Source organism: Heptranchias perlo, chromosome 27 (assembly GCF_035084215.1).
Source record: "Heptranchias perlo isolate sHepPer1 chromosome 27, sHepPer1.hap1, whole genome shotgun sequence".
Lineage (NCBI taxonomy): Eukaryota > Metazoa > Chordata > Chondrichthyes > Hexanchiformes > Hexanchidae > Heptranchias > Heptranchias perlo.
Window position 1 is genome coordinate 34,250,789 of NC_090351.1, and position 71,361 is coordinate 34,322,149.

The 71,361-nt window shown below is 43.4% G+C and overlaps 2 protein-coding genes and 1 non-coding gene across 5 annotated transcripts; 2 read left to right on the forward strand and 1 right to left on the reverse strand.

The window, feature by feature from the left end:
• Positions 1-9,183: 9,183 nt before the first annotated feature.
• Positions 9,184-9,256, reverse strand: trnak-uuu (transfer RNA lysine (anticodon UUU)). The gene has a single exon. It is a non-coding gene; the product is annotated as a tRNA-Lys (tRNA).
• Positions 9,257-9,569: 313 nt separating this feature from the next.
• zc3h11a (zinc finger CCCH-type containing 11A) lies at positions 9,570-44,824 on the forward strand. 3 transcript variants are annotated; one of them, XM_068007625.1, is made up of 19 exons: positions 9,570-9,671; positions 13,145-13,359; positions 14,280-14,482; positions 15,112-15,231; positions 15,524-15,647; positions 16,747-16,962; positions 19,455-19,568; positions 20,289-20,372; positions 20,534-20,656; positions 22,078-22,167; positions 24,342-24,437; positions 27,160-27,225; positions 32,732-33,064; positions 33,937-34,149; positions 37,680-37,771; positions 38,110-38,410; positions 39,949-40,121; positions 40,613-40,686; positions 41,668-44,824. In XM_068007625.1, the coding sequence occupies exons 3-19, from the start codon at positions 14,429-14,431 to the stop codon at positions 41,915-41,917; spliced, it is 2,523 nt and encodes an 840-aa protein (XP_067863726.1). In that variant the 5' UTR covers positions 9,570-9,671; positions 13,145-13,359; positions 14,280-14,428; the 3' UTR covers positions 41,918-44,824. The 3 variants fall into 3 exon arrangements, with proteins under 3 accessions (XP_067863726.1, XP_067863727.1, XP_067863728.1); XM_068007626.1 differs by lacking the exon at positions 9,570-9,671 and having other exon boundaries at positions 9,697-13,359; positions 20,292-20,372; XM_068007627.1 differs by lacking the exons at positions 9,570-9,671; positions 20,289-20,372 and having other exon boundaries at positions 9,697-13,359.
• A 5,196-nt stretch (positions 44,825-50,020) lies between these two features.
• snrpe (small nuclear ribonucleoprotein polypeptide E) lies at positions 50,021-60,594 on the forward strand. The gene is made up of 5 exons (XM_068007628.1): positions 50,021-50,178; positions 52,142-52,168; positions 52,495-52,557; positions 53,789-53,867; positions 60,358-60,594. Exons 1-5 carry the CDS (start codon positions 50,125-50,127, stop codon positions 60,411-60,413), a joined length of 279 nt encoding a protein of 92 aa, XP_067863729.1. The 5' UTR covers positions 50,021-50,124; the 3' UTR covers positions 60,414-60,594.
• The last annotated feature ends 10,767 nt before the right edge of the window (positions 60,595-71,361 follow it).

Sequence of the window (71,361 nt, forward strand, 5' to 3'; positions counted from 1 at the left end):
AGAAGGGCACATGGTAAGACAAAACCATTATAGTTGACAAGGAATGTACAGAGGTAAACTCAAACAAAACAGAAGGCATTCTACACTCTTAAGGCAATTAACTCACTGGAGAACAGGGAAAAGTATTGCATGCAATTAAGGAAGACAAAAGCAGCCATAAAATTAGCTGGTGTTGTAAAATTGTTTACAACTGTAAAAACAGAACTGTGACAACTCCACAGAATTTTTCTTTGTCTTTAGAAAATAGCTCATTGACTCTCTGCTTCAATATATTCTGATGTGGAGATGCCGGTGATGGACTGGGGTTGACAGTTGTAAACAATTTTACAACACCAAGTTGTGGTCCAGCAATTTTGTTTTAAGTTCACAGGCTTTTGGAGGCTTCCTCCTTCCTCAGGTGAACGTTGTGGAAATGTGGAAACGTTCGAGGATTTCATTTCCGCGGTGTTCGCCTGGGGAAGGAGGAGGCCTCCGAAAGCTTGTGAATTTAAAATAAAATTGCTGGACTATAACTTGGTGTTGTAAAATTGTTTACAATTGTCAACCCCAGTCCATCACCGGCATCTCCACATCATAAAATTAGCTAAGAGATCTCTGGAAAAGAAGATGATGCATAATTGTGGCAGTAATAGCAAAAGGTTTCTTAGCTATGTCCGTAGTCAGAAGACGATAAAGGACCATAAGGGCCACTAAAGGATCCTGTCGGGCAGATTCAAGCTGATTCCCAAATTATGGCAGTGTTGCTAAATGACTATTTGCATTAGTCTACACTCCTGTAGATGATGCTTATGCTCCAGATAAGGGGTGCTTAGTATTGAATAGCATTATTGATAACAAAATAGATAGTAATGTCATCTTGGATAGGTTAGGAAAGCTCAAAACTGACAAGGCTCCAGGTCTGGATAATATCCATCCAAGGGTGATTAAAGAGATGGGACAGGTGCTCCGTGAGCCCCTTGCCTGTATCTTCAATAGTTCAATAGAGTCAGGGATTGTTCCCTTAGACTGGAAGCTAGCTCAAGTAGTTCCTATTTTCAAAGAAGGGGACAAATCAGGACCGGGAAAGCACAGGCCTATCAGCCTGACATCAATTATTGGGAAGATGCTAGACAGGATCGTAAGAGATGCCATTTATGATCACTGGGAAATGAAAGGGGCCATTAGAAATACACAACACAGCTTCCGAAAAAATAGGTGGCGCCTAACAAATTTGATAGAGTTTTTTGAGGCAGTCACTAGGGCCTTGGATGAGGGTAATCCGGTAGACATTGTCTACCTGGACTTTCAGTAAACCTTTGATAAGGTACCTCACACTAGGTTACTTCACAGGATAGAATCTCGTGGTATCAGTAGAAATTCGACAAGCTGAATTAGGAATTGGCTCCAAATCCACAGCCAAAAAGTTGTAGTTAACGGATGTGGTTCAGCTTGGAGATATGTTACTCGTGGTATCCCCCAGGGATCGTTCCTGGGCCTGCTGCTCTTCACTGTCTTTATTAATGACCTGAACAGTGGCGTTGGGAGTCTGGTAAGTAAGTTTGCAGATGACACCAAAATCCATGCAAGGGTTAAAAAGGTAGAGGAGTGCAACCCAATCCAAAAAGATTTAGATGTGCTGGGGTAGTGGGCCACACATAGGCAAATGGTGTTTAACTTAGATAAATGTAGTGTCATGCAGGGTGGTAGGGCCAACACAGAATACACGTATAATTTGCAGGGAACAATACTGAAAGAGGTTCAGCAACAAAAAGATCTTGGTGTTATTATGCACAGATCACTAAAGTTCATGATCGATGTAGAGAAACTGTAGCTAAAGCTAACAAGGTATTAAAGAAGCAAGAAAGAAAGACACATTTATATAGCGCCTTTCACAACCTCAGGATGTCCCAAAGCGCTTTACAACCAATTAAGTACTTTTGAAATGTAGTCACTGTTGTAATGTAGGTAATGTGGCAGCCGATTTGCGCACAGCAAGGTCCCACAAACAGCAATGTGATAATGACCAGATAATCTGTTTTCTTAGTGATGTTGGTTGAGGGATAAATATTTTCCAGGACACCGGGGAGAACGTCCCTGCTCTCTTTCGAATAGTGCCATGAGATCTTTTGCATCCACTTCGGTTGTATTAATTGAACCATTCAGTCTAAATCAGAGGACACCATTTTGACACTGCACAGGTCACTGATTGGACTGCATCTAGAGTACTGTGCCCAGTTTTGGTCCCCCCCACATGGTGGGTGATATAGCGGCTTTGGAAAAGGTCCAGAGGAGAGATTCAAGAATGATTCCTAGCTAAAAGAACCTCAACTATTCGGATAGACTCAAGGACCTTGGTCTATCTACTTTAGAGCAGCGTACACTTGGAGGTGATCTGATAGAGGTCTATAAAATAATTAAAGTGCTGGATAGGGTCCCTGTTGATAGATTATTCCAGTTTAACAGGTAACATTGACTTACATTGGAACTACAGCACAGAAACAGGCCATTCAGCCCAACTGGTCTGTGCCGACGTTTATGCTCCACACGAGCCTATGGTAGGGCTGGCTGCCAGGCAGGGAAGCCTGCGGTAGATCACAGGCGGGGAGGTGGAGATCGGGGGTGGGGTCTGATGCCAGGAGGAGATCGGGGGGGAGGGGTGGTGGTGGGGAATTGGACATCAGGCTCGAGGGAGGTCGGACATCAGGGGTCTGATCGGAGGGGGGGCTGTCCTATTGTGGGGATGAAAGCAGGTAGGTTTGGTGGGTCAGGTGAAGCACTCCTGCTCCTCCTGGCCCACAAGCAGTGCTGAAAAATCATTTCCCTGTTCCATCCACCCATTCTTGCCTCCCTTCATCTGCTGGGTTTCCTGAGGCCTGGAAAACCCGGCCCCCAGGAGTTAAGCGCAAAACACAGGTTATATTCAAGGCAAGCAGCCTCTTTAAAATATTTTAAGGACGGACCTGCCTCCGGAGAGCAGGTTAGTCGCTCGCCTCCTTTAAAAGGTGGGTGCGTTGGAGGCGGATTGGGGTAAGGTTTCCATTTTTAAAATTTTTAACCCCCCTCCTACCTCCCCCCACCGCTCACCCTGCATTAGGTTTAAAATTAACCCCCTAATGTTGGACAGGATACAGGCAGCAGAGTTTTGACAGAGAGATTACATGCAAAACGTTAACCTGTCTTTTCTCTTTTCTGGCTTCTCGGGCTTCTCCCCTCCCCCTTCACTGGATCATTGGTGACCAATCCTTCTGCTATCTTGGCCCCACGCTCTGGAATTCCTCTCCAAGCCCCTCCACCTTCCTCTTCTCCTTTAAGACCCTCCTTAAAACTCATCTCTTTGACCAATCATCCCTCCTAATCTCTCCTTCTTTAGTTTGGCATCCATTTTCCTTACACCTCTGTGAAGCGCCTTCAGACATTTTGTACGTTTAAGGCGCTATATAAATGCAAATTGTTGTGGCTGTTCTCCTAAACTGGCTGTGTATTTTCTGTCTTTACTTCAGTTTTCCAACATCTGCAGTTTTTTTTATTTCCTTCTATTTATCTCTGCTGGCAAATTAAAAATTTGGTAACATTTCAATTGATACTTAATTATTTATTTTTTAAATTATTGAAACCATTCCAAATATTCAACACGACAAATTGCTGAGATTACGAAGAATGTTCCTTGCAATAACAATAAGTGGCTATAAATATACCAGACCTGATTGTAATAGGTCTTATTTAATTAGTGTGAGTCACCAACAATCCTATACAGTTATCACTTTTACATCAACATATGCAACAGCCAAGACACTATTGCTTTTTGAGTCAGGACTTTAATCAGTAGAACACAAACCAAGTCATATATAATTTCATGCTGTGTTTACACAGGTTGCTGAAGCCATTATTGTGACAGATTATAATTATTGTATCATCAGTTTTTGTGTGGGTATGTCTGTTTCACAGAATCAATAGCAACAATACAATAGTTGGAGAAATTATGATTTCCAATAATTAAACCAGAGACAAATCTGTTTTAGTCCTTTGACTTTTGACCACTCTTTGTACAAGAATGTTCAAAGGAGTGAGGAGGAGGTTAAAAATAAGAATACAAGTTCTCTCTGCAATCAAACAGGTGAAAATGGTCATTTGGCCCATCTTGCTCACCTGTCCATAGAAACTTTTGATTCCCACATCAGAGCATCGAACTGTTTCCACAGTCTTTGTTTCAATCACCTTTCCAGGTCTCTCTCCCTCTCGCCCAGCTGCTTTCAAGGCGCTCCCTCTTTCTGTTCTGGTTTCAGGTTTCTCTCCATCTCTTTGAGCTAGTCTCAGGATTCTTCCTCTCTCTGGCTGATCCCAGAATTCTCTCTCTCTTGTCTGCTCTCAGGTTTCTCTCCCTCCCTCCGAGCTCTTCACTCCCCTTCTGTCCCCTACCCAGGGATCTCTGTAGATATTCTTTCCAGCCGTGTCTGTGTCTAGTTCTGACTTTCCAACTTTTTGCACACTCACTCTCACTGACTTCAGTGCAAGTCTAGGTGTGACCCACTCCCAATCACTGTCCCATAGAATCATAGAATCATAGAAGTTACAACATGGAAACAGGCCCTTCGGCCCAACATGTCCATGTCGCCCAGTTTATACCACTAAGCTAGTCCCAATTGCCTGCACTTGGCCCATATCTCTCTATACCCATCTTACCCATGTAACTGTCCAAATGCTTTTTAAAAGACAAAATTGTACCCGCCTCTACTACTGCCTCTGGCAGCTCGTTCCAGACACTCACCACCCTTTGAGTGAAAAAATTGCCCCTCTGGACCCTTTTGTATCTCTCCCCTCTCACCTTAAATTTATGCCCCCTCGTTATAGACTCCCCTACCTTTGGGAAAAGATTTTGACTATCTACCTTATCTATGCCCCTCATTATTTTATAGACTTCTATAAGATCACCCCTTAACCTCCTACTCTCCAGGGAAAAAAGTCCCAGTCTGTCTAACCTCTCCCTGTAAGTCAAACCATCAAGTCTTGGTAGCATCCTAGTAAATCTTTTCTGCACTCTTTCTAGTTTAATAATATCCTTTCTATAATAGGGTGACCAGAACTGTACACAGTACTCCAAGTGTGGCCTCACCAATGCCCTGTACAACTTCAACAAGACATCCCAACTCCTGCATTCAATGTTCTGACCAATGAAACCAAGCATGCTGAATGCCTTCTTCACCACCCTATCCACCTGTGACTCCACTTTCAAGGAGCTATGAATCTGTACTCCTAGATCTCTTTGTTCTATAACTCTCCCCAACGCCCTACCATTAACGGAGTAGGTCCTGGCCCGATTCGATCTACCAAAATGCATCACCTCACATTTATCTAAATTAAACTCCATCTGCCATTCATCGGCCCACTGGCCCAATTGATCAAGATCCCGTTGCAATCCCAGATAACCTTCTTCACTGTCCACAATGCCACCAATCTTGGTGTCATCTGCAAACTTACTAACCATGCCTCCTAAATTCTCATCCAAATCATTAATATAAATAACAAATAACAGCGGACCCAGCACCGATCCCTGAGGCACACCGCTGGACACAGGCATCCAGTTTGAAAAACAACCCTCTACAACCACCCTCTGTCTTCTGTCGTCAAGCCAATTTTGTATCCAATTGGCTACCTCACCTTGGATCCCATGAGATTTAACCTTATGTAACAACCTACCATGCGGTACCTTGTCAAATGCTTTGCTGAAGTCCATGTAGACCACGTCTACTGCACAGCCCTCATCTATCTTCTTGGTTACCCCTTCAAAAAACTCAATCAAATTCGTGAGACATGATTTTCCTCTCACAAAACCATGCTGACTGTTCCTAATCAGTCCCTGCCTCTCCAAATGCCTGTAGATCCTGTCCCTCAGAATACCCTCTAACAACTTACCCACTACAGATGTCAGGCTCACTGGTCTGTAGTTCCCAGGCTTTTCCCTGCCGCCCTTCTTAAACAAAGGCACAACATTTGCTGCCCTCCAATCTTCAGGCACCTCACCTGTAGCGGTGGATGATTCAAATATCTCTGCTAGGGGACCCGCAATTTCCTCCCTAACCTCCCATAACGTCCTGGGATACATTTCATCAGGTCCCGGAGATTTATCTACCTTGATGCGCGTCCCAGTCTCTTGCTATCCTGCTCATCTCAGTGGGTCTCTCATATAAGTTGCCCCTCACTTCCTGCATTAAGCCTTTGTGCCTTACTCTGTCTCCCTGATTTCTGCTCTGTTTTTCTAACTCACTGAGAGACATTACACAAAGTCTGCCTCTTCTGGTGGATGTGAATGATCCTATGACACTACAATGGTACTAATTTAAAGAGGGTTCAAGAACTGAGAGACGTGGGGGTGCACATACACAAATTTTTGAAGGTGGCGGAACAAGTTGAGAAGGCTGTTAAAAATGCATATGGGATCCTGGACTTTATTAACAGAGGCCCAGAGTACAAAAGCAAGGAAGTTATGCTACAGCTTCATAAAGCACTGGTTAGGCTTCAGTTGGAGTATTGTGTTCAACTCTGGGCACTATACTCTAAGAAAGATGTCAAGGCCTTAGGGAGGGTGCAGAAGAGATTTACTAGAATGGTATCATGGATGAGGGACTTCAGTTATGTGGAGAGAATGGAGAAGCTGGGGTTGTTCCCCTTAGAACAGAGAAGGTTAAAAGGAGATTTGATAGAGGTGTCCAAAATCATGAACGGTTTTGATAGAGTAAACAAGGAGAAACTGTTTCCAGTGGCAGAGGGGTCGGTAACCAGAGGACACAGATTTAAGGTGATCGGCAAAAGAGCCAGAAGCGACATGAGGAGACATTTTTTTACGCAGCGAGTTGTAATGATCTGGAATGCGCTGCCCGAAAGGGTAATGGAAGCAGATTTAACAGTAACTTTCAAAAGGGAATTGGATAAGGGGAAAAATTTACAGGGCTATGGGGAAAGAACAGGGGAATGGGACTAATTGGATAGCTCTTTCAAAAAGCTGACACAGGCAAGATGGGCCGAATGGCCTCCTCCTGTGCTGTACCTACTATGACACTATGTTGACAAAGATCAGGGGAGTTCTCCCAGTGTCCTGGCCAGCATTTATCATTAACCAACGTCACCCAAAACAAATTAACTGGTCATTTATCTCTTTTGTGGTTTGTGGGACCTTGCTTTACACAAATCGGCTGGCATGTTTGCCTACGTTACAACACTGACAGTACTTCAAAAAGTAATTCATTTGTTGTGAAACTCTCCGAACTCATTCCTGCACTTCCTAAATCATTTCTCTGCACTGGAGCCTTTCACTCTGATCTGGCACTATCAGCTGCTGCTGATTCTTTTTTACAGCCATTCTTTCTGCCCCTGCTTGGCGCGGTTTTCTCTCTTCCTCAGCCTTCCTGGTTCTTGTTCTAATGCTAATGCCCCTCTCTCTCCAGTGAGCACCCACCCGTAAGGGTTTCCAGCCTCTCTCTTCTCAGCCCTGGTCTTCTTTTTGATTATGGTCCCAACCCTCCAGGATTATCCTGGAGTCTCCAGGAATTAAAGATTAATCTCCAGGACAATCTGGGGAGAAAAAATCATAGGGACATTGAAAAAAATGGTGTGTTTTTTAAATTTTCTCTGAACGCTTTTGTTTATTAGTGACAAATATATCGTAGATGGGGGCAGAAAGGCTGTTTGACTGCTTGGGGCAGTTGGAGGTGTGAGGTGATGTGAGAAAACCTCCAGGAATACGTCCAATCACAGCTGGCAACCCTACTGCTGTTACAAGCTGCAAAGGGTGGAATGGGAGATACCAATGAGGAGAGCATGACCGAAATCAATCCAGGAGTTGATGTAAGTGTGGAGTTGATGAAAGTGTGGATTAGAACAGGCTGGGGCTTAAGCAAACCATGCTCTGGAGTTGGAACAAGTACAGTCTTGGCTGTGGATTAGATAGGAACATAGGAACATAGGAACAGGAGTAGGCCATTCAGCCCCTCGTGCCTGCTCCGCCATTTGATAAGATCATGGCTGATCTGTGATCTAGCTCCATATCCCTGCCTTTGGCCCATACCCCTTAATACCTTTGGTTGCCAAAAAGCTATCTATCTCACATTTAAATTTAGCAATTGAGCTAGTATCAATTGAGCTAGTAGCAATTGAGCTAGTATCAATTTGGAAGAGAGTTCCAAACTTCTACCACCCTTTGTGTGTAGAAATGTTTTCTAATCTCACTCCTGAAAGGTCTGGCTCTAATTTTTAGACTGTGCCCCCTACTCCTAGAATCCCAACCAGCAGAAATAGTTTCTCTCTATCCACCCTATCCGTTCCCCTTAATACCTTATAAACTTCGATCAGATCACCCCTTAACCTTCGAAACTCCAGAGAATACAACCCCAATTTGTGTAGTTTCTCCTCGTAACTTAACCCTTGAAGTCCAGGTATCATTCTAGTAAACCTACACTGCACTCCCTCCAAGGCCAATATGTCCTTCCGAAGATGCGGTGCCCAGAACTGCTCACAGTACTCCAGGTGCGGTCTAACCAGAGTTTTGTATAGCTGCAGCATAACTTCTGCCCCCTTGTCCTCTCGTCCTCTAGATATAAAGGCCAGCATTCCATGAGCCTTATTGATTATTTTCTGCACCTGTTCATGACACTTCAATGATCTATGTACCTGAACCCCTAAGTCCCTTTGGACATCCACTGTTTTTAACTTTTTACCATTTAGAAAGTACCCTGTTCTATCCTTTTTTGATCCAAAGTGGATGACCTCACATTTGTCTGCATTGAATTCCATTTGCCACAGTTTTGCCCATTCACCTAATCTATCAATATCGCTTTGTAATTTTATGTTTCCATCCACACTGCTTACAATGCCACCAATCTTTGTCTCATCGGCAAACTTAGATATGAGACTTTCTATGCCTTCATCTAAGTCATTAATAAATATTGTGAATAATTGAGGCCCCAAGACAGATCCCTGCGGGACTCCACTAGTCACATCTTGCCAATGTACCCATTATCCCTACTCTCTGTCGCCTTTCGCTCAGCCAACTTCCTAACCAATGTGGAATATGAAGTCAAACCTTAACTGAATTTAAAGAATTATTGCTGTTTATCATTTTATAATAAATATTTGCAACAATATAATGCTATTTTAGGAAATTATATATTTCCCAGCGTATTTTCATGAACTGAATGAAACCATAAAAACTAACGCCCGAACAGGGACTTGAACCCTGGACCCTCAGATTAAAAGTCTGATGCTCTACCGACTGAGCTATCCGGGCCCTGGAAGAGGTATTGCCCACTGTATATTAGATGCTGCAGCGCTGAGTTGGCGCCTCTACAGGTAAAACTCAGATTCTGAGGTCTTCAGTCACTAAAACTACAGCATCCTGTCACAAAATACATAAATCAAAACAGTACCTCTGCAACAATATATTGAAACTTATTCAATGTTGGCTTACTAAACATTATTATTACATAATAGTTAGCTACTGGCACCGGGGGGAGAGTGAAAGCGAACTGTGACAGTTCGGTGGTCGCCATCTTTAGCACTGGCATGTACAATGATCACATCCGGTGAGCGCCATGTTTGTTGCTGGCCGTAGCGGCAGACGGCAGCACCGCGGCGCTCGGTCGACGAAAAAAAAAAGTCAAGGTTTTATAAGCCGCGGAGTGCCGGTTCTAAACCTGCTTTTGGTACTGGTTTTTACCGTTATTACATCGCTAGTTAGTTATACTAATCCGTTATAGGCTGCGCAGGGCCGGGATGGTTGGTTAAAAAGTCTTAACTTTGAGCGGAATTTACCAGTGGTGAGGAGCAGGTAGGCCGCGGAGGGTCGGTGTTTAGCCTCGGGACTCGCCTGAAACGGTTGCGGGCGCAGAGGTCGTTGAGACTCAGCTGAGACAGAGAAAGGAGTCCGGCGTGCTGCAGAAATTCCGCATATGGGAAATATTTAACCAGAGGACCTTCAGTCTTTTGATTTTATTTTGAAATTGTTAAAATCTTTTTCTCTCTCCCTGTAAATGTGATTATTTGGGTTTTTTTTTTACCTGAAGCATCAGGTGGATTTTTTTTTTAAAGCTTTTTGGATGAAGCGTCTGTTTTTTTTTTGGTCCCACAACAGGGACCATGTGTCAGGAGATCCATCTTAACTCAGATCTGACGTGGCAACGATGTCCTTTTTGGCTATTAATCCCAACCCAACTCGTCGGGTTGCCAACCGCAATTTATAAATTTCCAGGATGGATGCTGGCCTTGTGTAATTCGTGGCGTTTAAATTCTGATGATTATAATTCTCGGTCATTCCTCGATGGAGCCCCCTTAACGATTGCGATGAGATGTTTCCTGCCTTTGGGATTTGTCATTGGGATAACCTGATTCTTTGAAAGGTGTTGTGGTTGCCATCTAAATGTGGCTTTGGGAAACCCAACTCTGTCCTTTCTGAGAGACGTGTTGATGGGGTTGAAGAGAATTGTTCTGGGGTTCCCCATTTTTTTTTAAAAAAATGATTCAAGTTAGAGCACGTACCGCTTCAAAATGGGCATGTGCTGAACGTTTAACATTTTTGGTTATTGCCACTTCATACAGAACCACTTGGTATTTTGCCAGCTGCATTCTGACTATGTTTTGAACTGAGCAACATAACAACATATATGGAAGGCAGTTTTTTTGCTGGCATTTAAATTGATTCCACTTGAACTGACAATTTATATTTTTGTTTACAATCCTGCTGAGATTGCACAGCAGAGTTTGTGCGGTGGGTGTTTTGTGATTTAGTTGTTGGGTAAAAGTAAATGGTGCCATTTTAAGTAACCAGAGGGAAAAGAAAATAAAGAATCTAGATACTTCTGATTGGTAAATTAAATGGAGTTGGTTGTAATGCTGCAGCTTCCGAATGCTATCTTTATACATTGTGCTGCAGAATTTTTTACGGCCTATGTTGAGCACCATCTAAATTTGATTCTGTTAAAGAGGAATTCCTGACCAGAGTATTCTGCTCATGTGATCCCTTTGATTACCAATCTGCATTTCTTGTCTCTTATTTTTAATGAAAACTCTGCATATGACTGAAAAAGTATGCACTCCTCTTGGTTGTAACCAAGCTCTACATGTGGATGAGATGCCATGGTTTCACACCTTCAGAAAATACTTAATTTGCACTGGGGGAACATCATCTCATTGCGTTTTACTAAATTTGTTGTCTTGCCCTCCCCCCAAGCTGTGTTTAGGTTTTGCACGAATGTCTCCAAAAGCAACCAAGATTTGTGATTAAACGTCCTTTTACTGTGTCTTCCCAATCTATTAATAGCCTCTTGTCTGTAGGAGTCTGCAAACTGGCCGTGCGTAAAACAGGCGCATTTTAACAAAGGCGTTTGCACAAAACTAAACCGATTTTGGTGTGGTACTACAGAAGTAAAACGCAATGGGCAGTTGATGCATTTAAATACCATTCTGCTGTAGAGGGACATTACGTGTTGCATTGTTATGCCTGTCATTTCCAAATGGGTACTTTACCTATTTTGATCAGAACTGTTTTTTTTTGCTCCCTGCACTCATGCTCAGCCCTCAATCTGGTAGTAGTCCTGGGAGAAGCTCTGTAATGGAGCTGTTCTTCTGCGAGCTGTATTCCAGAGCAGTGTCTATTTTTGGAACATCAAGTAATCAGATGCTGCATCTTTTGTAAATATACCTTGTATTCAGATGGACACCCAGGCCACCAGCTTCTCCAAAAGTCATTTCACCCCAAGATTAATTCATTTATGTGAAGCACTTTGAGATGTTTCAATATGGTGAGCTGCTATATAAATGCAGCTCTTCATTAGGTTGATCTGTGCCAATGTTTCCAGACCCACATCATCTCTTGCCCCAGTGCATGGATGTCATGACTGCCTCCAGCTTACAGCACTGAACTCACTCTTTAAACACATAACTGGTTTATTTCCTGAGTTGTAAAGTGTGTTTTTAAGTTTGATTGACAGTTTTTTTTTGTTCCTGACAGTAGGTGCAATTGCTATTAGAATTCTTTACTCACTGTTGACACAATTTAACAGAATCTTCCCCCCCCCCCCCCCCCCCCCACCAGTTTGGTTCTAACCCCAACCCAGAGCTATGGTCCAGGTGCTCCTTCTGAATGCAATGTAACTCCTAATTTTAGCTTTGGTTTTGCTTTATTGTTTGCTGTGTTTGGGAACTAACTGGTTGTAGCTAACTTCGGGTATTAGCGATGGAAGGATTGAAGCGTCCTAATTTTAAAGCTGTAGTATCTCCTTTTGCATAGTGTGTTTCTCTATCCAATGAACAGTTGATGTTAATCATGAGCTGAGGTCACTGGGGAGAATATTTGATTCTCCCCATGACCTCCCCCAATAGGAGGAATTGTGCTTCAAGCACTCCATGTTCTTCTCTTCCCTCCACCAAAAATGAACCCAGTCCTGTTTGTGCAGAGATGGTGCTTTGCCAGAGAGCTGTACTGTCTTCACTGAAAAAACTGCAGTGCCTTCTCAGCAGCAGGGCTTGTACTGCATAGTGATAGACTTCTCGGGTATAATGAACAGGGTAATCATTTTGGAGAAGTTGTCTCTGGATAAACTTCTGTAAGTCCCTCAGGTGGACATTTGTGGATACTGAAGCCTGGCAGGACATTTGCAGTCCCGTTTTGATTGACTGCAGCGCTCATAAGAGCTGGCACTGCTTGGTATTGCTATCCTTCGGTCACATTCAGAGGAGTTATCCAGGCAGAGGTGGCATATGCCCCGATTGCAGGGTGTGTAAAGAAATCTGTTTGGAAATGGCCAAAGCAAATGGGGATACTCCAGTGAAAATCCAAAGTGTTTTTGTTGATTGAAAGTTGGGTGATGCTACCACATCAAAGCATGCAGGGGACACTGCTTACAAATTTGGGGAGGTTGTTTGTTGTGTTTTTCTTCAATAGGTGCAGATGTCCTGGAGAAGCAGAGTTGGACCCGTGTGTGTTTGGTAGTAATTAAATTAGCCATTTTGCACCACAAAAAAAAATCCGTAATCCAAGGCCATTCAAGGCCACGAATCTCTTGGAAGATTGTAGAAAGAATGGGTTATTTTCCCATCCGCTGTAAGTGTAGCAGCTGCCCGGCTACATGATTATGAACTTTATCGGAGGAGTTGATTTTTAATCCCTGGCTTCCTGCAGTTCAACAGAGCAGAAGATGGACTCATTCTAACACCTTCAAGTAGACTATTTCTAAGGCACTTTGTGTATGCAGATCGCAAATATTTCTACCCAGTGTGTGAAGATGGAGGTGATACTGAGCCATTTATAACTGACGGATTCAGTGTTGGTTGACCTGCAGGGACACATTGACTGGATATCTGAGGAAAAACACCTATATTGCTGACCATTCGAAGGTACATCCTCCTAATAGGATAACCCTCCTTCACCAGCGCAGCATTGGTTTTATTATTCCCTTATGTATATGGAATGAAAGACACCCTCCTAGTATTCACATTGTTATTGGTTTGCATGTTATATAACTGCTCAGCCCAAGTAGTTGACATACCAGTAGCCCTCGCAGTAATTTATTGGGCTGGTAATTGAGACCAATTCTCAAAAGGTATTTGGAACTGGTATGTTCATACTTGTTGCCCACTAAGTGAGTATTTTGAGGCATTTATCCATCAAATCTGAAATGCTGCGCATGAAATACCCGTGCACCCTTTAAATTTTCTTTGGTAGGGCTTCCTGATTATTCTGCATATTGTTGCAGATTAAGTCACATTGCAGTTGTTTTGAAATCTTTCATTGCGAATCACCACTTGGTGATTGTATTCTTTTCTTTGATTGTATACCAACTCTGGGCCATAAATCCCCAGCTGGGATTTCTCCAGGCCCATGACAAGAGCCTGGTGTTTTGATTCAGTAGTCTTTCCTCTTTTTAAGCGTTTTTTAAAGCACTAAATGTAAGTGTTGCAGCAAGAGAAAATATCTTCAGATAGGGAATAGAAGAAAACTATTACGTAGTCGCTGGTGGACCAGTCCTTTTGCCTTAATCCCCTTTTCTATTTAGTGTAAAGAATCTTACAACACCAGGTTATAGTCCAACAATTTAATTGTTGGACTATAACCTGGTGTTGTAAGATTCTTTACATTTGTCAACCCCAGTCCATCACCGGCATCGCCACATCATTTCTATTTAGTGGTCCTTGATCTTGGGCCATTTACTTGGAGAAGTTAGTGCAATCCTAACACTGTACAGCAGCTACATTACAGCATTGTACCCTCTTGTGCAAATCACTCATTGAACAATTTTGCTTTTCTTTTGGTTTAGATAAAGGGTGAAGAAGGTTCCAGAAGATTAGCGCCTGTCGTCTCTCCTAGACGGACTGTATCTTGCACTGCAACTTAACAGATAAGAGTGCGGAAAAAGTAACAGCAAAAGTCTTTGTTTGATTTGGGCGGATCTGTTATACTCCAGCCATGACTCAGCAAGGGGACGATTGCTACTTTTATTTTTATTCTACATGTGCCAAGGTTGGTGTGTACCATTTTGAGTGAGCTTTTAGGGAGTTAGCAGACGGTTCTAATGGAGATAGACCAGAAAAAAGTTAAAAGAATCTATTATTGTTCTGATATGGTCACTCCATAGAACTCTGTTGTATGTTTCTCAAATAGCAACATTCCAATTGACTTGCCTGAGGTAGACTAGTATAGTAACTAGTTACTGTACACTACTGAATAAATTGAACACACATACTTTAGGATTAATGCCATAAGTCCATGCTGGTGCATTTATCACTGAGGACTGCACATCTATAGTATAGAATATTCTGGGATTTTTTTGACACATTTTATATTGTCTGAAAATTAGATTTTCCAAAACATTTTTTTTAAACAGATGTTGCAAACCAAAAAAAAGAGTTGATCTAGTTTTACCACTTCACACAGCATCAACTTTATAGAAACCTTACTGCCCCTCAGTGCTTGAGTACCATTTTTTAAAAAAGCGTAGTGACATCTGCCTATTATGCATTGATGCCTTGTGGTATATCTGTATTTGTATGTTTAGTGTCACTAGTAATTCAGTGAAATGGGGTATTTTAGCTCAGCAGAAATCCAGGAATTTTTTTGCGTATTTTTCAAATTTACTTTTGCTTTGACAGGGCGACAACTGTCTTTTCCGTCACTGTGAAGCGGCCCTCGGCAGTGAGACCATCTGTACCTTGTGGCAGGAAGGACGTTGCTTTCGGCAGGTCTGCAAGTTTCGTCACATGGAGATTGATGTAAGTTGTCGGACGGGAAGCTTTCCTGTAAATACATGCAGATGAGATTTTCTGTGTGTGTATACAAATCTAAAATGGCAGTGTGTTCCCATTAATAATCCTTTTTATATTTGTACAGTTTTATTCTCTTGAGCTTTTTTGTCTTGTCTCTCTGAATATGTATCCCCTTGAGCCACGCTGTTTAGACTGTTGTGAACGCGTGGTTTGTAATAAGATTAATGGCTGTGTGATACTGATATTGTATTGTGTGAAGTACAGTAAAAGAGTGTGTCTATTTCTTTCCCCTCTATAGAAGAGGCGGAGCGAGATCCCGTGCTACTGGGAGAAGCAACCCACTGGGTGTACGAAATTGAACTGTGCTTTCCGCCACAGCAAACCTCGCTTCATTGAAGGCGTCTTCATCCCTGCCACAAAAGGTCCATACACTGATAGTTCAGTTCTGACATATTTCCTGTGTCTATTTAGAAATCTAGTCCAGCCCTTCTGTACCGGTCACTCTTTATAAATGGTTCTGCACATGATAAACATATATGTATAGTAGCAGAATTTAAAGATGCATGTCAGGAAAACTTTTGAGTTAAGAATCAAGTCAAATCCTTCTGTATTTCACTGGTAAGGATGACCTAGAGTGGTGAAGTTGACTGCCTAGGCAGGTCACATGGAATAACTTGTGCCACAAAGTATATTTTTAAGCTTATTCAACGCTATGAGGTGCATGGTGTGCCGTTGTACAGCTTCCTTGTGAAATAGTACTTCATAGTTAATTTGGTGACGAGTGGCAAAATCACAAGTGAGTTATGTAGGTGATCCTCAACGGGCATACCAGACATTTGCACCAGAGATCAATAATGTATCCTCTTCTACAAGCTTTCAGTGTCTTTGAGTAGAAAATAGTAAAACTGTCTTAGAGAACTGGCAGAAGTCTAAGTGCCTTGTTCCTCAGGAAATCTGTGCCTCTGAGAGACTGATCTCTTGGCTGTTTCCGCACGCTTTGCTGCACTGAGTACATGTATGTTAAGTCGTAATTCCCATGTGCACATCATTTTTCAATCTTTAGAATCACGTCTCCATCAAGTCAGCCACTGTGCAGCAGCAACTTGTGAAACACATGTAGGTCGTTAATTAGTTTTGGGGAGTTCAGAACTAAGGAAACCAGCAAAGTCACCATGATAAATCTGAAGTTTTACATTTACATATTCAAAAACTTGCATCGCAATCTTTATATTTATTCTTAGTGCTCAGTTTTTTTGCATATTTCTGGGAGAACTGTTTAGCTGTGTCTCATCTTCTGCCTGAAGGTCTTGTTAATATTTAAACTCTGCAGGAAGTACAGTTGCTGTATGTTCGCTTTTATGGTTCTCCAAAGTGCGTTGTTGCCAAGTGTAATCTCGTTTGTGTGCTACGGATGCAGCCCACAGCTGAATTTCTTGTGCATTCAGCTCTGCTTTTCAGCAGCTTGGTGCTCAGTCACAACTTCTCTGGTTTTCACAAAGACATGTTCACGCATCTCCTCAGGTGTCCAAACCAAACAGGAGGTGGCTGAGGCAGCTGAAGAGCCCATGGTACCACAGTTACCCGTCAACCAGTTACAACAGCCCAAGATCCCTATTCAGTCTAATCCATCCCCACAAGTTCGGGGGGTAATGAAATTGGAGGCATCAGAGAATGTGCCAAGCCCCACTCACCCTCCTGTGGTGATCAACGCTGCAGACGATGATGAAGATGACGATGGTGAGATAATTTAAATTCTGATATTGTAATGTGCCCGCCTTTGCCTTCATGCATCAGTTTTTTCCCACTTCCCCTTCTGAAGGTTTTTGACTCATAATGTTCTCATAATGTTATAATGTTCCATGTGCAGCTTTTCTTTCCGGAATGTATGGAGATGCATCACAGCCAGGATCCAGTCAGGAAATTTCCTGACACACCTTAATTAGTTCTAGAAGTGAGACTGGTTTCAGGTTTATTGCTACAATAAATTTTATTCCTTTCTCTATGGTGGTTTGGAGTCTTGCCATGAAAAGGTTTGCTGGTGATAGGAATCGAGTATCCGAGCAGTATGGAATACTTGTTGTTCAATGCCATAACTACTTCTGCGCCATCCCAAACAGATATGGATACAGAAGGCTTTTGGCCCGTTCTAGCTCATTCATCCGCACAACGAGCAGCTCCGTGAGAGTAAGGAGACTGCTTGTTGAGGCTCCGAAGGACGTAAATTAATATCCCACTGTAAAACTGACCATAACTTATTCATGCCGTTGTTGCTTGCGATCTGGTCAGTTCACTTATTGTGTATGCACTGTATCCCGTGACTCCTCATCGCATATCCTCTGCGAAAAAAGATGCTGCAGCAACTTTAAAAACGATTGAATACTTTGAAATTGCCACTGAATGGTCTGCCACCTTTTTGAAAAGTTGACAGAAGGAACTTCTATTAATTTCCTTAGTCCATAAGGCTGATTACAAAGGAAGTTTGATTAAAAGGTGAAATCAAATCATATTGGTCACTGGACTCAGGATAATGAATTGCCTAATCTGTAACTAAAATCTGAATTATTTACCATCTTTTCTGAATCGTTTAGGAGAAAAGAATGTAAATGAGATAGTTCTAGTGTGGTTCCTCTCCTTCTAAAATATAGGAAGTAATGTTTTTTGTGTCTTTTCAACAAATCTGAGACGTTAAAGTATAGTGTTTATTTACATTTAGCAATTTTTTGTAACCCTGGTAAATAGTTAGGAACATTTACTGAAATGAATGTTCATCTCTGCATCATCTGTTCAGGTGTTTCAAATGGTAGAGCTTAAAATTAACGGTAGTGTGCCAGACAGAAACCATTACGTTTAGTAGTAGGCCAGGGTATCACATAATCATTATGTTCCGAAATTCAGAAGCCTGTTCGTACAAGGTTTTTTTTCAAACTGCGAGTGCCCATGTGTTCTTATGAGCATGCTTTACGACCCCCAGGTTCATCTCTGAACTAATCTGATGCTTTCCTCAGCTCCAGCACACGCATTCCACCTCATCCAAAATTGTCCGCATCCTATTCTGTGCTAAGTCCTGCTGACTTATCACCCTGGTCCTCGCTGACCTTGATTGGTGCCCCCAACATACTGCTTTCAAAAATCCTCATAGTCATTTACAAATTTCGCTATGACCTCGCTTCTACCAATCTGCAACCTTCTCCAGACCTCCGTCTCAACTTTCATTCTCTGCTTTTATGAGCTTGGCCCACTGTTCTTTCTCTCTTTGCCCCCACTGCACTATAGGTGGCAGAGCATTGAGCCGTTGTGGCCCTACACTCTCATTCTCTTCCAAAATCCTTATTTTATCTCTCCTCACTTCGACTGCCTCTTCACCTTCCTCTTTGCCCTTGTCATCTGTCACCTCCCTTAACTCTTATCCTCATTTCTGCTTGGTGTCTGAATTACTCCCCCTGCATCCCATTTGAGAAGTACCTTGGGATATTTCATGAAGTTAAAGGCAATCATATAAGTGCACGGTTGTTTTAGGTGTGGTGTAGTACATTAAATAGTACGCACTGTATTGGCTTCTAAGAAGTTGATTCACCAGTGGTGTTAATAGTGGACTGAAGCTAATGATCTTGATTTAGGCCCCCGTAAGAGATGATGTGTTGTGCAACTGAAATAAAAACTGAAAATACTGACAATACAGAACTGGTCTGTCACAACTGAAAAGAGAAAAGATGGACTAATGCTTTGGGTCTGGTTTGTATAAATGGTTTCCTTCTCTTTCTGTTTCCAGTTCTGATCAAGGATCTACATCCAAAATGTTAACCTGCCTTTCTCTTCTGATGTTGATGAATTTGCTATGTGTTTCCAGCACTTTTTTTGTTTTTATTTCAGATTTTCAACTATTTCCATTTCTAGTGTTTTGATCCTTTTGAACATTTAAACACCGCACTGCTCTGTCTAACCACATTAACTTATGTTTCATACGTTGGCCAACTGTTATTTCAATACCATGGTCAAAATGGTTGCCGTCAGTTAATGGGATATTTTTTCCCATGGTCAGTGATCCTTTACAGTTACTGGTATATTGGATGCCCTATAAGGCTGTCTTTGGGAGCAACACATAAGGTTCATGGTAGTGAAGGGAATCTTAAAAGGGAGCAGGGGATATTTCATATGGTTTTTTTTATTGTAAAGAGTGAGGGACATGGGTATGTCCAAATTAGTCACTAATGTTTCCATTCTCATTTCAGATCAGCTTTCTGAGGAAGGAGAGGAAAATAAAAACACTCAGCCTCCAACTGCAGACGAGCAGAATGGCATCCGCATCATTTCAACCAAGAGACAGGCCTTCCCTGTTCAGAAAGGTAATCTGAGAGAAGCCCAGAAACAACTGGAAACTCCAGGCCCCCTAGAATTAATATTTAAGTGAGAGCATTTCTGGTATCGAGTTACTAGCTTGTCTCCCCACCCCATGTTGTACATCACTGCAATTGAAAAGGAGACCAGGTCTTCGGCTTGCCAAACATATGTGGCATGTTGAACCAACCAGTGGGGAGGCAAGTGAGTGGTTTGATAATTAACTTCTTCCGCTCCTCCAAACCACACAATGAAATGCCTCTTCTCTGCCCAAAACACTACAGCTGAGAATCAGTGGTGTGTATTCTGGGTACAAACCCAAAGACCACCTCTTCCCTGGTAGCATTTTACACCATAGCTGAGATTCCCAGACCTTAGGTTAGGAAGGGTAACCCAGGAGTCCATGAGGTTATCAGATTTCAATGTTAACTTACTAATGCGTTGTTTCTGTTGCACTATACTAATAAAATATTCTCTGCAGCGGTAGCATTGCTGGCTATTCTAAGGAAATCTTCAATTTTTGGAAGTTAGAACAGGATTCCTCGGGAGTATGTCAGTATTTGCAAAGATCTCCCACACAGCAGAGCTTAGAAACATCTGTTTCAGCTAGCAGCTCTTCGCCCCTCCCTGGGCATTGCTCTACACGGTATCTCTTGACCGAGCTGCTTTTTATTCTGGTGGTTTCTGATTTATTTTGCTCTACTAGCGAAAATCCTGTTTTCTGCCAGCAGATGACAGTTTGGATTTTGGAATAAAAACCCTGGAGCAGATCAAACGGAAGAAATCCATGAAGGAGAAATTGAAGAAAATGGGTAAATAGTCCTTGCTATCCAGCTAGTTATCTCTGCACTTTTGTGTTCTAGAGTAGTTTGAAGGGGGCCATCTTCAGCTGCAGTGTTGCAGGGGTATCTAGGATGCTGGCCGGAGGGGAAGGTCTTCTGTTTGTAATTCTTCAACCTTTTCTTGTTCATAGATGAACCCCCAATAGACCTGGTGACACAGGCCCAAAATGTGGAGCAGAATCATGAGAACTTAGTCATCGAAAAGGAAAATGTGAGGACGGTTTTTCGGACGGTGACCTTATCTCCAAAGAAATGTAAGCATTTTACTTCATGTGGACAAGTATTAAATGGAATTTCATGGCAATTCATATAAATTTTCATTAGCTAGTTGGAAGAAACATTATGCAATCGCACTATTTCATTAAATGAATTAGTTTTCTTCATCATCTCTTTCCAAGCAACAGGCATGCCCAGAACTGTTTAATGTCTGTAAACCTGTACGCTGAACAATAATTCAAAGGAACAGGAGTAGGCCATTCAGCCCCTCGAGCCTGTTCTGCCTTTCGGTTAGATCATGGTTGATCTGTAACTTGGCTCCATTGATCCACCTTGGTTCTGTAACCCTTAATAACCTTGCCTAACAAAAAGCTATCGATCTCCAATTTGAAATTTTCAATTGACCCTCAGCCTCAACAGCTTTTTTGGGGGGAGTGGGGGGGGGAGTTCCTGATTCCCTCTACTCTGTGGGAACTCCCTTCTCAGCCATGTTTCATTCTTTAGCCATATCTTGTATTTTAAAAACTGAAATTGATGCTGTCCGATTTGTGTTTTATATTATGATCAGTTCTCCTGCAGTGATGCGGGATATTGGGAGGAAACAACAACAATTATTGTGCAAGTTTGACTGTAATCGACCCTTTGAGATATTCAAATATGACAATCTTCACCACACTTTTTGGGGGAAGCATTTTGTCAGTTTTATTTGTATGCAAGTTTACATGCAAGGAAAGACTAGCTAGTTATTGCTCTTTGTACAAGAGAATTAAACATACTTTAGAAACCAGTTTAACAATTAGTGACCTCCGTGGTAAGCAGATGAACAATGAAAGATTACCCGTGTCCTTCAAGGCTTGCGGGTTAAGCAAAGTTTCGTGATTTGCACCAAATTGTTTGGTGATGTACATGCTGATCCATGATAGTGATTTGGACCCCTATCCACCATGTATTTTCTGAGTAAAGAACCATGTCATATCTATAAGATAGTCACTAATAAATCCATTAGGGAATTTAGGAGAAACTTCTTTAGTCGAAAAAGTGGTTAGAATGTAGAACTCACTACCATAAGGAATAGCTGAAGCAACTAGCATAGATGCATTTAAGGGGAAGCTAGAGGGAGAAAAGAATAAAAGGATACGTTGATGGGGTTAGATGAAGAAGGGTGGGAGGAGACTCATGTGGAGCATAAACACCGGCATGGACCAGTTGGGCTGAATGGTCTGTTTCTGTGCTGTACGTTCTATGTAATATGGCGAGTAACAAAACCACAAGTGAGCAGCGGAAAGATATTCATTTGAGATAATTGACATTGGAAGAAGTGCAGGATATCTGCATAGTGTGTGGGGTGCCACAAAATATTTTTGGAAAGAGTATCTGCAGTCAGGTAAATTGCTGATTATTTGTTACAAAAATTACCTTTTTTCATTTTTGTTTTCTCTTTCGGTAACCATAAATGAAGGTGAACCATCTTTTAAGCGTAGTCTCGCCGAAAGACTTGGCAAAAAGAAAGTGTTGCCAAAGGACACTCCTGAGGAGGTACCACTAAAAGGTATCTTCCATTCTGCAGTTTCATTGCAAACAATAAATATACGGTTGAAAATTTCCAAATGTCCCATCATCTCTGTGAGTAATTGATTGGGGAGTGGCATTTTAAAATAGATTTTATTGCCAGCAGTGTGTGGGCTAATGCAAAAATGCTCCTTGAGAATTCGCCACCGAATAGACTACACTGACTTTGCCTTGAGACTCACTTGGCATACTTAGAGATGACTGTCTTTGTATTAGTTCCTGGGTAGCAGAGTTAATCACCGGGGTCTTCATAGAATCATAGAAAGTTATGTAACAGAAGGAGGCCATTCGGCTCATTGTGTCCGTGCTGGCCGTGAAAGAGCTATCCCGCTTTATCCCACTTTCCAGCATTTGGTCCATAGCCCTGTAGGTTACAGCACTTCAAGTGCACATCCAAGTACTTTTTAAATGAGTTGAGGGTTTCTGTCTCTACCATCCTTTTCAGGCAGTGAGTTCCAGACCCCCACCGCCCTCCAGGTGAAAAAAAAATTCCTCAGCTCCCCTCTAATCCTTCTACCAATTACTTTAAATCTATGTCCCCTGGTCACTGACCCCTTTGCTAAGGGGAATAGGTCCTCCCTATCCACTCTATCTAGTCCTGTCATAATTTTATATACCTCAAATAAATCTCCCCTCAGCCTTCTTTGTTCCAAAGAAAACAACCCCAGCCTATCCAATCTTTTCTCATAGCTAAAATTCTCCAGCCCTGGGAAAATCCTTGTAAATCTCAACTGCACCTTCTCCAGTGCAATTATATCTTTCCAGTAATGTGGTGACCAGAACTGTACGCAGTATTCAAGCTGTGGCCTAACCAATGTTTTATACAGTTGTAGCATAACCTCCCTGCTCTTATATTCTGTGCTTCGGCTAATAAAGGAAAGTATCCCGTATGCCATTTTAATATCCTTATCTACCTGTCCTGCTATCTTCAGAGATCTGTGGACATGCACTCCGAGGTCCCTTTGTTCCTCTACACCTCTCAGTATCCTCCCATTTATTGTGTACTCCCTTGCCTTGTTTGCCCTCCCCAAATGCATTAACTTAAAATTCTCTGGATTGAATTCCATTTGCCACTTTTCTGCCTACCCAGCCAGTCCATTGATATCTTCCTGCAGCTTTCCTCCTCACTATCAACCACACAGCCAATTTTTGTATCATAGAATCATAGAAGTTTACAACATGGAAACAGGCCCTTTGGCCCAACATGTCCATGTCGCCCAGTTTATACCACTAAGCTAGTCCCAATTGCCTGCACTCTCTAAACTAATCATCTCTAAACTTCTTGATCAAGCCCCCCCGCCACATTCAAGTCCAAATCATTAATATATACCACTAAAAAGCAAGGGACCTGGTACTGAGCCTTGGGGAACCCCACTGGAAACAGCCTTCCAGTCGCAAAAACACCCGTCAAACATTACCCTTTGCTTCCTACTACTGAGCCAATTTTGGATCCAACAAGCCACTTTTCCTTGGATCACTTGGGCTTTCACTTTTTTGACCAGTCTGCCATGTGGGACTTCGTCAAAAGCCTGTGCTAAAATCCATGTACATTACATCAATCATGTTACCCTTATCGACCCTCCTTGTTACCTTCTCAAAAAATTTAATCAGGTTAGTCAGACACATCCTCCCCTTAACAGATCCGTGCAGAATGTCCTTGATTAACCCATGCCTTTCTAAGTGATGATTTATGCTGTCCCTCAGATTTGATTCCAATAATTTGCCCACCACCGAGGTTAGACTGACTGGCCTATAATTACTCAGTTTATCCCTTTTCAAACAACGGTAGGTACAACGTTAGCAGTCCTCCAATCCTTTGTGATGTTCTTAATTGTTGTGTGGTTAGAGACAATGATGAGTTGACTTGTGTGCCTGAAAATGTTGTATCTTTAGATCTTTGCTTCAGATCAGTTTTGACTAAGACGACATTTCTGCACCCACTCCCTCCAGCTTAATAAATTGTACCCCTGCCATCCTAGTTGTCTTGAGGTCCCCACACCCATTGAAAACATTAATACAACTTAGTTGATCTCCCATGCTGCTGCTCATGGTGAAGCAAAGGAGTCTTTTTCTTACCTATCACTGTTGCCTTTGTATCGCTGCTTGTATACTTTGTGAAAATGACATTTTGACATGTTTTCTTAATTTTTAAAGATGAGATTGAAGCAACTTTAAAACGCAACCTCTCTGAGAGACTTGGCAAAAGGAAGGCACTGGCAGAGGATGGCACTGAAGAGCTGGCACAGAAAGGTACAGAAAACACTCTAGTGCAAAATGGGATTTGTTCAGGTGCTGTGTGGCACCTTGGTACCTTTGGTGATTATCTGGCACGAGTAGCCTTAGTAACTCAGGGATAAAGGTGACCCATCTGGTAACAAGATTAGAACCCAGTCAAGCCTCTGTGGCAAACTCTGTAATCCCCCCCATGTGGAGTTTAGGGAGTCACCAAGCCTTGGCTCTTGCCAACTTGTGTCTAGGTGAGTCAGGAGCCACTATGCAAGTAATTAAAAAATACTAATAAATTATACATCAGTCTCCAAAAGTCTTGCATCCATCAGGCATTTTGTCCATCACACTTTATGCAGTAAATGTGGCATACTTGTACCTCATCAAAGTTTCATAAAATTACAACAAATCACAATTGAACAGGTGGGGAATGTGCCAACTAAAGCAACCAAAAGTGGATACATATTTCTCCAGTGAAAAGTTATTAACAACATGAAATAGCGAATCAGCAAAACTTGCTAATGTAAGAAAAGGCAAATCAGTAAAATTGCTCCAAATAGGTTTTGAAAATCCTTTTGCTGTCACTAAACCTGAGAAACTTAATACTGGAAACTAAGTTTGTAATAAAGACATGAATAATTTACAAGAAAAAAATTAAAACGCTTATATAAAATGTCTCATCATTTTTTATTGGATGCCTATTCCTCTGAAAAGCTTCAGGCTTGAGCCAATTTCGGCTTGAGGCTCAACAAGAAACCATCAAAGGAATCATTTTTAGGAGCAGTGAAATAATTGGAATGTATTTTGTGTAAAGCATTAAAATAAGGTGACTGTGAACTCTTAATTCTTTCCTGAGGTAACTTTCTTGAAAAATTGTTCAAGGGGTTGTTTGTTTAGCAAATACAACATGTTACGTGTGTGATGAATGAAATTTGACCTTGTTTAGTATTTAACGTATGATATACACCTAATTACTTTGGGTTTGATCTCGTGCAAATGTAATCAGCAAATTAATATTAAGTGGCCCTCGCTGAAATGAATGTTCCATTATTTCAGCTTGCTGGCGAAATTCTAAATTAGAGCATGTTTTTTTAAGCAGAATCTTTTAGTAACACTAAATACCATTGCAGAGATAATTAGTAATGGAAGTACAGTAGAAATTAGTTTAATCTCTTAATTATTTCATTTTCTCATTATAAAAACTCACACTCTAAACAGAATAGGTAAATAGTCGCTTTCCCATTGAGAGATGTGGAGATTTATTTATCTATGTATCTGAGGGGAACAAACGCATCAATATGAGAGGAGAACTAATAGATGTCTTTAAAATTATGAAGGGATTTGATAGGGTAAATGTAGAGAAAATGTTTCCACATGTGGGGAGTCCAAAACTAGGAGCCATAAATATAAGATAGTCACTAATAAATCCAATAAAGAATTCAGGAGAAACTTCTTTACCCAGAGAGTAGTTAGAATGTGGAACTTGCTACCACATGGAGGAGTTGAGGCGAATAGCATAGATGCCTTTTAAGGGGAAGCTAGATAAGTACTTGGGAGTGAAAGGAATGGATGGATATGCAGACAGAATTAGATGAAGTAGGGTGGGAGGAGGCTTATGTGGAGCATAAACACCGACGCAGACCAGTTCGGCCGAATGGCCTGTTTCTCTTCTGTAAATTCAATGTAATATGCAGTGGATAAGGGAAAACATTTCTGGAAACTTCACTGTTTCTAAGCAGAACTCAAATATCTTTCTGAATGCTTAGATTGGGGATGCTCCTCCTTTCCTTCCACCACCACCCCCAACCCACCCACTGCATAACCTCCAACACACCGTAGGCGGTGCCACACAAAATCTGCTAGTGCTGTGTATAAATCACCTTTCTGCTTTTTCCCCTCCACCCAAATAAACGCTAAAGTGCAGGTGATCTTCGTCAGGTCTCTGACAATGTTTCACTCTATCCAGCTGCCAGAATGACAACAACAACAACATGCATTTATATAGCACCATTAACATAATTATGTTCCAAGGTGCTTCACAGGAGCGATTATCAAACAAAATTTCACACCGAGCCACATAAGCAGATATTAGGACAGGTGACCAAAAGCTTGGTCAAAGAGGTAGGTTTTAAGGCGCATCTTAAAGGAGAAGAGGTTTAAGGAGGGAATTCCAGAGCTTAGGGCCTATGCTAAAGACACTGCACCAATGGTGGAGCGATTAAAATCAGGGATGCGCAAAAGGCCAGAATTGGAGGAGCAGAGAGATCTCGGAGGAGGTTACAAAGATAGGGAGGGGTGAGGCCATGAAGGGATTTGAAAACAAGGATGAGAATTTTTAAATCGAGGCGTGCATGAGGTAGGAATCATCTCGGGGTCAAATAGGACGCTACGGTTGCAAACGATCTGGTTCAGCCTCAGACAGTGGCCGGGGAGTGGGATGGAGTGGGTGATTCGGGAATGAAGTTTGTGGTGGCACCTGAAGACAATGGCTTCGGTGCATAAGAGCAGCTTACAGTGATGTTGCCTGTGATTTATTTTCCATTTTCTGTGCGAAAACAGCTCTGGGCCTTCTGATAGTGCAGCCGATGTTAGATGGTAACTGCTTAGTTGGTGCTCTGTATTGCTGCTTAGCCCTATAAAATCGTGTGCATCTACTGTGGGTGTTCCTATGCCCTCTAAATATAGAGGTGACTTATTACCAGGACTCTTAAGTCACTCATAATGATCTGTACTTTTTCTGTTTCAGTTCAAGCTCCCAGGTCCATAAGGGAGAGGCTTGGTCTGCCTGCAGAAGTCGCCACAACAGAAAATGGTATGTGATCAAAAGTGAAGTGCACTTGAATAGTTTGTAGTGCTTCCCGTGGCAGCCACATTTAAAAGTGTTTGTTCCCTGTTATGGAGCACATTACTGTGGCCGAGTTGTCCATCCAGGCATTTTAATTTCTCATTTAAGGTGTCTTATATTTATCTCTTATCCAGATGGCAGATAATGCTCTGATCCTAGATTCCTTGGGTGCCCCACTCTGGTCAATCTGTACAAGTTTATGTAAATGGCCCTTTATATGTGTGAATGTCTTCATTTTATTTTCATACCCTTCGCTGTGGCTTCAGTTGGGAAATGTGAATTCTGTATTCAGGAACTCGCGTTGTAATCTAATCCTGATACTTTAGTGGATCACGCCTGCTCCTTGAGCCGTTCCAAAGTGATGATTAACGCAGTTTCTCTGCCAGGTCGCGAGCTTGAAACCTACCCCTGAGGTACTTCTGCTTTAAACTAAAACAGTTTATTTGGGTCAGTTCCAGCCTGATCTAATCTTGGCATCTTTCAGATGTCCTGCCCAAACTAGGAAGTGCAAATTCTTATTTGTGATGTCATGACAGTGCCCCAATACACTGGCAAGCTGTACTTGTCGTCTTCCTATATAAAAATCTAGTGTAAATTGCTATCAACTGTTTAAGTTCAATTTTAAAGTTTAAATTTTTAAGTTTCTGTCAGGCTTCAGCAGAGAGCTGCTGTAGTAAGTTAATTGGTTAGCTAGATTAAACTGGTTCCTGAAGGTGGAGCAGGCCTGACTCATCTGAGTCACAAACTGTAGAAATACAGGGGCCTGTTTGTGCAACAGCATGGAGCGCAACGGAGCACAGAGAGAACAGCTGAGAGTTTGGTGAGTGTGGGAGTTCGGTGAAGTGGGGGAAGGAGGTGCTGCTTTGCCTTGCTTTTCCTAACTTTTTCCGCAGAGCGGTGGCGGACCTGAGCAGCAGAAGACTGAGAGTGGGGAATAAAAGCAGCAGGTGAGGTGAGGCAGGAGAGTCCGAGAGGTGAACACAGTATAAAAGGAGAGACCGAGAGCGGGAGCAGAGTCTGAGAGGTGAACGCAGGGTAAATCTAAGGCAAGTCATGGCGGCACAGCTCGCACCCGTGATATGCTCCTCCTGCACTATGTGGGAGGTCATGGACACTACTGGTGTCCCTGGCGACCATCTGTGCAGGAAGTGTGTCCAGCTGCAGCTACTGGCTAACCGCATTTCGGAGCTGGAGCTGCGGGTGGATTCGCTGTGGAGCATCTGTGATGCTGAGACTATCGTGGATAGCACGTTCGGTGAGGTGGTCACACCGCAGGTAAAGATTACGCAGGCAGAAAGGAAATGGGTGACCGCCAGACAGAGTAAAAGGACTAAGCAGGTAGAGCAGGAGTCCCCTGGGGCCATCTCCCTCTCAAACAGATAAACCGCTTTGGATACTGTTGGGGGAGGTGGCTTATCAGGGGAAAGCAGCAAGAGCCAAGTTTGTGCCACCACGGGTGGCTCAGCTGCACAGGAGGGGAGGAAGAAGAGTGGCAGGGCTATAGTGATAGGGGATTCAATTGTAAGGGGAACAGACAGGCGTTTCTGTGGCCGCAAATGTGACTCCAGGATGGTATGTTGCCTCCCTGGTGCTAGGGTCAAGGATGTTGCAGAGCGGCTGCAGGACATTCTGGAGGGGGAGGGTGAACAGCCAGTAGTCGTGGTCCATATTGGTACCAACGACATAGGTTTTAAGAAAAAGGGATGAGGTCCTGCAAGGTGAATTTAAGGAGTTAGGAGATAAATTAAAAAGCAGGACTTCAAAGGTAGTGATCTCAGGATTACTACCAGTGCCACGTGCTAGTGAGTATAGGAACAGGAAAATAGACAGGATGAATGCGTGGCTGCAGGGATGGTGCAGGAGGGAGGGATTTAGATTCCTGGGACACTGGGACCAGTTCTGGGGAAGGTGGGACCTGTACAAGCGGGACAGGTTACACCCGAGCAGGACCGGGACCAATGTCCTCGCGGGGGTGTTTGCTAGTGCTGTTGGGGAAGGTTTAAACTAGAGTGGCAGGTGGATGGGAACCTGAGAGGGGAGTCAGAAGGGAGTAAAGTTGAGAGCAGCAAGAGAGGGGAAGACTCGGGAAATTTACAATACAAATAGTACAAACAGTTGTTCAAGAACAAGTGAAAGGGAAAAGCATAGTGCAGCAGAAGGAAAGTGTACTTCAGATAAAGTGAAAACTAGAAGGTGTAAGACGATTAACCCAGCATCAAAGCTGAAGGTCAGGCTAGGGTGTGTGGCCCAACTAAGAGTTCTATATACAAATGCACAGAGTATAAGGAATAAATTTAATGAACTACAGGTTCAAATTCAAATTGGAGGGTATGACATGATAGCTGTTACTGAGACATGGCTGCAGGATGGTCAGGATTGGGAACTAAATATAGCGGGTTATAAGGTCTACAGGAGAGACAGGGAAAATGGAAGAGGGGGGAGGAGTAGCCTTAATGATTAGAGATGAAATCACTTCAATGATAAAGGAGGATATAACGAGAGGTAAGCAGCCAACAGAGACCTTATGGGTTGAATTGAGAAATAGGAAAGGATCTAAGACTATAGTGGGAATTGTGTATCGGACCCCTGGCAGCAGCTCTGAAGTGCTAGATTGTATAAATGCAGAGATTAGACAAGCGTGTAAGAAAGGCATAGTGGTCTTAATGGGGGACTTTAACCTTCACATAGATTGAGAAAAGCAGACTAGAAACTGTCAGAAAGGTAGTGAATTTCTTGAGTGTGTTCGGGATAGTTTTCGACAGCAGTATGTCCTGGAGGCAACAAGGGGGCAAGCCATACTAGATTTAGTAATGAGTAATGAACCAGATTTAGTTAACGGCTTAACTCTACACAAACATCTATCCAATAGCGATCATAACATGATCGAGTTCAATGTAGTGTTTGAAAGGGAAAAAAGTGAGTCATCTGCTAAGATTCTAGACTTGGGTAAGGCCGACTTCAAAGGGATGAGACAGACGGTCCACAGTAAACTGGGCAAATCTGTTAATGGGTAAAACGACTGATGATCAGTGGGAAATGTTTAAAGAAACATTTAATGTGATACAGAATCCGTTTATACCCCTGAGGGGCAAGAACTCTACTTGCCAAAAAAAACAGCCATGGACAACTAAAGAGGTAAGGGACAGTATAAGACATAAGGAAAGGGCATACAAAAAGGCAAAAAATGGCACAGATCCTGGCGAATGCGAAAGATACAAAGATCAACAAAGGGTCACAAAACAAATAGTAAGAGCCACAAAAAGAGAGTATGAAAAGAAACTTGCAAGGGATATCAAAACCAATACGAAGAACTTTTTTATAGTTACATTAGGAAAAAGAGAGTGGTCAGGAACAGTTTTGGCCCCTTAAAAACTGAAAGTGGGGATATTGTCATTGACAATGGGGAAATGGCGGACATGTTGAACGATTACTTTGCGTCAGTATTTACAGTAGAAAAAGAGGATAGCATGCCGGAAATCCCAAGAAAACTAATATTGAATCGGGGACAGGGACTCGATAAAATTAATATAAGTAAAGCAACAGTAATGAAAATAATAGCACTAAAGAGTAACAAATCCCCAGAACCAGATGGTTTCCATCCCAGGGATTTAAAGGAAATAGGTGAGCACATTGCGGATGCCCTAACTATAATCTTTCAAAGTTCTCTAGATTCAGGAACTGTCCCTCTGGATTGGAAAATTGCACACGTCACTCCGCTTTTTAAGAAAGGAGAGAGGGAAACCAGGGAATTATAGACCAGTTAGCCTAACATCTGTTGTGGGGAAAATGCTGGAGTCTATAATTAAGGATAGGGTGACTGAACACCTCAAAGTTTCAGTTAATCAGAGAGAGCCAGCATGGATTTGTGAAAGGTAGGTCGTGCCTGACAAACCTGATTGAATTTTTTGAAGAGGTGACTAAAGTAGTGGAAAGGGGAATGTCAATGGATGTTATTTATATGGACTTCCAGAAGGCATTTGATAAGGTCCCACATAAGAGACTGTTAGCTAAGATAGAAGCCCATGGAATCGAGGGAAAAGTACAGACTTGGTTAGGAAGTTGGCTGAGCGAAAGGCGACAGAGAATAGGGATAATGGGTAGGTACTCACATAGGCAGGATGTGACTAGTGGAGTCCCGCAGGGATCTGTCTTGGGGCCTCAATTATTCACAACTTAGATGAAGGCATAGAAAGTCTCATATCTAAGTTTGCCGATGACAAAGATTGGTGGCATTGTAAGCAGTGTAGATGAAAACATAAAATTACAAAGCGATATTGATAGATTAGGTGAATGGGCAAAACTGTGGCAAATGGAATTCAATGTAGACAAATGTGAGGTCATCCACTTTGGATCAAAAAAGGATAGAACAGGGTACTTTCTAAATGGTAAAAAGTTAAAAACAGTGGATGCCCAAAGGGACTTAAGGGTTCAGGTACATAGATCATTGAAGTGTCATGAACAGGTACAGAAAATAATCAACAAGGCTAATGGAATGCTGGCCTTTATATCTAGAGGACAAGGGGGCAGAAGTTATGCTGCAGCTATACAAAACCCTGGTTAGACCGCACCTGGACCTGAACTGTGAGCAGTTCTGGGCACCGCACCTTCGGAAGGACATATTGGCCTTGGGAGTGCAGCGTAGGTTTACTAGAATGATACCCGGACTTCAAGGGTTAAGTCACAAGGAGAGATTACACAAATTGGGGTTGTATTCTCTAGAGTTCTGAAGGTTAAGGGGTGATCTGATCGAAGTTTATAAGATATTAAGGGGAACAGATAGGGTGGATAGAGAGAAACTATTTCTGCTGGTAGGGGATTCTAGGAGTAGGGGGCACAGTCTAAAAATTAGAGCCAGACCTTTCAGGAGTGAGATTAGAAAACATTTCTACACACACACGGTGGTAGAAGTTTGGAACTCTCTTCCGCAAACGGCAATTGATACTAGCTGAATCGCTAAATTTAAATCTGAGATAGATAGCTTTTTGGCAATCAAAGGTATTAAGGGCCAAAGGCAGGTATATGGAGTTAGATCACAGATCAGCCATGATCTTATCAATTGGTGGAGCAAGCACGAGGGGCAGAATGGCCTACTCCTGTTCCTATATCTGGACACTGTATTAGAGAACAATAAATGCTCGACATGCAAAGTACTATCAAATTGACCTTGTTGCTTATTTGCCAGGTGTCTTGTTTGTACCAGTCTGTGATCTTGTTTTATTGGTAGGGGCAGGTGATTTGTTACTGTTCAGATCTCCTCAGAAACTGACATTTTCACTGCCTGTGGATCCTTTTATACAGAATTACAGATCTCTGGCAACAAACAGTGCTACACATGGCAAGTGTAGAAATTCCCGGGATTTGTGCATAATGTTACACTTCACCAGATCACATACCCTAATTACTGGTTATAATCCAGCTCCCGATTGACACTCTGTGAAGAATTATAAGTAACAAAATACATCCCACTTTACAGAAAAGCCTGTAAATAAAACAGAAGGTGCTGGAGAAATAAGAGTAAAAACTCTGGAGGAGATTCGAAGGGATAAGGCTGCCAAGAGGGACCTCAGTGACAGCAATGGAGACTCCAAAGCTGGTGTTGCTAGTCTTAATAAACCTGTCCAGGTCTCCACTTTGCTGGAGGAGGCGACTAAAATCATTAGGACAGTACGGGTGAAAGCGTCCTCTGAATCTCAACGGAAGAAGCAGGGGCAGCTCCAGGAAGAAACTGGAAAGGACAACCCATCCAGAAAGCAACCTGAAGCTGAGCCAAGAAAGGAAAGGAACCCTGGAACAGGAAAAGGCAAGGGTGAGTGATGTTCCGCCTTAATAATCGGTGTCATGCATAAATTTTTTTTAAATCCTTTTGATTAGTATTTATTTTCACCTTGCGGTTTCCCTGCAACAAGTTCCATTTTCCATAACTGTGAGCCTGCCTCTTCCACTAAGGTGCTGAGAATGGTGCGGGTCGACAGCTGTCTATTCACCTGTGGAGTTGGCATCTTTTCCTCAAGTTTGCCCCAGTTGAAATGAGAGCCCGCCAGGCTCCCTGTGACTACTGTGCAACAATCTAGCTGCCCCAAATCTGCCATCAGCAATAGAGCCTCCAGCCACCACACCCTTGCATTTCTGGAATTAGCCTCTCGAATTTCTTTACCTGCTCACCTTCAAAAGCCTCCACAATACTTACCTTTTTGATCATGCTCTTGGTCACCTCCCCTAATTTCTCTGCCACTTGGTGTCCATTACTATCGTGTAAAGCACCTTTGATATTTTGCAATGTAATAAGATGCCATATAAATGTAAGTTGTAAAACTTTCTTTGGCACTGGGTAACTCATGCCTGCCTTTGTGTACAGTTAATATTTGAAATTCTATAAATGCCTTTTAAATTCCAGCCTCATCTCTTTCCTGCGATATTTTATTTTTTGCTTCAAAAAAAAGTTTTTAAAGAATGCCATGCTGCTTCACCTGGACATCCTTAAATTACTTTTTTATTTTTCTTGCCTAGAGTTTTTCGTTTTAGTGTGCCAATAAGTCTTGTGATGTACTTTTTTTTAATCCCTGGGGGGAGGGAGGTGGAATAATCTTTTGCTTCTTGGAGCTTAATATCATCTATTTTTAAAAAGTGCAATGGTCCTCGTGTTCACTACTTTAATCTAATCTATGTTGTGTGCTGTAGCAAAAGGTCGGAGGACATCCCCTGATGAAACTGTAACCAAGCCAAAGCCACTGGAAGAAGTAAGAGTTAAAACCCTCGAAGAGATTCGCCGTGAGAAGGCACTGCGGAGGCAGGAGAACCAGGAGAGCCTTGTGCCGCAGCAACAGAGCGACAAGCCAAAGAACGTGACCCCACCTACCAGGAGGAGACTGCTAAGAATGACTAAACCTACAGGTAAAAATGCTGAACTTTGGTTTAATAATATTCACTTTTTGCTCTTGTACCAACTTCTGCCTTTCCTCGTTGCATTTTTATAGGCCAGCGCTCCAATTACACTTTAAATGGTACTGCTACACAATTTTTTTTCTTGTCTCTGGGTTCTAAAGGTAAAGCAATTCCATCTTCCCATGTCATCCGGTTTGAAGTATTTTCAGCTCCATAATCTGTTTAGGTACTGCAAGAAACTCTGCTGAAGCTTCAGGTGATTTCCAGTCTGTTGGATCTAGTTTGATGTTGGAGCTGTGAACTAGGATCCATTTCCCCCAGCACCTTTCTAACGCTGAAAGGACTAAAAAAGAAGCATGGTTTATAAATGTAAACAATCCAGTCTAAAAACTCGCTGATTGTTGCCTCCATATATGGAATTCTCTTAAGTTTTTCACTGAACGTGAAGTTGGATATTACAGGCACTGTGATGAAAGCATCATGACGGGGAAATAAAGCATCACATGTAATATTTACCGTATTGCAGAATATGCTTGTGACCCACATAGAAGACGAAACTTGCTCCCCCAGAATCCATGGCTCTTGTAAAGGACAAGGATCAACAGCACAAAAGTTCTATCTACCAAATTCTCACCTTTGTGTCAGCTGCCATCCAAAAATCCATTCAGCCTGTGCATTCCAATTAGCTACTGTTGTTCCAGTCAGCCCCTCCAGCACAGTGATGCGTACATAATCTCACTAACTCCCAATTTCATTCCTAACTCCCGCTACTGGTTTTAAAACACCTTTCCCTGTATCTATCCTGCTGAGTTGTTTCCAATTTGGACAACAACAACTTGGATTTATACAGCGTCTTTAACGTAGTAAAACGTCCCAAAGTGCTTCACGAGAGTTTTCAATCAAAATTTGACACCGAGCCACATCTGGAGATATTAGGACAGGTGAGGTAGGTTTTAGGAAGCATCTTAAAAAGGAGGAGGAGAGGTTTAGGGAGGGAATTCCAGAGCTTGGGTTCTAGGCAGCTGAAGGCACGGCTGCCAGTGGTGGAGCGATTAAAATCGGGGATGCGCAAGAGTCAAAAATTGGAGGAGCTGGAGTGTTGCAACAGAAGTCAACAGATTCTAACCATCCATGATCATGGGATTTGAACCCATTATTCTCTATTTGAGAATTGCTGGTGCAGTGCAACAACAGGGGCAGGAATACATTCGGCTTCCCCAGCTCTGACCATTAATCAAAAGCAAAATACTGCGGATGCTGGAAATCTGAAATAAACAAATAAACAATACTCAGCAGGTCAGGCAGCATCTGTGGAGAGAGAAACAGCATTAACGTTTCAGGCCGATGACCTTTCGTCAGAACTGGAAGAAGTTAGAGAATTAACAGTTTATAAACAAGTACAGAGCCTGGGAAAGGTGGGGGAGAGGGAGGAGGAGAGGGGAGGAAAGAACAAAATGGAAGGTCTGTGATAGAGTGGAGGGCAAGAGTGATTAAGGACAGAAGGGATGATGGTGCAACGCAAAGGGACAAATAAAGAAACAAAAGATGGGTCTAGAGGAGCTGTAAATGGCAACAGCAGAACCATTACCAGTTAAACCTGCTGTCTTCAATCCAGGCTCCAGCAGCTGTTTATTATGTCTCCTTTCTTTATCTGTCTGTCCTGCTGGATTGTCTGAATTTCAAATCATCAATGGGAGCCTACACTGAAGTTGGGTGGGAGTTGCCATTTTAAATACCACTGTGCCAGAGGAGCAGAGCAGCAACTGATAAATTATTACAAGACAGACATACTTTTATTAGAACTCCTCCACACTCCAGCCCACACTCCATCTGATTTAAAATTACATAGACGTTATCCATAAATAAGTTAACTTCCTACTGGGGAAAAAATAGGAATGTTAATCTTTGGTCTTGTACACATGTATATAAAGTAGCAATATTAACAGTCCTGATAATCTTACATCCTTGTGCCCCTTGCTGACATCCAAGTTAGCAGATGTCAGTGTCAGTAAGGGTGAGGTAGTAGAATTTGGTTAAGAAGTATAAACCTAATTATACTTTGAATGGGGGAAGTTGGGTGATGTGGAAGTACAGAGGGACTTGGGGTGGGGGGGGGGGTTCGGGTTCACAGGACATTAAAAGCAGCATCTCGAGTGCATACGGCCATTAAAAAAAATAATGGAATACTGAGTTTAATGGCGAGGAATATACCAGTCTATTTGTAATTGTGAACTTGTGCTATATTTTGCTCCACACTATAGGAAAGGTGTTACGGCAATAGAAAGGCTACAGAGCAGATTCATTAGAATGTTGCATGGTATGAGAAAATACAAAGAAAGACTTGGAAAAATTGGGGCAGTTTGTTGGGATAATTTCATCCTTAACCTTTCAACGGATTCAAAAAGCTAGAGACAGTAATACATCTGATTAACTTAATTTATTATTGTTTCAAAACATTCATCTTAAAACTTCATGCAGAATAGTACACATTTAGCCCTACGTCCAAAACCATCTGTGCATGGAACTTCTAGGGGGCAATCGTGAGAATGGCTTTTCCAAGCCTGTTGTTACCTGATCATGAAGGTAGGCAAAAGTTCCTACTGAGTGAAATGTTGTATCTCTTTTTATACCATTTTCTTGTTCCTGCTGGATTCATCACTATTGAGTGTTTTATGACCCCAATTCTTCAAACAGATTGCTAGACAGGCATGAGGGGGCCCATGTCTTGTCATACCATACCGTCACTTCCCATCCTTGCTTTTCCCAAGCCATAGCTTTATTATACAAACCTTTGATATTATGCTCTAAAGTAAAAGGAACCTACTGCCTTTTTATATTGCAGTAATCTCCTTCTCTTACACTCCCCCTGCTGTGATCAAAAGCCTATGAGTTTTAATCTAACAACTTTTAACTCCAAATTATCCCACTAGCTTATTTATTTAATAATCTATTTGTGCCTATCCTTACAGTACAATGTCCTTGGCCCTGAAATTCATCCTCTACAATATCAGCATCATTGAGGGGAAAAGACAGGATTTGCGAGCACACAGTTTAAACCAATTCTGCTACATTAGCTATTCGATCCTGTTCTGTATTAGAATAATGTAAAAACATATCTATTATCTTACATTACTGAATGATTTGATTAGACGTGTTTAAAATTATGAAGGAATGGGACAGTAGAACTGTTTCCAGCGGTTGAGTGATCTAGAGCAAGGAAACACTGATACAAGATTAAATGTGAAGAGGCAACTTTTTGTTTTAAAAAGAGAATTGTGAGGCTGTAGAATGCACTACTGGAGTTTGTGATTGAAGCAGAGACCATGTCAATATTTAGGAACAGGTCAGATAGGTGGTTAAAGGAAAAGGGGTATGAGAACAGGGTGGGCACGTGGGATTAGGACAACTGCTCATGTGAAGGATAAACACCAATATGGACTGATTGGGCCAATTGGCCCGTTCCTTTCTATGCCATGTATATGTTTGTCTGCTTTGCTGCTCAGGAGCAATTTTATAACTATGTGCAATTTCTTGTGCAGAAACTGTCAAGCCAGAAAAGGCAGATGTAGAACCAACAATTGTAGAACCAATGGACGCTGCTGTTCAAGGAGACACAAAAGAGACTAATAAGGTCAGTGCAATTCATGAGAACACTGGACTTCCAATGGACCAAAAAATTATTTCTTCATCTTAATAATTGAATTAAGATCTAAGGTGCACAGGCAAGTTATTCTTTTGGAAATATTATAATTTTGGTGAAACAACCAGAAAAGAGGAGCAGATTGTCATCAAAACATCCAGTGCATTCAGGACAGTCAACACTTGTTCTTGTATACAGATTGGACTCCACACCGCAGAGAAAATTGCAAGCAAATTCTGTCCCGAATGCAGAAAGTATACGCAGATGAAGCTTTTGAGAGAGCATTAGCACAAATTGAGAAGTAACTTTGAATATCCACTCTCTTGCAGCCTGCAAATGGAAAGGAAGGTCCAGGCTTGCAGAATGTGCAAGTTAAAAGTTTTGAAGAAATATTGAAGGAAAAACGCCTTCGAAAAGTGCAGGAAACTGAGAAACAGCCGAGTCAAACTCTACTGGGGGAAGAGGTGACTGCACAAGAAAGGAACTGGGGGACCCAGGCTGCAGAGCAGAACAAGCAGCCTGCAGCTTCGGCAGAACTGAGACCAAACAACCGTCTCGTAGCTGAACAACTGGCTGTTAAGACAGAAGTTGCCAAACCTGAAGCGGCAGATCCTCCACTTGCTCTGAAAGGTATGTCTTGGACTTACATTTTCATTTACGCGTGGTCGCCTGCTTCTGCATATTCTTAACCTGCTGCTCCATGCCTTTTGCAGTTGACAGTGATGATGCACACTGCTTTTTGTTACTAGAATTATAATATATTGCCAATTATACCATGCTAATAAAAATGACTCTTTTAATCCTTGAATTTTAGCACACTGTTAAATGTCGTCTTCCCCTCTTCGACCAGGTCAATGCTGATGTGTGTGCAGTAGTGTAATGCATTACAAACTCATCTTTTTGTCATAAAAGATGTCTTGAGCATTGCTGGCAGATTAAAAGTATAGGGTTTAGTTGAAGCATTTACCTGCATATCTCATGAAGTGTTCATTATCCTGGGTCACAATGTCTCCGGGCCATGGTGCCAAGTCCTAGCACCCCTCTCATCTGTCTGACGTTGATGGGAACCATGTTACGTGTGTTGTCTTGGGAGCTGGATGTGCTCTTAATCAGCATGCTTCCAGTCCTACCAATAGTAAAAAGCACCAGGCCCCTACTCCTGGCACCAGTGGTGAGTACACAGCCAGCTATGTCCCTGCTCAGTCCCAGCGGGTAGATGCACACACTCTAGCCCACTGCAGCAACCAATCACACAACTTCTTGGATGAGGCTATCGTTTAAATTGTGCCTACTTGCTGATGTTAATTGTGAGTTATATCAATTAGTGTTGATTGCATTCAGGTGGTGAGTATCAATTGGGGACTCTCCATTTATATGAGAGCTTATCCAGGGGGAGGCTGGTAATATATGGATCTCTATGAATAAAGGCTTGGAAGTAACTGAAGACCAGGCTGTAGTATTCGATCCTTCACCACCTGCCTATCCAGTATATAACAGTTGACACTCAGTTAAATCCTATCTCGCATGCAGAACTTCATGACTGCATTGGATTCATTTTTTATTAAAAACTTACTTTCCTTTTTTTCTTCTTCCTTTTCCAAGTCCCTTCTTCCTCCCTTTACTCTGCTCCTTCCTCCTGTTTTATATTTGCCCATTTCTCTTGGATTTTTTTTTTCCCCATTCCCAGCAAACTACTCTCTTTTCGCGACCTCTTCCCACATACCTGATCCAAGATTAATTTAACTTTTTCTTTCCCCTTTCCTGGCTCGCACCCAGAGTCCTCTTTATTTTAATTGTGGCTTGAAAAGTTAGTGGAGCTTGGAGCCTGTGTATGGGGGAAGCAGCCTGATGCAAGGAGGGGACAGCCCAGTGAATAAAATCATAGAAAGGTTACAGCACGGAAGGAGGCCATTTGGCCCATCGAGTCCGCCCAGTGGGGTGAAATAATCAATTATCCCAGAAAATAAGGTTTCAAAAATTAATTCATTTTTAAAATTAATATATTGATGGATTATTGGAACGAACATAGGGTTGTATACTGTGTTTATATCAATTTCTGATTGGTTTTTATTGGGTGGGTTTGTCTTACCTCACTACTGGACAATGTTAGTTATTGTAATGTGTTTTCTGACTCCCATGACTTTTATCTCACATTATCTCTTTTACAGTGAAACCCAAATTAAATGTGAAACCATCAGTTGTGAAGAACTCTTGTCCTGTGAGGCTGAGCCAGAAACGCAAATCCCCTGACAGCCATCCTTCCACCATTATGGCAGTTAAACCACTCAACACTGTGACTACTGATTTGACACAGCAGCCACCCGCAAAGAAGACCATTACAGTAAGCTTGCACCTTCCTGTGCCTGATCCAGCCACATTTCAATCCATTTTTATGGGACAGGATAAAGAATGGCTCTAACTAACTGAAGAATTAGAAAGCCCTTCTCTCCTCTCCCTGTATCAAAAACAAATTTTAAGAAAATGTACATCTCAGCAGCTCTTGTAAAGTCAGAGATTCTCGTATCTCAACATGAAATACTTTTTTAAATCTGTGGGTGGTGAGTTGGACTGGTGTGCTGCATCACAGCAGTGGCGGAGAGGGAGACTGGTTTTATTTCTCTCGATACTCAACATCTCCTAGCAAACTGCAGTTATCCTGCATGAAATGATAGTTGGTCATTTTTCGTATTGTTTGATCTGTATGTGGCGTTCCAGCTGTTTCTCATAAGATGGCTCACCATCAGTTTTCTTTGACACAGTAAATATTTGTTCTGTTTCTACAGTGAGTGTTACATACACCTTTGTAACGTTTTTAAATGTTCTGTCTTCCAGTCTACACCATCACCAGCCCAGCGAGAAGAGGTAACCACTCCGTCCTTCCAGGTGCCAGAAAGATCCATGCAAAGGTGAGGCCTCAATTTCACCATCTTGCATAGAAAGTTTCTAAACTCTTCATAATTTTTTTAAAATCCTGCAAAGCACATTCTTGGAATGCAATTGAATTTGAATGCATCCAGTGCATTTGGGAATTTGCAAACAAGACTGGAATTGAAGGCACTGGAAAAAGTGTGGGGGGGATGGGGGTGGGGGGGATGGGGGGGGAAAGAGGTCACATTAATCTCTCCTCTGTTAAACAGTGAGAGTCGAGCTGTACAAATGGGGGGTGGGGGCTGCAAGGTTAAATACAGTGAAACTCACTTAACAGATGGGAGCAGGACATTACAAAGGGGTATAGACAGATGAGTGGGCAAAACTGTAGCAGATGAAGTTCAATGTAGGGAAGTGTCAAGTCCTCCGTTTTGGATCCAAGAAAGACACATCCAAATATTTTCTTACTGGCAAGAGACTAGGAACTGGGGAGGTTGAAAGGGATTTGGGTACACAAATCACAAAACTAGTGCACAGGTACAAAAAGCAATCAAAACGGAATGTTGGCCTTAATCTCAAGAGGGCTGGAATACAAAGGGGAGGAACTGATGCTCCAGTTGTACAGACCTGTGGTCCGATCCCACCTGAAGTGCAGCATTCAATTTTGGGCACTGCACCTCAGGAAGTGTTGGCCTTGGAAGGGATTCACCAGAATGATACCATAGTTGATTTGCTCGGTGACACCGACTGTCGAGGCTCAAAACAGGAAAAACGGCTACCTGGCCAAGGTGCTGGATGCTGTAGAGTATAATTCAGCAACTTCTGGATGATGGGCGGGGTGGGGGGCATTAATGTCTCTGTGTATAGGTTGTATAGCAACAAATTTCTCTATTGCAGCTCCATGTTTAAATGCTAATAGTTTTAGTTTAAAAATTTAGAAGTGCGAAGAAAAAAGGACTCTAATGGTTGCAACGAAAAAACATGTTCTCTAGCAGTTGACTTTATTCCTTTCTTTTCAGACTTAATTTTGCCGAACAAAGCAAGCCAACCAGCATGTCGCCGACAAAGGTAGAAAGTTTTTCCCCTCCCCTACTGCCTGCTAAAGCTCGGAGGCTAAGTTCTACATCCAAGTCTGTAGTAGCTGAGGATGACTTTGAAGAACTGATGAAAGAATTCTCAGATGATAAACTTGAAGCGGAAATTGATCTGGATCCTGGAAAGGATGAGGATGATTTGTTGCTTGAACTGTCTGAGATGATTGACAGCTGAAGAGATTCTTAACCTTTCTTTGGACCTGCTCAAACGGATTCAAACTCTGCCTCTTTGGAATTTTCTGGGTAATAAACGGAGACTAACTTGGACGTACAATTTGTATTCGACTGGGACTGCCTATATTTTTAAAGCTGTAAACATATAGCTGTGTCTGCATATCGTGTACAGACAGAAGCCAGGTCTGTTTGAAATATACGTTGATAGAACGACCAAATTAATTAACTGATTAATTACGACCTCATGACTGCTGGCCACATTCCCCTGCCCTGCCCAAAAACAAAAGGAAACGGTGGTGTGACATCAACCTGCATTCAGATTTACACAGTTTGAAGAAAACCCAGTGATGCAACCTATTATCAGCTGGGAGATATTTTTCTGTCTGAAAACTGCTTTGTTGAGGGCTGTGTACGTGACCGAAGGACAGTGTGACAGAAATAACTGTGAGAGCTGTTATTTTGTGATGCTTGCCTTCCTTGGGCTTGGCTCAATGGTAGGGACATCACCTTGTCCCACTCTCACTTGCCATCAGTAATGAGGATATTATGGCTCGTTGTCTGTCTTTTATATTTAGAGTAATTCCTAGCGTACAGCTCAATGGAAGTGAAGTATATGGAGCAGCCTCATTTTTTTAAAAAACACAATTTCACATTGGATTGTACATGGGGGCTGTGTAATTGCAAAAGAGTCCCCATGGAGTATGTTTTAAGAAAGATGATTACGAATTTAGCATTTAATCACATCAAAGCTTCTAATAACTCATAAATTGGGATTTCAGGACTCCTAAGCATATTCTAGAGGGGTAGCCTTTAAATCTGAGCCCAGGATAACTTTGCAAACTGTCTGATGCAATCCCCAAATGTTACTGGGACTCCTGGGAATTTGCATCAACGATTTGAGAAACTCATACGCTTTTGGTTCCCAGAAATTCTGATTTTGTGTCAGGACAGTTAGCACCATATTAATTCGTGTCACTGTTGCATAGATGGAGTTTATCACTTAACATTTTTTGTGTTAATTTTTGTCCTCCTCTGCCAGCAGTTTATAGTCCACCTTTAATGTTTCCATTATTGACCCAAGTTCACCTTGCTTCACAGCATCTGCTTGTGATTGAATTGTGGGAAGCTCCAGTCTGAACATACGGGTATTTGAAGAGAATAGTTGTGGTGTTTGCAGACCATTATGATCTGTATCTATGGACGTGATCGGCTGCTTTACTTTGTATAATGCATTGCATCATGACTCTGTGGGATAACAGCAAGGGGAAGAAGTTAGTACTCCTAAGTTACCTTAAAATGACAGCCAGCTAATAAACAGAAGACAGTTGTATGATAGTGGTGTTTATTGGAGGTGTAGTCTCCACAATGCAATGAGATGTTTTGGCTTGGGGGGTGGGGGGATTCTATTTTTTACAAGAGGATCAAAAGCATTTGCTGCCACATCGGTAGTTTGGCTGTTTTTTGAAGAGGGACTAGGAAAACTTGCACATTCTCCTTGGCACAGAAAGCTGGACGATCTAGAGTCTGTGTGACATGAACCCCTTTTGAAGGTGACATGACCCACAGAGCTATCAGTCAAGGATGTAGTATTGCTATCAATGAAGAGCCCAAGGAAGTAAAACTTGTATATAGTAACTTTAGGGGTAGCCAAACTACCTGTTATTTCCAACACAGTGTTGAAAGATGAATGTCCTAAGGACTCGCTGATATGCAGCCTTCCTGTGCTGCAGTTAGTACTGTCATTTATCTGTAAACACTGCTTTCTGTTGTGGTAATCCAATTTTTCAGATGGGATGGAATGCCGAAGTCAACCTATGATTTTCTGGTCACTGTATGATGGGGTGAGGCGAAAGAACTGAAGAAAATCTGCTCCTTCGGGATTTATCAATATGAACTTTGAAGAAATTTGCAAGGAGCAGTCAGTTTATTCAGTGAAGGCCTGCTGAGATTGCAGCATATCCACTGTGTGTAAGAGCTTTGTAGTCTAAGGAGGGGGAATGCAAAGCGGTTTGTAGTGCCTTAAGTTAAACTCTGTCTGCTTAGCAGAAATAGTTTAATTTTTGATGTTCAACTCTAATGGAATATTCCCCATCAGCAGCGAATTACAAGTATCCCAGTGTGCAACCAGAACACTGCACTCCAGGTCTTTGTACACCAGAAATAATTCTAAAACTCCATTCAAAAGGCAGCAGGTACTGCACTGCAGGAGTCACTGTTAACATGGGACTGAACTGGGAAGGAACAGAAGACCACTGGGAAAGCAACTAATGCTGCAGGGCCTTTAAAATCTGGGGCTGGTTGGCTGTTTTTGCATCAAAGCAGAATTCTTCAACTACTGATAATTCAAGAAACCTGCAGAAAGTAGAGAAATAAATAAACTGGTTGTGGTCACTTTGCTGGTTGAGTTGTCTTTGTCGGCTACCTGTACCTCAATATAATGGACTCCCCTCCTGTCTGAATCGCAGATGAAAAGGAACAAATGCTTTTAAAACCATTGAAAACACCACACATGTATCTTACACAAATGCAGCCTCATGTTCCAGAGCAATTGCTGTCCTGTAAAATACTTAAGTTGCTTTTCTAAAGCAGCCTCTCCTGTCAGTATTCTGCAGAGGCAGTGCTATCAATCTGTTCTTTGTGAAACATTGTAAAAATTGTTTGTTTTTTGTCCAATTATGGTCTGCATTCAAGTTGACTAATAGAATTTGTGTGTTTAGGATCTAAGGGAGGCAGTCTGTGTTTCTAATATTTCTGCACTTCTACCCTTTGACTGTATGTTGTACTTTTTCCTTTCGATTTTATTGTTTCAAATGTGCATCCATGGCAGTGGGTGATTTTATTTATGACTCTGTATGCAGACACTGAATATGTAACATTTTCTTTGTAATAAAAGGATTATATTGTTCAACTTGTGTAGTTTGCTGTGACTGCCCATTGGATCCTTGGGAAAATCTAGGAAAAAGTGGTCGGGGACAAAATAGCAATCAAGTCAGATCTGCACACGTGACAGCAACTCCAAAAGCATTTCAAATCACTGCTTTTTCCTCACTGACCATTTCATATGGTTTTCAAGTGCAGTAGAACTACTAATCATCCAAATAACACACTGGACTACAAAATGTGAGGAGAAACCTAACCAAGATTTTAAATGAGGACCAGCCACAAACTCCTGTTCCATAGCCATTGATTCCATCTCCCTCCCTGGCCACTGTCTCTCACTAAAGCAGACTGTTTGCAACCTCTGTCATATTTGACCCAGAGCTGGCTTCTGATCCCATATCCTCTCCATCACCAAGACCGCCTACTTCCACCTCCATAATATTGCCAATCTCCGCCCCTGCCTCAGCCCATCTGCTGCTGAAACTATGCTTTTGTTATCTCTAGACTCGACTATTCCGATGCTCTCCTGCCCGGCCTCCCATCTTCCATCCTCCATAAACTTGAGTTTGTCCAAAACTCTACTGCCCGTATCCTAACTCGTACCAAGCCCAGTTTACCCATTAGCCCTGTGCTTGCTGACCTACATTGGCTCCCAGTCCACCAACACCTTATTTTAAAATTCACATCCTCGTGTTCAAATCCCTTTATGACCTCACCCTTGCCTATCTCTTTAACCTCCTCTAGCCCTACAACACTCTGAGAACTCTGCGTTCTTCCAATTCTGACGTCGAGCATCCCCCTCTTTCGCCCCACTATTGGTGGCTGTGCCTTCAGCTGTCTAGGCCCTAAACTCTGGAATTCCCTCCCTGAACACCTCCTTTATGATTCTCCTTAAAACCTACCTCTTAGACCAAGCTTTTCAACATGTCTCTGGGCTTGGTGGAGTTTTTCACATGATTGCTCTTCTGTGAAGCGCCTTGGGACGTTTTACTATGTTAAAGGCTCCATTATAAATGCAAGTTGTTGAATTAATTTCTCAGTAACCAACTTCTTGTATGTTCTAGTGATGTTGGTTGAGGGATAAATATTGGCCAGGACACTACAACTTCCCCTGCTCCTTGAATAGTGCTATGGGATCTTTTAGGCCATCTGAGAGGGCGGACAGGAACACTGTTTAACGTCTCATCTGAAAGACAGCACTTCTGACTGTACAGCACTCCCTCAGTACTGCACTGAAGTGTCAGCCTGGATTGAGTGCTCAAGTCTCAAGCCCATCTGACTCAGTTATATTGATGCAACTAGAGTTTTGTTTTACTTCTAATTATGTTTTCCCATGATTGAGATCAGGCTAATGGGCCTGTCATTGCTCGGCTATGGTTGTATCATAGTATCATGGTGGGTACAGCACAGGAGGAAGACATCCGGCCCGATGTGCCTGTGCTGGCTCTTTGAAAGAGCTATCCAATTAATCCCAGTCCCCTGCTCTTTCCTCGTAGCCCTATAAATTTTCTCCCTTCAGGTATTTATCCAATTCCCTTTTAAAAGTTACTATTGAATCTGCTTCCACCACACTTTCAGGCAGTGCATTCCAGATCATGACAACTCACTGTGTAAAAAAAATGTTTCCTCATATCACCTCTTTTGCCGATCTCCTTATATCCGTGTCCTCTGGTTACTGACCCTTCTGCCACTGGAAACGGTTTCTCCTTATTTACTCTATCAAAACTGTTCATGATTTTGAACACCTCTTTCAAAGCTCCCCTTAACCTTCCTTGTTCTAAGGAGAACAACCCCAGCTTCTCCAATCTCTCCACATAACTGAAGTCCCTCAACCCTGGTACCATTCTAGTAAATCTCTTCTGCACCCTCTCTAAGGGCTTGACATCCTTCCTAAAGTTTGGTGCCCAGAATTGAACACGTTACTCCAACTGAGGCCTAACCAGTGTTTTATAAATGTTTAGCATAACTTCCTTGCTTTTGTACACTATTAATAGAGTAGCAAAAGTAAATGTGGGTCCCTTAGAGGCTGAGACAGGAGAAATTATAATGGAGAATAAGAAAACGGCAGAGACATTCAAGAAATATTTTATGTCTCTTCACAGTAGAAGACACAAGAAGTGTACTAGAAATAGTGGGGAACCAAGGATCTAATGAGGATGAGGAACTTAAAGTAATTAACATTAGTAAAGAAAAAGTAGAGAAATTTTAGAATGGTCCCGATGAATTGGAAGGTAGCAAATATAATTCAAGAAAGGAGGGAGAGAGAAAACAGGGGACTACAGGCCAGTTAGCCTGACAATCAATCGTTGGGATAATGCTGGAATCCATTCTTAAGGACGTGGTAATGGGCACTTAGAAAATCATAACATGATTAGTCTTATGAAAGGGAAATCGTGTTTGACAAATTTATTAGAGGTTTTTGAGGATGCAATTAACAGGGTAGATAAAGGGGAACCAGTGGATGTATTATATTTGGATTTTCAAAAGGCATTTGATAATGTGCCACACAAAAGGTTGTTACACAAGATAAGGGCTCATGGGGTTGGAGGTAATATATTAGCATGGATAGAGGATTGGTTAAGGGACAAAATAGAGAGTAGGAATAAATGGGTCATTTTCAGCTTGGCAGGCTGTAACTAGTGGGGTGACCCACAGATCAGTGCTTGGGGCTCAGCTATTTACAATCTATATCAATGACTTAGATGAAAGGACTGCGTGTAATGTATCCAAGTTTGCTAACAATACAAAGCTAGGTGGGAAAGTAAGCTGTGAGGAGGACACAAAGAGTCTGCAAAGGGATATAGACAGGTTAAGTGAGTGAGCAAGAAGGTGGCAGATGGAGTATAATGTGGGGAAATGTGAGGTTATTCACTTTGGTAGGAAGAATAGAAAATCAGAATGTTTTTTAAAGGATGAGAAACTATTAAATGTTGGTATTCAGAGGGATTTGTGTACACGAAACACAGAAAGTTAGCATGAAGGTACAGCAAGCAATTAGGAAGGCAAATGGCATGTTGGCCTTTATTGGAAGGGGGTACAAGAGTAAGGAAGTCTTGCTGCAATTGTAAAGGGCTTTGGTGAGATCACACCTGGAATACTGTGTACAGTTTTGGTCTCTTTACCTAATCAAGGATATACTTGCCTTAGGGGCGGTGCAACGAAGGTTCACTTGATTAATTCCTGGGATGAGAGGGTTGTCCTATGAAGAGAGATTGAGTAGAATGGGCCTATACTCTCTGGAGTTTAGAAGAATAAGAGGTGATCTCATTGAAACATATAAGATTCTGAGAGGGCTTGAGAGAGTAGATGCTGAGAGGCTGTTTCCCTTGGCTGGAGAGTCTAGAACTAGGGGGCATAGTCTCAGGATAAGTGATCGGCCGTTTAGGACTGAGACGAGAGGAGAAATTTCTTCACTCAAAGGGTTATGAATCTTTAGAATTCTCTACCCCAGAGGGCTGTGGATGCTCAGCCGTTGAGTATATTCAAGATTGAGATCGATAGATTTTTTGGACTCTAAGGCAATCAAAGAATATGGGGATCAGACAAGGAAGTGGAGTTGAGGTCAAAGATCAGCCATGATCTTAATGAATGGCAGACCAGGCTCGAGGGGCAGTATGGCCTACTCCTGCTCCTATTTCTTATGTTCTTAATAAAGCCCAGGATCCCATATGCTCTTTTAACAGCCTTTTCAACTTCTCCTGCCACCTTCAAAGATTTGTGTATGTGCACCCTCAGGTCTATGATCCTGTACCCCCTATAAAATTGTACCATTTAGTTTATATTGCCTCGCCTCATTCTTTCTACCAAAATGTATCACTTGACACTTCCCTGTTTTAAATTTCATCTGCCATCTGCCTATTTCACCAGTCTATGTCCTCCTGAAGTCTGTTACTATCCCCCACATTGTTTACTACATTTCCAAGTTTTGTGCCATCTGCAAACTTTGAAATAATACCCTCTGTACCCACATCCAGGTTATTAATGTATATGAAAAAGAACAGTGGTCCTAATGCTGACCCGTGGGAAACACCACTGTATACTTCCCTCCAGTGTGAAAAACAACTGTTCACCACTACTCTCTATTTTCTGTCCCTGAGCCAATTTTTTATCCACGCTGCCACTGTCCCTTTAATCCCATGGGTTTTAATTTTGCTAACAAGTATATTATGTGGTACTTTATCAAATGCCTTTTGAAAGTCCATATACATGACATCAACCACAGTACCCTCATCAACCCTCTCTGTTACTTCATCAAAGAACTCAATCAAGTCAGTCAAACACTATTTTCCTCTAACAAATCCGTGCTGACTTTCATTTATTAGCCCATACTTTTCCAAGTGCCAATTTATTTTGTCTCAGATTATTGTCTCTCAAAGTTTCCCCACCATCAACGTTAGGCTGACTGGCCTGTAATTATCGGGTTTATCCCTCTCCCCTTTTTTGAACAGGGGTGTGACATTTGAAATCCTCCAGTCCTCCGGTACTGTCCCCATATCTAAGGAGGATTGGAAGAATGTGGCCAGAGCCTCCGCAACTTCCACCCTTCCCTCAGTAACCTAGGACGCATCCCATCTGGACCGGGTGACTTTTCTACTTTGAGGACTGCCAACCTTTTAAGTACCTCCTCTTTATGTGTTGAAATGAACGGTTTGCGATTAATCTTGATCAGGAGGGTTGGTGACCAGAGGACACAGGTCATTGGCAAAAGAACCAAAGGAGGTGATGAGAATTTTTCTAACGCAGCGAGTTCTGATCTGGAATGCGCTGCCTGACAAGGAGGTGGGAGCAGATTCAACACTAACTTTCAAAAGGGAATTGGATGAATACTTGAAAGGGAAAAAATTGCAGGGCTATGGGGAAAGGGCAGGGGGAGTGGGATTAATTGGGTCGCTCTTTCAAAGAGCCGGCACAGGCACGGTGGACCGAATGGCCTCCTTCTGTTGCTGTCTCATTCTATGATCAGGTCCCGCCGCTCATTTCACATCGTTCACCTGACGAAGGGGGAAGCCTCCGAAAGCTTGTGAATTTAAAATAAAATTGCTGGACTATAACTTGGTGTTGTAAAATTGTTTACACTTATCCCAGAACATCATTTAATCCAAAAAAAGGGGCAGCAGGGAGAGAGGGCCCGCCTCCGCATCGTTGCCATGGCAGCCGGCGCTGGGGGGGGGGGGGGGGGTGAGGGGTCACGGCGCCGCGTGTTTCCCAGAATCCTCCGCGGGCCGGGTCGAGAGGTCACGGCGTTGGTGGCGGGTAGTCGGAGCCGCCATTTTGCTGCCGGTTTTTTTTTAACCCCCCCCAATCGAGAAGGGAGTTGGAGCCGAAGCCATGGCGTACCGCGGGCAAGCGCCGAAAGTACAGAAAGTGATGGTGCAGCCCATCGTATCCTTCACACGGAGGGTCGGAGAGGGAAGCCGGGGGGGGAGGATGTGAATGGGAGACGCGGCGGCGGTTGGCGGGGAAGTTGTGGGCCGGGATCGCGCCCGGGGTGGGCGGTGGGGCCTGGTCACTCGTTCTCTCACGCTAGGCCTTTCGGATCGGGCCTGAGCCCGCATTCCCCTTCCCCCGGTGTTAGTGACCCGACCCCGGCGAGTGATGCGGACCCCGCGCCGGTGTCCGTGTCCCTCACACAAGCGCCATGTGCCGCCTTGGTTTTCATTTTCAATTTAACCCTTGACGTGGAGTTTTCCAGAGTGTTTCGTTGAGCTTTTTAGTCGAAAAGCGAGTCCTTATTTATCTGAACCGCGAAAAATAATTGGAATTCCGGCGAGTATTAAATTTAAATAAATGATCTGATCTATGACATGTAATGGGGGGGTGGGGGTGGTGAGCTGTGGGCCAGAGCGGAGGTTCAGTGTAAAATACTTTATATTCACTCATTGATCACCTGTGGTTCTGTACATGGGGAGTGTAGACCAAGAACAGTCTTCAGGTGAAGTGAAGTTAAGGGTCATGGGATGAATGGTGCCGAATGTAATTCAATCCCCACTTCAAAGTATTCCTTATTTTTTTATATTGCCATTATAAATTCTCATATCCATGTTTCTAATGGCAACTGCCTTGTGTAAACGTGTTGCCCTATAATTGCACCCTTCCTCCCAACAAAGGCACCACCGCAGGCACGAGGGTGTTTTTACATCGTAACAAGTTCACTTGGGCAGTTTCCATGATAAATGTGGACATGGGAATTTATAATGAGAAAAAGTTGAGGGCATGTGAAGATGTAAGATTTTTAATAGTAGCTTGCAGGCATGTCGTATGGAATTTTTATAAATATACCGAATCTGACACTACTTTCAGTAGTCAGACCGGATTATGGCACCAATAAATGTGTTAGTCTCTGAGGGAGCACCCCCAGATCCATACGAATCAGAGAGATCTGGGGTTTTATCCCAATTTGCAGAGTTATCTGATCTTAGCAAGGGACAGGTGTGGATACAACAGTCCATGGACTACTTTGTCACTAAGATTGAGACCATCTGTTCAGCTGTTGCTTCCCTCCCTTCCCCAGCTTACCAAGCCAAACTTCCCCTACGGTTCCCCCCAGCCCTAGCCCTGAACTTGCATCTTTCTCTAGTTTCTTTCCCATCTCCCCAAATGCCCTCTCCGAGCTCGTCTTTACCATGAGATCTACTTCCTGCTCCCTCGACCCTATTCCCACCAAACTGCTGACCATCCAACTTCCCTTCCTGGCCCCCATGTTAGCTGATATTGTTAACAGTTCCCTCTCCTCAGGTACTGTCCCTCCCCCCATCAAATCCCTAAAACCTATCTCTTTGACCAAGCTTTTGGTCACCTGTCCTAATATCTCCTTATGTGGCTCGGTGTCAAATTTTGTTTGATAATCAAAGTGCCTTGGAACGTTTTACGATGTTAAAGCTGCTATATAAATGCAATTTGTTGTTGTCCCTCTTCCTGACCCCCAGCAACGCCTTCTGGAGGTGCATGTATGTGAATGTTGGGTAAGGGTAGGATTGGGCTTGTGATGCTCTTTGTAGTTGAATAATTTGCCACCATTCACTTTTGAGGCTTACATGAATAATGGCCATTTGGGGGAAGATTATAGTCATGTGATGTGGTTGTAAGCAATTCAGAGGTAGCAGTAATTATATAATTGCATTAGAATGGTGACCATACTGCAGACTGATTATAGAGAGCATGTTGGGTATGTACAGATCTTGCTATAGAGATAAAAACAGAAAATGCTGGAAATACTCAGCAAGTCAGGCAGCATCTGTGGAGAAAAAACAGTTAACGTTTCAGGTCGATGACCCTTCGTCTTTCTATAGAGATGTTTACAGTATAATTTGCATATGTCTGTGTTCCTTAACTGAAGGTGCAACAGAATCTTATTTTCAGATATCTTCAGAATGTAAGTACACTTAATTTTAGTATTTTTACATAGTTAAAGATTGTGGTAGTGATGCTTAATTGTTAAACCTGATTATAATTGTATGCAGCTTATTAATTACTTTGTTTACTACATTAGTTCAGCAAAGTCCAATTTGAATCGTGCAGGAGTCAGCCTTGGCTCAGTGGCAACAGTCTTGCCTGAGTCAGAAGGTTGTAGGTTCAAACCCCACTCCAGAGACTTGAGCACATAATCTAGGCTGACATTTCAGTACAGTACTGAGGGAGTGCTGCACTGTCTTTTAATAATTTGTTCCTGGCTTAGATGTCTTTTTGTTTTAACTGTAGCGATCCAGGATCCAAGTATGGTTATATGAGCAAGTCAACATGAGGATAGAAGGCTGTATAATTGTAAGTATGAAAGTTAAACTGTAGTTCTGATGTGCCTTTAACAATTTTATGGTGTAGATGGACTGTGGAAAGCAGGATAGACTCCGTTGGCTAACAACTGGCAAGAAAGTCTGAAGTGCCTTCAGACGGAGATAACCATCAATTGTAGCGATGTTATCTTCACTCTAAATGTGATTGCAGTGAATTTTGTGATGTAACCTTTTGCTGTACAAACAGTTACAAGACAGAGTGATGGAACGCGTTTTTCATTTCACCTTTAACGTACCCTCATGATCCAAGCACAAACACTAACCTCAGGCAATCTAGAGATGCGTCCCCAAAAAAGGAACAGCCTTTTGTGCCTACTAGAAGTTGGTTGCAGGGTAACGTTGGTAGAAAATGGTGCAAATATACAGCAGGTCAGTCAGCATCTGAAAAGATAGGTTAATGTTTCAGAGTTGAGTGTGTAAACCCAGGACGTTAACCTGTGGTTTCTCTTCAGCACAGACGTGTGCATTCCTAGTGTTTGTAGTTTTTAATTTGTAAAGTTGTGCTCTTGTGTCTTGACAAAATCAATGATTTAGGCATAAATTAGCATTGTTGGTGCCGTCCTTTATGTGAGATGCTAAACTAATGTGCTGTCTGCCTGTTCTGGTGGATGTTAGGTACCATGGCACTATTTGAAGATCAGCAAGTTCTGGAATCCTGGTCAATATTCCTCCCTCAACCAATTGCACATAACGACCCCGTTGTATATTGTAGGCAAAGCTGCTGGTTTTCTGTTTCCGTGGGAAAATTGACTGATTTGTGGGACTTGATCCCAAACACTAGTAAAATGCCAGAGTTGCATAATGAAAGCAAAATGTGACTTAATTAAACCAGTGGCCCTAATTATCACCAAAAAAACCTGATAATTCAGCTCATTGGGATGTAAAAGGAGACAGCATATAAAGAAGAAAAGAAATATTGCACATGATCAGTACAAATCTATTCAGACACCTTTTCAGCAGGTTTGTGCTGTGCTGAGTGTGCACTCTTCAATGGCCACAAAAGTCTCTGCTTTGAAATAAAACCTATTAGTTTGCTGCACTATATTGGAGCAGGGTTGATACCTTCTTAGCCTAAGGTTACTCTGAATTTTGATCCTGATTTGTGTATGTCCTCTGCTGTGTGACTTTGACAAGCAACAGTCCCAGCTGAGATTATTTGTTGTATTGTAGAAAGTAATTAATGCCTCTTTTTTTCTTCTTAGGGGTTTGATGAATACATGAACCTTGTTTTGGATGACGCAGAGGAAATTCACATGAAATCGAAAGCAAGGAAACTGTTGGGTAAGTGGGTTAATATGGCCTTGCTCTTCCAGTATTGTGGGCGCTAAATTGGGCTGTGTAGCACCCGTTGTTTCGGCGGTACACGGCCTCTCCAACATCCAAGATGGTGTCTTGGCTGCGCACGCACGTTTCCAGCGTGACGTGAGCCGGACCCCATCTTGGTACAGGAATTAGCGCAGGTGCAGATAACGAACGCTGCAAGCATGTAAAGTAGGGAGAAAATGCATGCAATCAGTGTGCAACGCTGATTTAAAGACACCATTTTGGCGATTAACGCTCAACTCAACGCGCAGTCTTAACCCTGACCATCTGAACATGTCTTGGAATGCCTGGAGGACCCCCCACTAGTGCTATTTAAAGGGACCGTGCAGATCAGTTGTTGGATTATTGCTTCTGGCTGCTGGTGGAATAGGAAGTGCTTTTTGAAGCTCCCTGTACCTACTGAGAGTTCCTAGAGTACATTTGAGAGTGATTTGACAGGTACTGCCTTACGGTTCAGAAAGTTACAGCCGTGGTTGAACAACATTCCTGGCAACCATGGGTGTCTGCTCGGGCTCCTGCTGGGCATTGAACATGGCTGGGAGCATGCAGAGAGGCCACGCATAGCAGGTCAAGCTGCGAGGAGAGGGAGAACAAGGTGGCACAGGGCACTGAGCAGGAGGCCCTATTCAATGAGGGCCTTCTGGGACCAATTCTCTTACCTCAACATGACCGAGGAGGATTGCATCTGACGCCTGAGGTTCACCAAGGAAGCCATGACAAAGATCTGTCAACTGGTGCGGCTACAACTGTAGCAGGGCAAGGACAGCATTGCCTGTGACTGTGAAGGTCATTGTGGTGCTGATTTTCTACGGCTCAGGATCGTTTCAGGCCTCTGCTGGCGACTTGTGCCACATCTCGCAGTATGCCGTGCACTGCTACACAAGGGAGGTCACAGACGCACTGTACCAGATGAAGAACAGGTTCATCACCTTCCTTCTCGATAGACAAGCAGAACGAGCCAGCACAGGGGTTTGCTTGCATTGCTGGCTTCCCCATGGTGCAGGGTGCCCTGCGTGCCCCGCATATCACCTCGGCTGTCTTCGTCAATCGAAAGAGCTTCCACTCCCTCAACGTGCAGCTGGTGTGCGACCACACGTGTCGAGTCATGGAGGTTGATGACCGCTACCCTACGAGCAGTCATGCCGCCTTCGTCGTGCGACAGTCCAACGTGCCAGCTGTCTTTCACCCGCCTCGGCAAGTCAAAGGCTGGCTACTGGGCGACAAGGGCTATCCCCTCATGACTCCAGGCAGGAGCTCATGCACACGTGCATAGCAGGCCTATAGTGAGAGCCATGCTGCCACATGGAACATCGTGGAGCACACCATAGGCCTCCTCAACCAGTGCTTCCGCTGCCTGGACAGGTCTGGAGGAGTCTTGCAGTACTCCGCTGAGCGGGTGGGGAGATTCATGGTGGTATGCTGCACAGCTTCGCCATCATACCCTCTCTTTGCCCCTCTTATTTCCTTTCTCACTTTCCCTCTGAACTTTCTATATTTAGCCTGGTTCTCACTTGTGTTATCAACCTGACATCCGTCATATGCCCTTTTTTTCCATTTCATCTTACTCACTATCTCTTTTGTCATCCAGGGAGCTCTGGCTTTAGTTGCCCTACCTTTCTGCTTAGTGGGGATGTGCCTAGATTGTACCCGAACCATCTCCTCTTTAAAGGCCACCTGCTGTTCATTTACAGTTTTGCCTGCCAATCATTGATTCCAATTTACCTGGGCCAGATCTGCGCTCATCCCATTGAAATTGGCCCTCCTCCAATTGAGTATTTTTACTTTAGAGTGGTCCTTGTCCTTTTCCATAGCTATTCTAAACCTTATGATACTTTGATCGCTATTCTATAAATGCTCCCACATTGACACTTGGCCCGCCTCTTTCCCTAGAACCAAGTCCAGCAATGCCTCCTTCCTCGTTGGGCTGGAAACGTACTGGTTAAGAAAGTTATACTGAACACATTTCAAAGATTCCTCCCCCTCTTTGCCCCTTATTATTGCTATCCCAGTCTGTTATTAGGATTGCTGAAGTCCCCAGTTATCACTGCTCTCTATATAGCTTTTTGCACCTCTCTGTAATTTCCCTGCAAATTTGCTCCTCCATATCCTTCCCACTAGCTGGTGGCCTATAGAACACACCCAGTAGTGTAATGGCATCTCTTTTATTTCTTAACTCTAACCAAATAGATTCTGTCCTTGACCCCTCCAGGATAACCTCTCTCTCCAGCACTGCAATATTCTCCTTAATCAGTACTGCAACCCTCCCCCTCCCCCCCCCCCCCCCCCCAGCCTTTTCTTTCCTTCCCTATCTTTTCTGAACACCTTGTATCCAGAAATATTTAGTACCTATGCAAACAGAACAGGACTATTCACCCTTATGCTTTGTGTTAGTACCTGTCATTCGTATGCCTTTACCTATCCTAGTGCTCCTACGAGGTGCTTCCCCAGTGGCTGGAGCTTGGGTGGTGGGAAGCTGCTGGCTTTCAATGGAGGAGCATGCATATGGCCTTGGAGGATGACCTCGAGCAGCTCTGGGCCAGTAGGGCCCAGCTTCTGACTGCACCATCTCAGCATTGGCTGCAGCAGTCTGGCCTGGCTGGCCGTTAGGCAACAACAGGGGCAGAGGCGGGAGCAGGAATGTTGTCGTCCTGAGAGGGGAGCAGGTCTGGCTGCCATGGTGCCACTGCCTCGAGGCGGCGCCTCTGCAATCCTGGTGATCAGCTGGAGAACGGATTGCTGGAGCGCTGTGACGCCCTGGAAGCCCCATTCCACAGCGGTCCTCAGAGCCACGATAGCAGCAGTCTGAGCAGCAACCGTGACTTGCAGACCTTTGATGACATCAGTTTGTGTTGCAATGGAAGCTGCAACATCAGACTCTGCATCATGGTGGGTTCCACAGGTGTGCTGATGTTAGAAAGGATGGGCTCCAAGCTCTGCGCAAAGCCCTGTGCCAAGTTGGAGCTGGACTCCTCCATGCCCCTTCTCAATGTGAGCAGGCTTTCTGGCAGGCTTTCCAGCGCCCCAAGCATTTGGTAGTTTACGCCCATCAGATGTCTTCTGTAGCATGGCCCATCGAAGTCCTCATCTCACTCCTCTGCAGCAGAACTGGTGAGCTGGCATCTGTGGTATCCATCTGCCCCCCCCCCCCCCCCCCGGGCCCAGCACCTGCACGCTTGTGCCCAGTTTCTCATCACCTCCAGCGCAGCATGTTGTCACGGCTGCAGCAACGGCCCACCTGATGGTCCAAAGCACTGTTTCCTCTAGGCGGGTGAGGACGTGTAAGCTTCCCGTCCACCCTCAGGTCTCTCCTGCTGCCGGCTATTAAACACCACCTTCTCCTGCAAGACAGAGGAGTATCAGTGTCAGAGTATCCTGCAAGATGTGTGGGTGATGTGCCTGTCGTGGTCGAAAAGTTGCCAGTGTGTGTGACCTGCGAGTTGTGGTTATGTGGCCTGCAAGTGTGGTACTATATGTAGGTGAGATGCCGCATGCCGAGTGCAGCATTGCATATGGATGGGCAGTGTTAGTTGGTGGGTGGGTGACTGAGAGTGTGATGCGTGGAGCAGTGGTGCAGTTGATAGGATGTGCCACTTAACACTTGCATTCACTTACCTTGCCCACTCGTGTCAAATCATTGAACTTCTTTTGTCACTGCACCCACGTGCGTGGTGCCATGCACCTGATGTTCACTTCCTGCGCCACAGCCTGCCAATGACTGTGGAACTGCAGTCTGGAGGGTCTTCTGCCACCCTGCGGGTACATGTTCGCCCTCCTTTCGTCCACCCCTTCCACCAGGGCCTCCAGTGCATCATTGGAGAAGCGTGGAGCCCTCTCTCGAGCTGGTCCTGCCATCCTTGCGGCCATTTTTCCCTCCTGCTGGTGAACTGTGCACGTCGCATTTAAAATGTAAATGTACACCTGCACCTTCAAGAGGTGCAGGCTGCTGATGGCATGCACTGAGCACGCCCCATTTCCAATTTCCGCATTCTCAGTGCAGCCTCTCAGCGGCGCAGGCTGCATGGAGATATCATGGTACGTAGCAGGCAGCCTGCGTAGAGGCCATCGGGTGCGGGGTAATAGGGCATCACGCTACCCCTGCCCAAAAACGACCCTTATCCAATTTTTCCCCCTATATCTTGTTATAAAAAATTTAGAACAAAAATAAGTTGTGTAAAAAGTCTATCCTCGCTTAAGATCTGCCAAGATGTATTCTCCTCTTGGCTGTGTCTCTTTTCTCTCTTTGCTCCATGCCTCCTAAGTTCTGTCGTTGGTGCATCTGACTGGTGAGATTTCACCATTTTGATCAGAAAGGAAATTAATTGAGGTGGTCTTGTTGACGTTTGTGTTGGATTACAGTCAGGTAGCCTCATGAAAATGCTGCTACAAAGCAAGCGAAGCTCACGTTGTCTGAAATTACTTAAAGGGTATGCACCAAGTAATGTAATACTAGGAAACAAGGAGAGCCATGGTTATGTGGTGAGTTAACTGACCACCAGCAGAGAAGCGCTGCAGTTGGTCTAAATTCTTCAGGGCTAGCAACAGAGAAAATTAGCCAGGTTGACTGATTGCTAACTGGGGACAGGTTTGTGGCTGTGGATGTCGGTTGGGGATAGGATCAGGTCTGGTTGTCATGCACTCTCTCTGATGTTAAATAGTCTTTTGGCACTATGGTCACTTGGTCAAGGTACTAGATGGCTGTCAGCACTGAGAAATTGTGCCCCAGTATAAGTCACTGTTATCAGGAAAGGGAAAAAAAATGGAATGGTAGAGGAAAAAATGCTGCATCCTGGTGTAATTCTTTGAATTGTTGAAATCTAGTTGTATTGTGCTGCTGAAATTTTAATTTGACTTGTATGCTCAACTAGATCACTTAGTGGAATATAGAAAATAGTTTAAAGGAGTATTAACTGGATCCAATGGTGTACAGTTTACCTCTTCAGGAGGTACAGTCTCCCAAATACTTAACGATGATTAGGGAACGATGCATATCGGCCAGTTTTGATATTTAAGACCTATATCATTGCCTTGTCTATGCAGTTAAACGGGAACTGCAACAGGTTGGTGTCTAAATTTTACGCTTGAGGCCTTTCACTTCTCGCTTCCATTTTAATGGCTTTTGTTAATGTTTCTGTTGCTACACGATCATTTGCCAGCTTAGCTTAATTGGTAGCACTGAGTCAAAGCCGATAAAATGGGTTCGAGCCCTGCTCCAGGAGTTGAGCACATTACTGCACTGAAATGTCAGCCTAGGTTCTGAGCGAGTGCTGCATTGTGGGAGGTGCCACCTTTGGGATGAGGCATTAATCTGAGTCCCTATCTACCTGTACAGGTAAAAGATCCCAGATCGCTATTCAAAGAAGGGCTTTCAATTCTCCTGGTGTACTGGCGAACATGCTTCCCACACCAAAAACAGATTAACTGGTGATTCGTCTTATTTGCTGTGTAATGCCCTCGGGGTGCCCTTACACGCTTTACAGTCAATTACAGTTAGTTGGTTGTGAAGCACTTTATGGTGTCATGAGGATGTGATAAGTCATTTCTTTCCCCTTTTTCTCAATATGTAGTAAACAGCTCAAACAAGTGGTGATTGGCTACTTTAATTGGGAAGATTTTGCTGTCAAATACTGCTTTTTGTGTGTATTTCAATTTACATATGTTTGTTAATATTGCACAATAGTCCTGGCAGCCTCCAGGTCTGTGAACTATTCTTTGCACAAATTTTAATAGAGCTTTCCTGATGGTTGCTGTTAAAACAAATGTGTAGTTAAGGCATAAAAAGAACTTGCATTTAATAGTGTCTTTTTAGCACCCTTGGGATGTCCCAACAAATAAGTGCAGTCACCGTTGTATAGGCAAACGTGGTACCAATTTGTAGCCAGCAAGATCCCACAGACAGCAAATGAGATGACTATCCAGTCACTGTTTTTGGCAGTGTTTATTGAGGGAGAAATGTTGGCCAATTTCCCCGCTCTTCAAATAATGAAGATCTTTTATGTCCATCTGAACAGGCAGATGATAGCTATGGTTTGACCTCTCATCTGAAAGAATACAGTTCCAACAATGCAGCACATTTTTGAGTAGTGGATTATGTGCCGAATCTTAGGTTAGGATTTGAACCCGCAACCTCCTGACTCGGTGCTGAGTACTATCAACTGAGCCAAGCTGACATGGACAGACTATTAGGTTCCGGTTTTGATTCCTAAATCATCCTGAGTTAGCTGATCTTGTGTCGGAATTCCAGGTACCGCACAATTGGCCTTAAGGAGGGGAGAAATTAACCAGTTACCCATGTTGTATGCACAGATGGCAGGTATGATGCCCCCTACCATTGAACAACATGCCAATCCTCGGCTGCCTACTCTCTCATATGGAGGATATTATAGGGAAGCAGTTGTTCATTTAAAACAAAAACTGTTTTTGTATTATGGGTTTTTCTTTCCTTTTTCAGGCCGTGTTATGCTAAAAGGGGACAACATCACCTTGCTACAGAGTGTTCACACCTAGGAATGGCATCATCGGAGTTCGATTTTCTGTACTCTACATTATTGGCTAATGACTTACAACTGGCGTGGAAAAGTAGCATTTTGGATACTAGCTGTCGATCTCATGGCGCAAAAGGTTAAACTGAGACGTGCTTTTGTAACTGAGACATGATTTTCTGAAATAAAAGTGTTGTAACCAACAATTCTTCCATTTCAATCACTGTTTGAGACGCGATTGAAACAATCTCATCTACTTTAGTTTGTTACTAGGATTTGCAATTACCACAAGCACAAATTGGATAAGATGCTGTTTGGAACAACAAAAAAAAGAATGATATTGCGCCAAATAGACTCTTGCCCTGTCCAATCATTTAGTTGATCTCAGCCAGAACAGCAGTTACACAGCTACTGTTGATCTCTGTTCTCTCGGGACCATACCCAAGTGTCAGTCAACATCTTCAGGGGGTAGGGAACAAAAGTGGGAGAATACCAAAAGCTGCCTGTCATTGCTGAACAGTTCTGATTATTTCATGAACTTGTGGAAAAACTTAAATTATATTCCCTCCCCCTCCCCCTGGTGACCCTTGTGATTGTATAGTTGGCGTTGTAAGCTCGCTATGAAGAATTGTAGGTGAGAAACTGTTTTGTGCCATTGTGTAGTAAGGTAAAGCTTTTTTATGGTCTGCCAGTTACAGTTTGAGTTGTGCAAACACTTCAAATTTGTGTTCCCAGCAGAAAAATGGTTTCCATAAGCAGTTCAGCATCTTTGAATTTTTTAAAATTCGTTTTTGGGATGTGGGCGAGGCCGGCATTTATTGCCCATCCCTAATTGCCCTTGAGAAGGTGGTGGCGAGTCGCCTTCTTGAACCGCTGCAGTCCGTGTGGTGAAGGTTCTCCCACAGTGCTGTTAGGAAGGGAGTTCCAGGATTTTGACCCAGCGACGATGAAGGAACGGCGATATATTTCCAAGTCGGGATGGTGTGTGACTTGGAGGGGAACGTGCAGGTGGTGTTGTTCCCATGTGCCTGCTGCTCTTGTCCTTCTAGGTGGTAGAGGTCGCGGGTTTGGGAGGTGCTGTCGAAGAAGCCTTGGCGAGTTGGTGCAGTGCATCCTGTGGATGGTACACACTGCAGCGACTGTGCGCCGGTGGTGAATGGAGTGAATATTTAGGGTGGTGGATGGGGTGCCAATCAAGCGGGCTGCTTTGTCCTGGATGGTGTCGAGCTTCTTGAGTGTTGTTGGAGCTGCACTCATCCAGGCAAGTGGAGAGTATTCCATCACACTCCTGACTTGTGCCTTGTAGATGGTGGAAAGGCTTTGGGGAGTCAGGAGGTGAGTCACTCGCTGCAGAATACCCAGCCTCTGACCTGCTCTTGTAGCCACAGTATTTATATGGCTGGTCCAGTTAAGTTTCTGGTCAATGGTGACCCCCAGGATATTGATGGTGGAGGATTCGGCGATGGTAATGCTGTTGAATGTCAAGGGGAGGTGGTTAGACTCCCTCTTGTTGGAGATGGTCATTGCCTGGCGTGAATGTTACTTGCCACTTATGAGCCCAAGCCTGGATGTTGTCCAGGTCTTGCTGCATGCGGGCTCGGACTGCTTCATTATCTGAGGGGTTGCGAATGGAACTGAACACTGCAATCATCAGCGAACATCCCCATTTCTGACATTATGATGGAGGGAAGGTCTTTGAAGAAGCAGCTGAAGATGGTTGGGCCTCAGACACTGTCTTGAGGAACTCCTGCAGCAATGTCCTGGGGCTGAGATGATTGGCCTCCAACAGCCACTACCATCTTCCTTTGTGCTAGGTATGACTCCAGCCACTGGAGAGTTTTCCCCCTGATTCCCATTGACTTCAATTTTACTAGGGCTCCTTGGTGCCACACTCGGTCAAATGCTGCCTTGATGTCAAGGGCAGTCACTCTCACCTCACCTCTGGAATTCAGCTCTTTTGTCCATGTTTGGACCAAGACTGTAATGAGGTCTGGAGCCGAGTGGTCATAGGAACAGGAGTAGGCCATTCAGCCCCTCGTGCCTGCTCCGCCATTTGATAAGATCATGGCTGATCTGTGATCTAGCTCCATATACCTGCCTTTGGCCCATATCCCTTAATACCTTTGGTTGCCAAAAAGCTATCTATCTCAGATTTAAATTTAGCAATTGAGCTAGTATCAATTGCTGTTTGCGGAAGAGAGTTCCAAACTTCTACCACCCTTTGTGTGTAGAAATGTTTTCTAATCTCGCTCCTGAAAGGTCTGGCTCTAATTTTTAGACTGTGCCCCCTACTCCTAAAATCCCCAACCAGCAGAAATAGTTTCTCTCTATCCACCCTATCCGTTCCCCTTAATATCTTATAAACTTCGATCAGATCACCCCTTAACCTTCGAAACTTCAGAGAATACAACCCCAATTTGTGTAATCTCTCCTCGTAACTTAACCCTTGAAGTCCGGGTATCATTCTAGTAAACCTACGCTGCACTCCCTCCAAGGCCAATATGTCCTTCCGAAGGTGCGGTGCCCAGAACTGCTCACAGTGCTCCAGGTGCGGTCTAACCAGGGTTTTGTATAGCTGCAGCATAACCTCTGCCCCCATGTACTCTAGTCCTCTCGACATTAAGGCCAGCATTCCATTAGCCTTCTTGATTATTTTCTGCACCTGTTCATGACACTTCAATGATATATGTACCTGAACCCCTAGGTCCCTTTGGACATCCACTGTTTTTAACTTTTTACCATTTAGAAAGTACCCTGTTCTATCCTTTTTTGATCCAAAGTGGATGACCTCACATTTGTCTGCATTGAATTCCGTTCGCCACAGTTTTGCCCATTCACCTAATCTATCCTGGCGGAACCCAAACTGAGCATCGGCGAGTAAGTGCCGCTTGATAGCACTGTCGACGACACTTTCCATCACTTTGCTGATGATTGAGAGTAGACTGATGGGGCGGTAATTGGCCGGATTGGATTTGTCCTGCTTTTTGTGGACAGGACATACCTGGGCAATTTTCCACGTTGTCTGGTACATGCCAGTGTTGTAGCTGTACTGGAACAGCTTGGCCAGAGGCGCAGCTAGTTCTGGAGCACAAGTCTTCAGCACTACAGCCGGGATGTTGTCGGGGCCCATAGCCTTTGCTGTATCCAGTGCACTCAGCCGTTTCTTGATATCACGTGGAGTGAATCGAATTGGCTGAAGACTGGCTTCTGTGATGGTGGGGATATCGGGAGGCGGCTGAGATGGATCATCCACTCGGCACTTCTAGCTGAAGATGGTTGCAAACTGAAATTTGCAATCTTACATGTGACACAAAGGGGTTAGCATGCGCAGTCAAACACGGGAATCCAGAAGTTGCTCTACCGGATGTGATCCTCCTCCATAAACTCAGCGAGAATGACATCTCGCTGGCTGGCTGCCTGTTCAAATAAATGGAACGGCGTGACGCTCCTGCACTGACCTGATGGATATGAACTAATCTCACCAAAAAAAGGTACGTCAAGTCATTTCAAGTCTAAGCGCACTTTTAACAGCTTGGTAAGCCTTCATGACTGCCAAATAACCTCCTTGGCACTGAAAATTAACTTTTACAAGGGTGGAATCTCATTTTAATTGTTGGCCACTTTAAAAAAAAAAGGTTAAACATTTTTTCTTTGTCTCTTATTTCTCAATTCAATATTTCTTACCCTCTTTATTTTGCTTTCTGCATCTGATTTGACATTGAAATCACAATTCTAACTTACACTTCCTGGCTCTGACTGCGCTGCTTATTAACATGCTTCAATCTGATTGGTTAATGGGATACACGGCTACTTGCCCTGTTCTCACAAGTCCCAGATGCCTGACAGAGGGCATCGCGTTGGAGTGAGAGGAACTTGCTGTGTGAAGAGACTGTGTAAAGTCTCTGGGCAAGTGCAAGTCTAGTGAACTGTGGGCCGCGTTCGCTGCTCACAGGAAAATCCGGCCCATTGTTTCAGATAGAATTAACCTGAAAATAGATGGAGCAGCCGGGCCAGATGATATCCACCTGAGAGTCCTCAGGGATTGGGACACGTGCTGTGCGAGCCCCTTGCCTGTATTTTTAATAACTCATTGAACTCTGGGATGGTTCTCGTGGACTGGAAGGAGGCTATTGTAGTCCCCATCTTTAAAAAAGGAGACGGGGCAGCTATAGGCCCATTAGTTTGACATTGGTAATAGGAAAGATGTTTCAGGGAATCATTAAGGGTGTAAAATATGATTACTTGGATAGAGCGGTACATATTAGGGACACCCAACATAGCAAAAGGTCATGTCTTACAAATTTGATTTTTTTGAAGAAGTCATCAAGATGGTGGATGAGGGAAGCCCAGGAGATATTGTCTACTTAGACTTCCAAAAATCTTTTGATGAGGTCCCGCACAAGAAGCTTCTCTACAAGATCGAAGCCTCTGGTATTAGTGATAATAATTGGAGCTGGAATTGAGAACTGGCTGGAAGACCATAGACAGAAAGTAGTTATAGATGGATTTGGATCGCTTTGGAGACCGGTCACCAGTGGTATCCCGCAGGGATCGGTGTTGGGACCATTGCTCTTTACTATTTTTATTAATGATCTAGAGGTAGGTGTTGGGGCCACGATCTGCAAATTTGCAGATGATACCAAAAGACCTGTGCGAGTATTAGGACCGTAGTCGATGCTCGACTGCTGCAGGTGGATCTTGATGTGTTGGGGGATTGGGCTCGTGACAGGCAAATGATGTTTAATTTGGAAAAGTGCAGTGTTACGCATGTGGGCAGGGCATATGCTCAACGTACACCCTTGAGGGAACAGCATTAAAGCAGATGGAGAAAGAAAGATCTGGGCGTTCTGGTGCATGGCTATGTAAAGGTTCATGAGCAATGCCTTGAAGCGATAGCTAGAGTGAATAGGGTGTTGGGGTGCATTTACAAGACTTTGGTCAGACCTCAGTTGGAATACTGTGTCCAGTTTTGATCTCCACATGGTGGTTGCTATTGAGGCTCTGGAAAAGGTGCAGAGGAGGGCCACTAGACTAATTTCAAATTTAAAGCATCTTAGTTATCAAGATAGGCTAAAAAAGCTGGGACTCTACAGTTTAGAGAAGCGTAGACTTTGGGGTGACCTGATTGAGGTTTATAAGATGATGAAGGGAATAGATTGTGTTCGTGTTGACACTTTATTCCAATTAAATAGGTTAGGAAGGACCAGGGGTTACAACTTTAAGTTGTACAAGGCCAGATCTTTGTCAGGAGGTGGTTCTTTCCCCAGAGAATAGTGGATCTCTGGAACAGGCTGCCGGCTCGTGCGGTGGACACCGATTCACTGAATTCCTTCAAGTGAGAGCTGGACCTGTTTCTGGCTGGGACGGACATCACCTCGTACAAAAGGGCAGGCACTGCATAGAATTATCAGGGCCAGAGTGATCTCCTGGACTAGTTTCGATCGCCAGGGGGGGGTCGGAGAGGAATTTCCCAGATTTTTTCCCCCCAAATTGGCCTGGGTTTTTACCTGTTTTTTCGACTCTCCCAGGAGATCATAGTTTTGGATGGGAAGGGGAGTGTATACATTGTTATGCACAAAGTATCACAATTGTGTGGGACAGGCTGGATGGACCAGAGGGCCTTTTCCTGTCCATCAGTGTTCGTATATTCGTAAGAGAGATAAACAAAATCCCATTGGCTGGGTTTTGATTAACTTGCCATCATGGAAATTTCACCAGCGATCCTGTCATATCATCATGTAGCAGAATCTGACACATTTGCTGTTTACTGTCATAGCTTAAATGCGATACTAACTATTTTGAAGTTAAGGTGGATAAAATGTAAAGAATGTATTAACATGGTTGGGGGGGGGGAATGAATTTAAAGAGAAATACAGAATGTGAATCCATACATAGTGCAGGTGAATAGTCTGCCTGAAATGTTATGCATGCATCAAATAACATGCAAATAGAATAGACTTCAATAACAGGACATTTACATATTTGTTCAGAAAATCCATCCAAATGCTATTTAATATATATAGTAACACTAAATTGTGTTTTCTTGAATCGGTCACAGTGAGTGTTTTCCACTTAATAGTAGTAATATTGATTGTTGTATAGAGTTATTTATCACTCTGCTACTGCTATCTAAAATATTTAAGGAATCTAAAGATTCTCACTCGTTTCCATGAAAAATGCAGTAAAGGGTTTTATAGAATCTAATCTTTTTTTAAAGCCGTCCTCTGCTAACTTTCCCCATAGGCATCTGTGCCAGCACTAATTAGGCATGTGGCAAGATCTCTAAACAAAAGGGACACTCCAGTCTTCACCAGTGCGGTAAATGCTGCTCTCAGTGGGTGGAAGGTACCTAACATGAATCTCTCTTCCTCCTGTAGCTGAAACAATAAAACAAATTTCTATTGTGAGCTGAACATTGAAGGAATGTTCTGTGTATTAGTTGTTCATTCAGAGGCCAGATAGTCTCTTTAAAAACGTTTTTTTTTTAATTGAGAAACAAAGGTAATGGGCATATCCCCCCTACCAAGTTTTGAAACAGTATAAGAGAAGACTATCAGGAAGTAGTGGTTTGATAATGTAAGTTTGCATTTTAAAAGCTTGAAAATTGTAGAAGGAAGGAAAGATCAAGAAAGTTAGAGTTCCACTGTTTTGAGATCCTGGAACTGAGCAATGGAGCACAGACTGTAGTATCAACAAAATAGATGGGAAGAGAGGGAGAGAATGGAGGCTAAAGGTGATAGCAGGAGCACCCCATTAGACAAAATACTTTCTCTTGCATCCCGTTGAAGATTCCCAGTTAGAAGAGCCTCCCCAGATATGGGAGCTGCATGCCACTTTTGGATTGACTTGGGGCTTTATAGAAGGTTAAAGGGAAAACAAGTGTTTAGCTTGAAAAAGAAAACCAGGCTTCTTGCAGGCAGCTTTAGTAATGGAGCAGCAAAGAGATAGAAAAGTCAAGAATAGCAATGAATGACTATGGTTGGAGCCATCAAAGGTAAAAGATAACTTGTTTCGACTTGAGAGATAAAGAAACTGAACAGATTTTTTTTTGGCTTATTAAAGGGCAGTGAGCAGATCACAGTGCGGCAATTCAGGCATTCTGATGGAGTCCAATCAGTGAAGGTGTGTGATCTCAGGAATGTAGAGTTGGATAATGAGTCAAGGTGATTAATATGAAGAAGCAACAAAGTGGGATAGAGGATGGGATCCTTGTGAATTGAACCCTTGAGTTGGTTGAAAAGGAGTCAGAGGGTGAGCCATGTGAGAGGAAGAATGGTACAAGAGATCCATGAACATTACTATCTTTAAAAATAATCAGCTTGCAATCAAGGCTGATACTCTAATGCAATTCTGAGGCTGTATTGCGTTAGTGGAAGAGCCATCCTTTGGATGAGTTGGTGAGGTGGATATTAAATATATCTTGGCAGTATTCAAAGAAGAAACATGCTTTTCCTGGTGTCCTCCCTCCCTCAATCAACACAACCAAAAGAAAACAGATTTGGTAGTTATCCATCTCATTCCTGCTTGTGGGATATTACTAATGCAGGATGGCTGCTGTGTTTGCCTACATGACAGCAAACTTGCATTTATAGAACGCCTTTAGTGTAGAAGGCTTGTCGTGCTTCTCGAAGGAGAAAAATTAACACCATGCAAAAGTTGGGAGATAGGAGAGGTGGCCAAAAGAAAGGTCAATTAGATGGGTTTCGGGAAGGTGGGGAGAAAGAAAGCAAGATGGAGGGGTTTAGGGTGGGAGTTCCAGACTGTTGGGCTGAGACAGCTGAAATCTCTGAGACTGCTGGTGTAATGAGGGAAGCATCGGAGGCTGGAGTTGGAGGACATGCCCTAAGGCTACAGAGGTAGGGATAAGGTGATGCCGTGGAGGGATGGCTAGATGAGGATTTTGAAACAAGTATTGGGGGTTAGGGAGCCATTGCAGGTCGACAAAGATTGGGGGTAGCAAAATTTTGGATCAGTTGTAGTTTATGGAGAGGGAAGCTTTGGAGGCGGGTGTGGAGGGCATTTGAGAAATTGATTCTGGAAGTAACAAAAATGAATAAAGGTGAGGGTGGGGCAGAGGATGGTGATATTGCAAAGATGGAAGTAAGAGGTTTTGATGGAGGCTAAATTTTGGAGTTTGAAGCTCAGCTAAGGGTGAAGCAGGACACAGAGTTTAGTGCGTCCTGAACAAGCAGGAGACAGATGGAATCAATGGCATGGACCCAGAGTTTTTGGTGGGGAACGATTACAATGCCTTCAACCTTCCCAGTCTTCAACTGGAGGAAAATTCTGTGTCATTCACAGCTTGATGTTGGAGAAGTAATCTGAAAGCTCAGAGGTAGCTGTGAATGAGTAGAGTTGTGAATCACCAGCATTAATATGAAAAATGTCCTCATGCCTATTGGTGACTTCACTTAAGGGAAACATGCAAATGGAACCTTGGGGTGGGAGGAGGTTGCTGAACATGCATTGCCTATGTTGGGACAGATAAGAACAGAACCACACAGACGGACAGTCCCTTGAGTTGGACCACATAACAGAGGCAACGAATGAACAACCTCAGGACATCTCAAAGCAATTTACTGCCATGAAGTACTTTTTTGAAGTGTAGTCACTCTTGTCCTTTAGGGAAACACAGCAGCCAATTTGCACATAGCAAAATTCCACAAACAGATAATCTTTTTTAATGATGCTGGTTGAGGGATAAATATTGGCCAGGACATCGGGGAGAACCCCCCTGTTCTTCGAGATAGCGCCATGGGATCTTTTACATCCACCTAAGAGGGTAGGCGGAGCATCGGTTTAACATCTCATCTGAAACACGGCATCTCTGACAGTGCAGCACTCCCTGAGTACTGCACTGGGAGTGGCAGCCTGGATTATGTGCTCAAGTCTCTGGAGTGGGGCTTGAACCCACGACCTTCTGACTCGGAGGTGAGAGTGCTATCACTGAGCGAAGGCTGACACCTTGGTGTGATTGATCATGATGTGGAGATGCCGGTGATGGACTGGGGTTGACAATTGTAAACAATTTTACAACACCAAGTTATAGTCCAGCAATTTTATTTTAAATTCACAAGCTTTCGGAGGCTTCCTCCTTCGTCAGGTAAATGTTCAGGAGCTCCTTGAAGCCTACGCATTTATACATATAGAACAATACATGGTGTTTACAGACTGCCCCTGCAACTGCCCGTTGCCAAGGCAATCACCGTGTTCAGACAGAGAGGTGTCACCTGCAGAACCCCCGAATACACATTCAACAAAAAAACAAACAGGAAAAAAAAAACAGAGAGAGGCAGAGACATCCGGAAGGCAGAGAAAGCCAGCAAATGACCCGTTATATTAAAAACAGTTAACTTTTGTTCGCTGGTGGGGTAACGTGTAGCGTGACATGAACCCAAGATCCCGGTTGAGGCCGTCCTCATGGGTGCGGAACTTGGCTATCAATTTCTGCTCGACGATTTTGCGTTGTCGTGTGTCTCGAAGGCCGCCTTGGAGTACGCTTACCCGAAGGATGAATGTCCATGACTGCTGAAGTGTTCCCCGACTGGGAGGGAACCCTCCTGTTTGGCGATTGTTGCGCGGTGTCCGTTCATCCGTTGTCGCAGCGTCTGCATGGTCTCGCCAATGTACCATGCTCTGGGGCATCCTTTCCTGCAACGTATGAGGTAGACAATGTTGGCCGAGTCACAGGAGTATGAACCATGCACCTGGTGGGTGGTGTCCTCTTGTGTGATGGTGGTATCTGTGTCGATGATCTGGCATGTCTTGCAGAGGTTACCGTGGCAGGGTTGTGTGGTGTCGTGGACGCTGTTCTCTTGAAAGCTAGGTAATTTGCTGCGAACGATGGTCTGTTTGAGGTTGGGTGGCTGTTTAAAGGCGAGTAGTGGAGGTGTGGGGATGGCCATAGCGAGGTGTTTGTCCTCATTGATGACATGTTGAAGGCTGCGGAGAACATGGCGTAGTTTCTCCGCTCCGGGGAAGTACTGGACGACAAAGGGTACTCTGTTGGTTGCGTCCCGTGTTGGTCTCCTGAGGAGGTCTATGCGATTTTTTGCTGTGGCCCGTCGGAACTGTCGATCGATGAGTCGAGCGTCATATCCCGTTCTTACTAGGGCGTCTTTCAGCGTCTGTAGGTGTCCATCGCGTTCCTCCTCGTCTGAGCAGACCCTGTGTATTCGCAGGGCCTGTCCATAGGGGATGGCCTCTTTGACGTGGTTAGGGTGGAAGCTGGAAAAGTGGAGCATCGTGAGGTTGTCCGTGGGCTTGCGGTAGAGTGAGGTGCTGAGGTGCCCGTCTTTGATGGAGATTCGTGTGTCCAAGAAAGAAACTGATTCTGAGGAGTAGTCCATGGTGAGCTTGATGGTGGGATGGAACTTGTTGATGTTATCGTGTAGTCTCATGATGTTATCATGATGTTATCATGATTGATCATGGCAGAGAGGTCTAGGGATAATGTGCCATGTTATCAGTCACAGAAACTATCAATAACCAATAGAATTCATTGAGTGAAGCTTAGATGTTTGGGCACGATAAGGTGCTATATAAATGCAAATAATAGAAGTACTGATTTGTTTTTTTGCTACTGTTGAGATGCAGGACTAGTTTGTCGCCATTGGGGGACGCCAGTGTCCTTTCTAAATAATGCCAAGTGTGCTTATCCCATCCAGTGCCAGAGTGAATTCTGCACATACGATGCCAGTACTCCTACCTGGTGATGCGACCACACAATTTTAAATCTATGTATTAGTGATTGGTACTTTAGAATATACCTTGGATAGCTGCAGATAGGAACAGCAGTGTGTGAATGTCTTCAAGACAGCACTGGAGGTTTTTGTTTGACTTTTTTTTTAAGGGAATTGAAAACTGCAAAGAGCACCCCTATTGTTAACTCAGGAGGCTTCAGTCATCAATAGGCTTTCACATTTTGGTTTTCCAGAGGGGAAGAAGTTCCCCCACTTGTGCTACTGGAGCTT

What these genes read in the sequence shown, in the direction of transcription:
- zc3h11a (XM_068007625.1), top strand. Translation starts at nt 14,429, where the DNA reads ATGACTCAGCAAGGGGACGATTGCTACTTTTATTTTTATTCTACATGT. An exon ending in TTCGTCACATGGAGATTGAT is followed by an intron (nt 15,232 to 15,523) that starts GTAAGTTGTCGG and finishes TCCCCTCTATAG; the next exon opens with AAGAGGCGGAGCGAGATCCC. An exon ending in CGATGATGAAGATGACGATG is followed by an intron (nt 16,963 to 19,454) that starts GTGAGATAATTT and finishes TTCTCATTTCAG; the next exon opens with ATCAGCTTTCTGAGGAAGGA.
- snrpe (XM_068007628.1), top strand. Translation starts at nt 50,125, where the DNA reads ATGGCGTACCGCGGGCAAGCGCCGAAAGTACAGAAAGTGATGGTGCAG. An exon ending in TTTTCAGATATCTTCAGAAT is followed by an intron (nt 52,169 to 52,494) that starts GTAAGTACACTT and finishes TTTTAACTGTAG; the next exon opens with CGATCCAGGATCCAAGTATG. An exon ending in GGATAGAAGGCTGTATAATT is followed by an intron (nt 52,558 to 53,788) that starts GTAAGTATGAAA and finishes TTTTCTTCTTAG; the next exon opens with GGGTTTGATGAATACATGAA.